The sequence below is a fragment of the Labeo rohita genome, chromosome 3, assembly GCF_022985175.1.
Source record: "Labeo rohita strain BAU-BD-2019 chromosome 3, IGBB_LRoh.1.0, whole genome shotgun sequence".
NCBI classification, from domain to species: Eukaryota; Metazoa; Chordata; class Actinopteri; order Cypriniformes; family Cyprinidae; genus Labeo; species Labeo rohita.
Window position 1 is genome coordinate 43,891,905 of NC_066871.1, and position 72,089 is coordinate 43,963,993.

The window sequence follows — 72,089 nt, forward strand, 5'->3', positions numbered from 1 at the left end:
ATCAGTCCCATATAGGCTACCTATTCTGGCCCAAGATGGTACCCACAAAGGCTACCTCTATATGGGTTCTGAATGGGGAAACACATAAGGGGCCCTCTTGGTCAAACCATATGGGCAGAACATGGGTAAACACAATCAATCCCATATGGGCTGCCTACATGGGCCCAAGGTAGTACCCACATAAGCTACCGCTATATGGGTTCTAAGTGGGGAAACACATATGGGGCCCTCTTGGTCAAACCATATGGGTAAAACATGGGCAAACACAATCAGTCTCATATAGGCTGCCTACATGGGCCCAAGGTATTACCCACATAAGCTACCTCTATATGGGTTCTAAATGGGGAAACACATATGAGGCCCTCTTGAACAATCCATATAGGTAAAAAATGGACAGACACAATCAGTCCCATATAGGCTACCTATGCTGGCACAAGATGGTACCCACAAAGGCTACCTCTATATGGGTTCTGAATGGGGAAACACATATGGGGCCCTCTTGGTCAAACTATATGGGTAAAACAAGGGCAAACACAATCAGTCCCATATAGGCTACCTATTCTGGCCCAAGGTAGTACCCACAAAGGCTACCTCTATATGGGTTCTGAATGGGGAAACACATATGGGGCCGTCTTGGTCAAACCATATGGGTAAAAAAATAGGCAGACACAATCAGTCCCATATAGGGTGCCTGCATGGGCCCAGGGTAGTACCCACAAAGGCTACCTCTATATGGGTTCTGAATAGGGAAACACATATGGGGCCCTCTTGGTCAAACCATATGGGTAGAACATGGGTAAACACAATCAATCCCATATGGGCTGCCTACATGGGCCCAAGGTAGTACCCACATAAGTAATCTTTGTATGGGTTCTGAACAGGGAAAGACATGTAGGGCCCTCTTGCCAAACTATATGGGTCAGACATAGGCATACACAATCAGTCCTTTATAGGTTGAGCTACATGGGCTCAAGGTAGTACCCACATGGGTAATCACTGTATAGGTTGTAAAAGGGGAAATACACATGGGGTAGTGATGGGTCATTTGTGAGTGATCTGTTTATTGCATCTGTTATGTGACAAATGAATTAAAGACTCTGAAGGTAAAGCAATTATTTATGTTCCCTACAAATTATGTCTGGGTGCATTATAATGATTTCCTAATTTAGAATATGATCAAGATTGCATAGGTAGGTGTTTTCAGAGAATTTGTTTGGTAAAAGTATAATTTTCAACGCCACTTAAATGACTGAAATGACTTCAATGAAGATACATTCATTTTAATGAATGACATAGATTTTCTATGGGGTTAAGGTCAGGCGAGAGTGCTGGCCAATTAACCCTCTGGTTGTGTTCGGGTCAAATTGACCCAGAAAAGATATTCTTTTTCCTGGAAATAATAGTTAACGTTATCGCATTGGACTCAAACTTACTGACTTTGTTCACACAGGGTATAAGTAAATTTTTCAGATTTTCGTAACTTTTTCTGGCTTTTATTTCACTTAGTCACACTTGTGGTGTTCCCAGTCAAAAATGACCGGACTCCAAACAACTGCTCATAAATCTGTCATTATGCTATATTATCACTAAATATTAGATTCATTCTTTTTGTCGTCTTGTTTTCTTTCATTTAAAACAATGAAAAGTACAAAATTGCACAGTCACACTCATCAGAAATGGCCAGTAATTGAAAGTGAATGGGGAAGAGCACAAAAAGCAGGATCTTTATTTTGAAATTATTTTATGTTCTGAAAAGGGGCACAAAGTAACACTTATGCTGTTTCTGTTAAATCTGACAATCATGACAAACAAAAAAAGAACACATTAAGATTATTTGCATTATAACATTTCATGGAACAACAAACCAAAACTGTTATTTTAGTTCTATATATCCTGCACACTGACACTGTCAAACAGAGACAATGTTATGAAACAACAAGCTGAATCTCTCTCTGTGCTAAAGCATTTATTTGTAAACTTTCATCTACTCTGTGAGAACATGAAAGCCAGAGGTGGGTAGAGTACCCAAAATCTGTACTCAAGTAAAAGTAAAAGTACTTATGGAAATATTTACTCAAGTAAGGATAAAAGTAACAATCCCAATAGTTACGTGAGTAAGAGTAAAAAAGTATCCGATGGAAAAACTACTCAAGTTATGGGCACATTAGTGTACAAATAATGTCACAGTATGCACTTCAATTTATTTTGATTTTTGGAAAATGGATATGAAAACATGCAGACGTTTAGAATGAACGTTTTTTTTTTACAAACGTGTGTTGTTTGTAAGGTTCACAAGATATTTGTCATTGCTTGCACGAGCGCGCATATGAGGAAAAACATTCGGACAGTGTGTGAAATATGGTACTATAAGGTCAAAGTGCCCATAGTTACCAAACTACCATTAATAGGGTTCAAATAGGCATCATCATATTAGCCGCTTTTCCACTATCGTGATAGAATGTGTGTGCTGAGCGAAAGCGCGCTGTATGATCAAACAGCTGTTACGCTGCGTTCATAGCTCATGCATTAATACTTTGAATAAATGTGTTAGTTTTTAGAAAGGTTTTACCTTCTGTGTCCATCTCCTTTGGAATGCTTATGCCCTCAGCTTTTGTTGGTAACGTTATACCTGTCGTCGCCTTCTGTTTATTTTATTTTTTGCATTGTTGTGTCCTTTTTCTGTTATTTAACAAAGTCCCAAAAACAGAAATATCTGATCATATCTCTGTTTATATTACAATTGCGTTACCAAGGCAACGACTAACACATTTGTATTTACATTCCAAAGAGTTCCGTTACCGGCACCACAGTGGAAAATGAAACCGTATCCGTGCTGACTGGCCGAGATCGGCACAGAACGGTTAAGTGAAGAGAACGGTTCGGGTCGATAGTGGAAAAGCGCCTATTGACACTTACCGCTACATGTTTTTTCATGTTGGAGCTGGAATTTTTGTTCACGGGTGATCTGCCCTCTATAGCTTGAACTTAAGCGGGAGATGCGTAGCAGACTCTCGCGAAGCAGCCTCTCCAACGTCTCGCGAGACTTCAGATCAAGTCACGTAAACGAATTATTATTTTATATATCTAATATTTATTACAATTTTGTCAGTAACGGAGGAACGTCATCAGATGTAGCGAAGTAAAAGTAAAGTTTTTTCACTAAAAATGTACTTGAGTAAAAGTAAAAGTACCTATAAATATACTTTTAAATATAAGTACCTTTAAATATACTCTAAAAGTACTAGTTACCCCAAAAATTTACTCAAGTAAATGTAACGAAGTAAATGTAATTTGTTACTACCCACCTCTGATGAAAGCCTTAAAACCTAAGTTAAAGACAAGGCAGTTTGAGCGTGTGAGTGTATGAGAGGTTTATCACAGAGAGAGTTATCATAAAAGCATATTGCATGCAGTCCAAGGTAGGATGAAATAAATATAATACTCACAATAGTTTGTGTGAGATAGCGTTAGTATACATGAATCTATACATGCACAGGTCCAAGGCCTTTATGTTTTCAAGCACAAAATGCTCCTGAACACTAGTTGTTTCTTTTACTTTCATTCTTCTCCATTCACTTTCAATGGCCAGCCATTTTGTAACTTTGTGCAGTTTTGTACATTTTTAAGATGCTATATTATCACCAAAGATTGAATCCAATATTTGGTGATAATATAGCACAATGACAGATTTATAAGCAATTGTTTGGAGTCCAGTCATTTTTGACCGGGAACACCACAAGTGTGACAGGAATCCGAACACAACCAGAGGGTTAAGAACAGGGATACCATGGTCCTTAAACCAGATACTGGTAGCTTTGGCACTGTGTGCAGGTGCCAAGTCCTGTTGGAAAATGAAATCTGCATCTCCATAAAGTTTGGTCAGCAGCAGGAAGCATGAAGTGCTCTAAAACGTCCTGGTATACAGCTGCGTTGACCTTGGACCTCAGAAAACACAGTGGACCAACACCAGCAGATGACATGGCACCCCAAACCATCACTGACTGTGGAAACTTTACACTGGACCTCAAGCAACATGGATTCTGTGCCTCTCCTCTATTCCTCCAGACTCTGGAACCCTGATTTCCAAAGGAAATGCAAAATTTACTTTCATCAGAGAACATAACTTTGGACCACTCAGCAGCAGTCCAGTCCTTTTTGTCTTTAGCCCAGGCGAGACGCTTATGACGCTGTCTGTTGTTCAAGAGTGGCTTGACACAAGGAATGCGACAGCTGAAACCCATGTTTTGCATACGTCTGTGTGTAGTGGTTCTTGAAGCACTGACTCCAGCTGCAGTCCACTCTTTGTGAATCTCCCCCACATTTTTGAATGGGTTTTGTTGCAGTTCTCTCCAGGGTGCAGTTATCCCTATTGCTTGTACATTTTTTCTACCATATCTTTTCCTTCCCTTTGCCTCTCTGTTAATGTGCTTGGACACAGAGCACTGTGAACAGCCAGCCTCTTTTGCAATGACCTTTTGTGTCTTGCCCTCCTTGTGCAAAGTGTCAATGGCCGTCTTTTGGAAACTGTCAAATCAGCAGTCTTCCCCATGATTGTGTAGCCTACAAAACTAGACTGAGAGACATCTAAAGGGCTTTGCAGGTGTTTTGAGTTAATTAGCTGATTAGAGTGTGGTACCAGATCTCTTCAATACTGAACCTTTTCACAATATTCAAATTTTCTGAGATACTGAATTTGGGGTTTTCATTAGTTGTTAGTTATAATCATCAAAATTAAAAGAAATAAACACTTGACATATATCAGTCTGTGTGGAATGAATGTATACATTATACAAGTTTCACTTCTTGAATGGAATTAGTGAAATAAATCAACTTTTTGAAGATATTCTAATTATATGACCAGCACCTGTATATGCTATATAATGCATTGTGACAAATTGCCATTCATTTTCTGTACAAATCTTCACTAAACGCTAACGTTTTGTAAATACTTTTTCCCTGTTTTCGGGCACATTTAATTTTTAACCACTGAAATATAGCTTTTTGGGTGCTTCGTGTCTCTGTACCATAATTCCACTAATAGACGTGATGGCAAATCCAGATGGCGGCTGGCGTTCGCAGATGGCAGCTCACTTGACCGCGGTGATTGACCCCGGGTAGAACAGACACAAATGTGTCCTTAATTATTAAACCGCTTTCTATCAGAGTATCCACCATCTGAATTTCACTGAGAAATAGCACTATAGCCTTATTCATTCGTGAGGCAGACCTAATGTTAGCACCACCGATCAAAGAACTCACAGCTAATAAACATTCCTCCACCGAGACTGAGGCATCTGGCATGCACTTGCAACCGTGCCGTACAGTCATCCCTAGATAGTCACCTGCGTTTGTCTCCATTACTCGGAGCACGCTGACTAAAAGTCAGCTAGCGCTGTACAAACTTTACTCAAAAACAAATTTCTAACCAAATCTACAATAGCAAGAAAATAGAAATAAGAGAAAAGAAACTCACTCAAGAACGCTCTCACTCATGCCAACACCAAACACCTCCACAACTCTTGCACACACGCACGAGAGAGAGAGAGAGAGAGAGAGAGAGAGAGAATTTGAATTTTAATAATTCAAAACCTTTATTACAAAAAATTCTCCTATTCACAATACATTCCTACAGTACAACATAGTAAAAGAGACTCACAAAGTAAATGTGAACATCAATTCACCCTCAAAAACTAAGCACAAAGCCTAATTACAACACCAAATACATTCAAATGTGACAAAATCATCAACAGACTTATAATAAAGAAAATCAACAAGTTAGAAAACACAGCTACTATATTCTGATTTATTTTTTGTTCTATTTTCTTTTTCCTACTTAAATAAATGGCCAGTTTTGCTTGGCCTAGAACAAAATTCAGAAGTTGACAAACAATTTTTTTTCTCACATATTTGAACCCCAAAATAAAAATCTCCAGAGAAAAAGTCTCATTACAACTCTTAAAAACATTGCTTAAAACTAAAAACAAAGGTTGCAACCTACACTGTAAAAAAAAAAAAAAAAAAAAATCCTGTAAAAAAAATGGTAAAAAGACTGGCAGCAGGGATTCCAGAGATATCCCGTTAAATTACAGACTCAAAATTACAAGCAAAAACTGTAAAAATACAGAATAAACTTTATGGTCAAAACTCATTAAATTACAGTAAATTATCATTGATAATATACAAAAAGTATGTTAAATTACATAGAAAAACAATCAACTTAATTGCCATAAATTTAAGGTTTTATTTAGTTATTTTATAGAACTCATCTGTCCATCTACAGTAATTTACTTTTACACTACAGTTTTTCCATGTACAATAACTAAGAAATAATTTATAAAAACGAAGTAAACACATATTTTTTAAAGGATTAATCCTTCTTTTTACTGAAAATTTAAAAAGGTATTTAGAAGTTATTTTATGTCTACCTGGAATCATTTTGTTAAAATACAGATATTATTAATTAAAATAATCAAAAAAAATGTTGCATAAAAATGTTGTAAATTCGTAATACAAAGACAATGTCTGTAGATATACATTTTAATCATTCATTTTCCAGAAATATTACAGTTTAAAATGTTTGGACAGTAGAGAAAATAGCACAGTACTCAGAAATACATAAAAACAACAGCAGAATTTTCAGCCAATTTCTGTAAAATTAACATATTTATTAACAACATTAACAACATATTCTACAGTCACAGTATTAGTCATTGTACAAAAGCATTGTATGTCAAGTTAAATGAATAAAAAAATTATAGGAAACATGTTTAGTACATAATTTAGAACATGCAAAAATACCTACATCCAAGAGACAACTGCAGTATATCTGTATACATTTACAATGACATTTTATCCAAAGAAACATATAATATCCCAGTTAATCTAACACAGTAGACATAGCAGATTTTTAATAAACAGAAAGTGTTAGTATTAAAGGGATAGTTTCTGTGTATATGACTTTCTTCTTGCAGACAAAGACAATCAGAGTTATATCAATAAACACCCTGGCTCTTCCAGGCTTTATAATGACAGTAAATGACTGCCATGAGTTTGAAGCTCAAAAGTGCATCCATCCTTCATAAACATACACTACATAGTTCCAGGGGGGTTAATAAAGCCCTTCTGAAGCAAACCATATTTTACACTTTTAAAGTAAAAAAAAAAAAAAAACTTGCTTCCAGCAAAATGCAAGTTATGTTTAAATTGACTCTGTATGGCTGTTTTTATGGTAATAAAAACACTTTGAGTAAATGATATGTGGTTCAATTTTTTCTTATTTTTATGGAAATAATCTGTAATTATTACATGACATTTTATGTTAAATTACACATTACTCTGTAAAAAAACAGAAAATGTATGTAATATCAAAATACAAACAATTATCTGTAAATTTAATGGTGGAAATTTAAAATACAGAAAATATCTGTAAAACAACAGGGTTTTCAACGTATAATGAAAAAAAGGTAAAATACTGTAAAAAAAAAATACAGAAATTTACATGTAAAATTATGTTTTTTTTAACAGTGTATGACAGCTGGTAAAAGTATGAAAAATTGTTTCCCTATTACAACAAAAAGGACATACAGAAGCAACCTCAGGGTTTAAAACTGAGATAAAAGCATTAACTGTGATAGCACCATGAAGAATTCTCCACTGCAGATCACCTATTCTCTTGGTCAGTGGTGGTTTATATAAGGATCTCCACTCAGGTTTTGTACTTTCATCTAGTTTTAAAAAAATCATGCCAGAGAGTATCAACTTTTCCATTTAAAACCTTTTTACTAAAAACCAAAACACAAAACCTGTACAAAGATTTACCAGTACTAGAGAAAAAAAAAATCTTTACACAGAGAAGCAGCACCATCAATGAAAGGAGAAATAATTCCTTCAGTATTTATAGACAAAAACAAGCAAGGACTTGTTTTTTGTATTAGAAATACAGGAACCTTCATAGTACTCTGTTAACAAGTCCATTTCAGTTGGTTTAAGAGCAGTTTGCCATTTCATCAGTAACTTGGTAGCCAACGAATAGACCTGATTCCCAAGTGTTGAGCTAATGCTGCTTCATTCTTAAAATCTGGCCCTACAATATTCAGCAGCTGTCTCAGAGTAATAGTATTATGATTAATTAGCAACTTACTAAGTACAGGAAAAAAGGAGCTGTCTGTTAAGTCCAACCGAGAACCATAGATCAAGGGCTCCTCTAGCAACCAGTGAGGAGAATGTGAGTCTTCTGGTCATTGAATAACAAAGAGGCTCCAGACCTTAAAAATGTTCTTATAAAAAATTGGCAATGTAGAGGTATCCAGTTTTAGGGGATCCAGCCCCTACCATGCAAAACTCCATAAAACCAGGGTTGAAACAGCACGTCTGCTAAAATTTGAAGGTCCATCCAACAGTCTTTGAACAAACTGCAAACGAAAGGTTGCAATCCTGCTTTGGAGATGAACAAGTCCTTGACCACCTTCCTCCTTAGGCAAAAACAATATATTTTGTGAGACACAATGGAATTTACTCCAAAAAAAGTCCACCAGGACCGCCTGAATTTTTGAAAGCAACTGTAAAGGAGGATCTACACAAGCAAACTTATGCCATAAGGAAGATGCCACCAATTATTAACAATTAAAATGCGCCCTCTGTATGACAATTTTGGGGACAAAAACTTCCATTTTTCTAGATGACCTTTGACATTTTCAAATAGACCTTCCCAGTTTTTCTGTACTATTGTCTCAACATCTAAAAAAAACCCAGATATTTAAAACCTTCTTTCCCCCAATGTAAACCAGCAGGAAGTCTTGGTTTTCCACTTTTCCAGCTTCCTAACAACAGTGCTTTACTTTTATTCCAATTTACATTAGCAGAAGATAAAACCTTGAATTTACCAAGCAATTCAGATAAAACCTGTACATTGCTTACTAATCATAACTACTATATCATCAGCATATGCTGACAATAAGAGATTACCATCACAATTTGGCAAAGATATACCATGAAGTTTCATTCTTATTTGCTGTAATAACGGCTCTATGGCCAAAGAGTAGAGCATACCAGAGAATGAACACCCCTGTCTAATGCCTCTACAAGCTCTAAAAGGAGCACATAAACCACCGTTCACCTTGAGAATACTCTGAATGTCACTATAGAGAACTTTCACCTGATCTATGAAATTTCTACAAAAACCAAAGGATTCTAAAACTCTCCATAAATAAACATGCTCCACACGATCAAAGGCTTTCTCTTGATCCAATGATATTAAACCACAGTCTAAATTTAACATCTTAGAGACATCAAGAAGATCTCTAATCAGGGAAACATTATCAAAAATTGACCTACCAGGGACACAGTATGTCTGGTCAGGATGTATAACTTGGTCCATGACCCCTGCCAGCCGATTAGCTAAAACTTTAGAGAGCAGCTTGTAGTCACTACAGAGGAGGGAGACTGGCAGCACTTGATATCCGTCAGGTCACCCTTTTTGGGTAGGAGAGTCAAGACTGCCCTGCGGCAACTCAACGGCAGCAGCCCTCTGGCTAAACTGTCATTCAGTACCTCTAGCAAGTCTTCTCCAAGCTCTGACCAAAAAGACTTATAAACGTCAACAGGCAGACTATCGATCTCTGGTGCTTTTCCCAGCTCCATACCTTGGAGGGCTTTACACAGTTCCTCCATAGTCAAAGCACCTGAAATTTTTGTATTAACTTCCTCCGACACTTGAGGAAGATTATCGAAAAAGTCATCCCTATAATCCTTACCCAGTTAATTTTTGAATAAAGGCTCATAAAAAGTGACTGCTCTCTTACGAATGTCTTTGAGGTCAGTTAATAACACTCCAGATTCTGAACGTAAGGCATGAATGACCCTGTACTGTCCATTCTTCCTTTCCAAACTGAAAAAAAAAAAACCTTTACGGTATATCTATCTCATTTACACTTAAAAACCGAGACCTGACCAGAGCACCCTGTGCTTTAGCCCCTAATAGGTCAGATAACTGAGTCTTCTTATTTTTTATAAGAGACTCCACATCACTCTGGTTTCCAGGCAAGTGAACCAATTCTTGCAACTTTAAAAGGTCAGTCTCTAAGGTGTTTAAAATCAGGGTTACCTCACTAGTGACTTTCTGAGAGTATTGTTGACAAAACTGTTTTATCTGGACTTTCCCAAAATCCCACCATTGCTGCAGTGTTCTAAAAGATTTGTTATAAAAGTTAATTTAAATGCCAGTAAGCACTTCTTGGCTTAATAGAGTTTAAAAAGATACAGCACTGCACCATACTATGATCTGAAAGACATGATGGGGTAATAAAACAACTCTTAACTATACTACCATGATGTTTGAAGACATAAAACCTATCTAGTCTTGCCAAAGAAACCATGTTATTACGAACATGAGTCCAAGTGTATTGTTTTTGCCTGCTCTGAGAGAGAGAGAACAGCAGTATTTAGTAGCAGATTTCACAAATCTGGTTCAAGAATCTATTGAGAAATGTCATGTAGCTTTCCACTCCGCGTGTGTGGTGTGCGCTACTGCGTACAGAGCAAAATCTACAGTGTTGAAATCCTAGTGTTAATGACTTTTAGAATGAAGTGTGAAAGTTAAAGTTGTGTTGTTGAATTTTAGAGGATTAACACTAGCTTGTGTGAATAAAGTTTTTAATCTTACTCACAAAATGTTTTTGTGTAATGTCATATCATTTTTTTATAACAATATTTATATGTTGTGTGGGCCTAAATGTTTGTTAAAGATATTTTCTTCTACTCGCAATGCAAAACACACAAGGTTGTTTTTTATAGGGGAAACAACCAAATATAAGTGTTTAATCTCATTTATAACATATATCATAACATTAAATTGATTTATAGTGATATTTGTGTGCATTCATATTTTCTGTGCAGACTGTAGTCCTAAACATTTTAAAAAGGAAAGCACTGACAGAGAGTGTTTTACCTTATTTACGATATGCATTTCATAAAATAAAAAAATAATATGATTTAATAATGATATTTATATGCTGTGCATGCCTAAATGATCTGAAACGTTTCTCACAGATGAAATTTGAATTGATGTCAAATCAAACCACCATAAACTGCCCAAATCAAAAATGGAAATATCAGTAATTGGTTCTTGAGTGTCTCATGACCACATTTTGTATCACATTGTATTACATGAACTACAGATCAGATATGAGTTTTTGGTATGCTTGCTGTAACCCAGGTTACTAACAGTTAGTGAAAAAAAAAAACCTCCTTTAAATCAAATGGAAGATTGAAAGCATGAAAGAGGCTGAAAAATATATATAATGGTGTAATTGATTTTATTAATTATATAAAATTATATATTTATAAGATACTGAAGACATATACATATATCCAATAACATTGGCTTAACTAGTGAAGCATCCAATGAGATCGCGATTTGATTTCACGTCACTAAATCTCCGCCATTGCGGCTTGATCTAATCTTGCACGTTAGAGTTTTTTCTGTTTCTCCGTAACCTCCGATGCAAGCGGATGTTTCTCCAATCCCGGGAGATTCAGTGCACCGAAATCGAAGAGAAGTAATGGTTCAAAGAGAAGCAGATCGTGTCGGAGAGTGACTAATCGGAACGCGATTGTTCTGGAATTTTCCTGTTCAGTCGATGTACATGTGAATGGGTTCCTTGGCCAGGTTTTTTCCTTCCTGTGATCTCTGTTTGAGTATGTGGAGTTCAGCTGTGAATGTCGCCTGATCTGGATGTGGATTGATCACAGTGTGAATCGTTCTGCTTTGTGAATCGTCTCAACTCCTTCCTGCATTTTCTGTATTGCACCTCGGTGGGGTTGGACTGGCGGGCCACCTGTTGAGTGAATCCTTAGAACTTCCTGTTGAAAAATACTAGAACTGGACCTGCTTGTCGTCGAACGGTAGGACTAGAATTGCACAACCAATTTTTTTTTTTTTTTCTTTTTTTTTTTTTCTTTGTCCTAATCCTGGATCAAATGCAAAGACTGTGAATTACATCACCTTCAAGGATTTTCTTTTCTGAAGCTGGATTTGTGGACTGATTATCGGTTTAATTTGTCAATCTTTTGACTTTGGTGAATTCCATTTTGTAATGGATGAACTTTGGGGTTACTGATTATTCAAACTGGGCATTTTGGTTGAAAATTGTGAACCCAGTGAGAATTAGTGTTGATGTGATAAGTGTAAATGTTTCAAGAGTTATAACTGCATAGGGTTTAATTCAAAACGAATCCTTCAGACGCAGAAAAGACAGCAGAAGTTTTATTTTAAATTGCCTGTCAATACACAAACAAATTATATTTGCGTTAATTGAATTCTCAACTGGGAATTCACTTTCTTTTGCCCAAAGTGAAAGAACCCTCAAATTCTTGCGAAGTAAGAAAAAAGTTAGTAACTCATGGTGTGAACAATTCCGTGTTACTGCATTTATATGAAAGCAGTTATTTTCTTTTATGTTCAATACAGTTAAACCTTGCTCTTACCTTAACATTTGACTGTCTGCATTTGTTTACTCTTGTTGCACCATCTCTCTCTCTCTCTCTCTGGACAAATCTAGACTTTTGAGTTCACTGGTCCAGTTGTATTGCTAACCCGAAAATCATACCACAAGTGTGGGTTACACTTGCACTATCATTTATTTATGTGCTGTCCTATTTACAGGTGCATTCATTTTGATAGGCAGAGCCCTGCCTCAGCAGTGAGAATTGGAGCATGAAATTCAGGAATTGCAACTTTGTTAAAAGACCCATTTTCCTGTAAGACTGACAATCTTTTTACAAAATATATATATACATTTACAGTGAGTTAAATGTTTTTCCTTAACATGATAGTTCACCCAATAATGAAAATGGATAGAAACCCCCAAAAAGTATGTGTACTTTCTTCATGGAGCTGAATCATCTTCACTGACTCCAGACCAGAGCTATGGTTTTTATAACAAGTAAAATGACAGCTGAAAGATGAATGTGATAACTTCCTGTTGCAACGAGCACAGCAGATGTATTTACCTCAGAGAAAAAAAGCACATGGATTGTATTTTATGTTGTTTTTATTAATCTTAATTGTGCACAACTCGTGTGGTTTTCCTGGTTGAAAGTGAGCTGCTGTGCTAATAGAGTCTCGTGAATGCGCTTGCATGCACAGAGACCAACAGTCGGGTCAGGATATTCTGTACATAATATGTTCAGTTTGTTTCTTACCAGATCCTATACCCACAACACTTTGAAAATTATGACACGTGTGACATGGGACCACTCTGTGATACTTTTGCGTCTTTTTTTAAGAGCCTGATGTTAAGAGCCTGCCATTTTATATATATATATATTACAAATAATTAAAAAAATAATAATAATAAAAAAAATAATAATTAATTGATTCTTGTCTTTGTTCAGTGAGCATTAACAGACAGACTTTGTTCAGTGAGCATTAACATAGATTCAGTGTTGATGGTAATGAATGAGATGCTGTTGTTTTAGCAGATAAACGTAAGCAATTTAAACCCACTGACATTCAGAATATTTGTGCCTTTGCACTAGTTTGCTTTGATATTATGTTTTAATTGTTGTAAAAACATGTTGGTTATATGTATTGAAAACATTGAATATGAAGAAATTTTGGTGCAGGGAAAAAGTATTACAATTTTCCAAGCAAAATAAATAAATGTAAACATGCATTGTTTTGTGCATTTTTGGTGGATATATAGGTTGCACTAGACTTTCCATCATTTTGATGGACAGGGTAATAAAAAATCAATCTATTCATGTTAATTTTCATATTTTAATTATAATAACACTTTTATTAGGGCCCGAGCCCTGACTCTACAGCCCTGACTCTACAGCGCCCCCTGGAATTTGGAGGGTCATATAGCACACATACTTGCATGTACACATATGAAACTTGGTACACATATAGAACTCATCAAGTTGAACAACTTTCACACTCTATGTCATTAGCTAATCCCAACAGGAAGTTGGTTATTCTGGGTTTTGTCCAAAACACATGCTCTGGAATTTGATATACTAGTCCTAGGTTTTTTACCCATTCTAATTTAAACCCATTAGCTGCGACCAACAGGAAGTCTGCTATTTTGATTTGAATGTGGATTTTTGGAAAAATCAGGCTATAAACAAATTCATACTCCTCCAAGCAGGAATACATAGTTCACACCAAACTTTGTCAACATGATGCCAACATATTGAAGATGTTAAATTGCGAACAGATTTGGGATATCCGGAACGGTTGATTTATGGTGATTTTTTTTAAAGTAGCAGTAAAAAACATGACCGTAATTTTAAAATGCAGCATCCAAACACTTCAAAACTTTGTACATACATAGAACTAGTCATTCTGAGAAATAAATGCTTACTTCCATCGATATAAAATAGTCTACAAAAAATAGAAAATTAATAAACTATTCAACATCTGATCTCACTCTAACTTTGTGTCGGGGGATGGGCTTAAGTCTGTGTATGTGTGTGTGTAAGTGTGACTGAGGTAGTTGAGTGGCTGTGTGTGTGTGTGTGAGACAGAGAGAGACAGAGTGCATTTAAAATGCTTTATCCTAACTCTTCACAACTTTTTACACATGAAAAACAAGTAATTCTTAGGAAATATGTTTATCATGTTTTCAGAGACCGCAGAAACATTTAAAATATCACACTTGTAAACTAGCAGATGAAGACTGTAATACCAAGAATGAACACTAGATGACCTCATAGGATAAGGAATCTTTTTCAGCTCATTCTCAGTGTACCAGAATGACTTACAAGCACTTTGCTTTTAACCCTTTCATTCATGTGACCCTTCAATCCAAACTGGTACAGGGTTACTGTCAATGCATGTGCCCGCTGGGCACCGTTTTTCTGATTGCACCAGGGTTGCGGATGCGCTGATCTCAAGACATTGGGGATGAAAAATTGTGAGGGGATTTTTGATATCTCGAACGGTTTGGCCGTGGCGACGCGTTGAAATTATGGCGAGAAATGAGAAACAGGGAGTGGCTAATAACTACTGCACACATTGTCTGATTCGGATGAAACTTCAGTGGTTTGTTCGTTGTATGATGCCGATCACATAGATATGACTATTAGGAGTTAAAGTTATAGCGCCACCAACTGGCACCAGGAAGTGTGTCTCTTTTAAAAGTGCTTTGATATCACATGGTTATTTTTACCCGATTTGCTTCAAACTTCATCAGAATAATGTCAAAACACGGCCGATGAGAATCTGTAAAGGGGTTGTTGATACATTAAATGCTGTTGCCATGGCAACATGTGAAAATGTAACATTTGTTTCCTGTGCTTTTGGGGCACTTAATAAGCTTAGATTTTCATGAAACTCAACACACACATCAGTATTAATGATAGTTAGACACTGGCAAAGGCTCATAAATGGGCGTGGAGGAGGCGCTCTATAGCGCCACCTTTTGTCAAAAGTTGGGGGGGCTAGTTTTAGCTACAGACACCAAACTTGGTGTGTATATTGGTCTCATCAAGCCGGACAACTTTCTAATTTACACCCATTAGCTGCGACCAACAGGAAGTCTGCTATTTTAATTTGAATGTGGATTTTTGGAAAAATCTATAAATCTATAAATAAATTCATACTCCTCCAAGCAGGAATAAGTAGTTCACACCAAACTTCGTCAACATCATGCCAACATACTGAAGATGTTAAATTGCAAGCGGTTTTGGGATATCTTGAACGGTTGATTTATGGTGATTTATTACATTAGCAGTAAAAGTAAAAAAACGTAATTTTAAAATGCAAATTTAAAATTTTCATTTTTTACATACATAGAACTAGTCATTCTGAGAAATAAATGCTTAGTTCCATCAATATAAAATAGTCTACCAAAAACAGAAAAATAAAAAACTATTAAACATCTGATCTCACTCTAACACTCTCACTCTAGCTCTGTGTGTGTGTGTGTGTTAAGTGTGTGTGTAAGTGTAAGTATGAATGTTGAGAGTGGGGGAGGGTGGCTTTGAGAGAGGGCGAGAGAGAGACCGAGTGCATTTAAAGTGCATTATCTTAACTCTTCACAACATTTTACATGTGAAAAACAAGTCATTCTTAGGAAATATGTTTATCATGCTTTCAGAGACCGCAAAAACATTTAAAATATCACACATGTAAACTATCAGATGAACACAGTAATACCAAGGATGAACACTACGCTCATTCTCAGTCTATCAGAATGATTTAAAAGCATTTTGCTTTTAACCCTTTCATTGCTGTGACCCTTCATTCTAAACTGCCACAGGGTTACGGTCAATGAATGTGCCCGCTGGGCATCATTTTTCTGATGGCACCAGGGTTGCGGATGCGCTGGCGGCGAGGGCCCGTCATCGCTGCTCGCAGCTATATTTTATTTATTTTTTGCGCTTTTTTTTTTTTTCTTTTTTTTTTTTTTTTTTTTGCTGTACTGCGTGTGCATCTGTGAGAGAGAGCGAGAGAAAGAAAGCGTGAATTCCGTATATATAAAAAAGATGGAAAACATGAGAATAGTTGACATTTTTACCCCATTGTTTGTTATGTTTATTTGTTTAGATTTTTGTTTGCACAAGGAGTCTGACAACAGCGAGTGCTCTGCACAGAGATCTGATCTCATCATCATCCAGTCTGTCTGGAATGACATGAAGAAACAGAACAAACTCAGACAGACTAAATCCAGAAGAACTGTGACAAAGTCTCCAGGATGCTTCAAGAAACCTACCTGCAAAGCTGCAGCACTGTTAAAAGTTTTAGGCACTTGTGTAAAAATGCTGTAAAATGAGGATGCTGTCATAAATAGATTTTCTTTATCCATTACCTTCTATTAACTACATGAAATCAACATTTGGTGCGACTATTCTTTGCGTTTACAGCAGCTTTTGCCCTAGGTGCACTTGCCCAAAATTTTTCAGGTAGCTTTGTAGGTAGGTCTCTTGAAGCATCTAGGAGACGATGCGTTCTTCTGGATTTACTCTGTTTCAGTTTGTTCTGTGTCTTCATGTCATTTCAGGAAGACTGGATGATGATGAGATTAGAGGCACTTAAAACGCTACTAAATTCATGCAAGTAAATTTTCTTATCAAAACATACCTTGGACATTTTGTGACTTTTTGTTTTATTGGAGGTTCATCAGATAAATGTCAAAGTTAAAAAAAAAAAAAAAAAAAAAAAAAAACAGATATATAAACAATAAAAACACAATCTCATTTTGCAACGCAAAGCCACTTAATGGACAAGTTTACCCAAAACTGAAAACATCATTATTTTTAGGGCTTTTTCATTGAAGAAAGCAATATTATGGATTATTGACTTTTAAATGCACATAAACACATAACTTTTGTCTTATCAAGATGTTAATTGATGGACTGGAGTGGTGTGGATTACTTGTGGATTATTGTGATGTTTTTATTAGCTGTTTAGACTCTCATTCTGATGGCACTCATTCACAAAACTAAACTTACCCAAAAAAAGTGTAATTTATGCTTGGCTATTGAACATGACAGTTTCACATAAGTCTACACCATTTCTTTTTTAAATCTTCAATATCCTTTTTAAGATTTTTCACTTCTTCACTTTTCTTATCTTTAAAGTGTTGATAGAGTTTTTCCAGAAATTCCTGTTGTTTCTTATGTTCTTCCAGCATATGTTGGAGATCTTGAACGTGCTGCTCTTTTCTCTCTCTGAATTCATTAAATTCCTCCGCTTTTTTTCTGGCTTCATCTTCATGTTTCTTCTTTATGAATTTTATTTCTTCTTCATATTTCTGTTTCATTTCATCTCTCTGTTTCTCATCTCTTTCTTTTCTTTCTCTTTCTCTTTTCTTAATCTCTTTTTCTTGCTGTTGTTTCAGATCTTCAATCATTTTCTTCCATCTCTTTCTCTCTTCTTCTCGTCTCTCATCATCATCTTGTTTTCTTTTCTCCCACTCCTCTTTTCTCTTTTGCTCCAGCTGATCATAATATCTTTTTGTTTCCAGTTTCTTTTCTTCATATTCCCTCTCTTTTTCTTCTTTCTCTCTTCTCTGTTTCTGTCTCTCCTCCTCAATCTTCTGTCTTTCTTCTTCTTTCTCTCTTTCAAATATCCTTCTCATTTTCTCCAGTTCTTCTTGTTTTTCTCTCAGTTGTTCCTCATGTTTCTCTTTTCTCTTTCTTTCTTCTTCTTCTCGTTCTCTCATCTGTTGTTTCTTTTCATCCTCCCATTTTTTCTGCTGTTGTTTAATTTCCTCTTTTCTGTCATTTTCAGCCTCTTTTATTTTTCTCACCCATTCTTGTCTTTCTTTCTCTTCTTCTTCATTCCTAATTTTCTTCTCTAAATCTCTCTTTTTTATTTCTTCTTCTTGTTTCATTTTTAACTCTGTTATAATACGGTCTTGTTCATTTTTCATCTTTTCTTGATCTTGTCTGTATTTCTCCTCTCTCTTTCTATCTTCATCCTGTCTTTCTTTTTGCTGTTTTTCATACTGTGATCTCTGATTTTCAATCTCTCTCTTCATTTCTTCTATTTTTTGATTATATTCAGCTTTTTGCTGTCGTTCCTCTTCTGACCGTTTCTGGTTTTCAAGCTCTCTTTTCTTCTGTTCTGTTTTCTCTTTTTCTTCAGACTCCTTTCTGAGTTTTTCCTCTTTTTCTCTGAATTGATTCTGCATTTTCATTTTCTCTTCATCTGCTCTTTGTTTCTCTTCCTTGAGTTTCTCCTTTAGGTTTTTCATTCGTAGCTCATATTTCGCTTTTAATGCCTCATTTTGAGCCTCAATTTCTCTTTTTCTCTCTTTCAGTATTTCCTCCATTCTCTTTTTAATGGACATCTCTGCCTCCTCAAACATGCTGTTAGTGAAGTATCGACCAGCATTAGTGTTTTTCAACTCTTCTATCATCTCTAACAGTTGAATCACTTGAGTTTTGTCTTGTTTTTCTCTGTTATTGAAAACCAGGAATCTGTTTCCACAATCTCTGATCAGTTTCTTGGCCTCAGCATTCTTTCCTCTCTCCACATATTTATCTATAGATTCACCCTCAAGATCGTCTCCTCTAGTGAACAGAACAATGCTGAACTGAGCAGCTTTTGGACCAAAAATCTTCTTTATCAGATCTACAGTGTCTGTTTCCACCTGAATGAATCTCCCCACACTCAACACAATGACAAACACATGAGGTCCAGGTGATGACAGTGAAACACATTTCACTATTTCTTCCACTGCTTGTTCATTTGTCAGTGTCGTGTCAAAGAGACCTGGAGTATCAACAACTGCTACTGATTGACCAGCAACTTCACCAACTCCCTTCTGACAAACAGTTGTCACTGAATCCATGCTTGCTTGACTCACAAATTCATTTCTTCCCAGAATAGTGTTTCCTGTTGAACTCTTTCCATTTCCTGTCCTTCCAATCAGCACAATCCTCAAACTCTCCAGATCATCTGAACATTCAGAACCTGAAACTATTGCATTATAGGCACAAGTTTCACATGCAAGCATTAAACTTGGAGCTTAAAGGGACAGTCACTCAAAAATTAAAATTTGCTCTTAATTTACTCACCCTTAGGCCATCCAAAATCTAGTTTTTTTTTTTTTTTGGGTATTGTTCTGTTTTAGTACAGCAGTAAAGGCTTTTAGGTGAAACCATTGTCCTTGGTGATTCATAAACTGCACACTGTGTGTTTTATCATTAATCAAAGTGGTACTTACCTTTACTTATCCTGGATGCTGAAACAAGTTTTCAAAAGATTATGTTTGGATGCACATTTCCATTCTGAAAGACTGACTTTTCTCAGATTTCCACACTCTAAAAAGTGCTGGGTTATTTCTGTAAACACATTGCTGGGTTAATTGTGCTGGGTCAAAATTGTGGGTTGTTTGAGGTACTGTAAACACACAGTTGGGTTGATCATGCTGGGTCAAATGGACTCTAGGGGTTCTTTCACCACTGAACACGCGGGTTGGGTTATTTTAACCCAACCAGTTCGTTCATTTTTCCACTTCTGGATTCTTTACTCGTCTCCTCGTCAGGTGGTCACGCAATTCGCAACAAGCAGGATTATACGGTAAATTATTATGATTATATGATTATTTACCTTTATTTTTTAATAAGTTGTGGTTTAAAGCACAGTAATTTCACTGTTTAATGCAATATTTGATATGTCGCTGTGCGGGGTTAGCGTTTTATTCTGTGAATGATTAACGAACGTTAAGGCAGCCTATATTGTTTTCATGATTGTTCTACTTCCTTTTTTGTGATTATTGTTGTTTTTATGATTATTCTACTTCATTTTATGTAAGCATTTTGTTACGTCCCTTATGTTTTATTTGTCTTTGTTCTGTTTTTGGGAAGTGTTGTATGTGTGTTTCTGTAACTTTAACTACTGCCTGTTTGACTCTGATTTTGGATTACCCCTGTTCGGACTTGGTTGCTGATTGTAAATTTTGTATATAGTATTCTTAGGGAGGTATGGAGACCGACGCCATTTTTGTTTAAAATTTTTGTTGATTGTTTTTGTATAGAGAGTTAGGGAAGTTTTATTGTATTTTGTTATCTTTTCTTTTGTAAATAGGGAATTTAGAGGGTTTAAATATTAGTTGCTTTCTGTTTGTTAGTTTGGCCTGGTCGGCTCCTGAAGTCAATTTCCCCACTTATATTTGTAAAAATCATTGTTTTTTCATTAAACTATTGTTTATTTGTTTTCGAACTCCTCTGCGTTCTCGCACTCTTTCATGTTGCGCCTTCACCCTAGATGGGGCGTAACAACTTTGAATTACCTTTGTGTATGAAATGTGATGTATAAATAAACTTGCCTTGCCTTGCCTATAGTGAGGTACTTTTTTGCCTCAACAATCGCTTATTCGTTAAATAAAAGTTGTGTATGCACGTGCAAAAAAAAAAAAATGTATATGTAGTACATGTGTCCCTTTTTAATGCTTCATGAAAACCGGCATGGGTTAGAAATACAGGGTAAGTTTAGTTACTGTCTGCATACTGTATGACTTTGTAATGTTTTGTCAGAATTATGTCATTTCGTACTAAAATGTATCTTTTAAGGACATATTTTTTCAATCCAACGATAGATCCGTCAATTTTATGTTGTGCATTTTCATGTTGTGCATTTTCGCGCTCTTTTTTTCCTCAGTTAGCTGCATTATGCACCTTTAACTCTCGTGGTGTATAAGCAGTGGTGTAGTGCAGGGTATACGCAGGTATACGGCTTATGTCCACTTCTTTATCAGTTTGCTTTGCATGTGCCCACTTCTAAATCCCCTCTGTTGCACATCTAGTAATGTCCTGCATTATCCAAAATCGTGACTGTTCACCACATGAATAGCTAATTTAATCGCATGCGAGTAAATGCAAATATTCCCTAAAAACACGCGGTAACAACAGTGATGCCGTCAGAACCGTGTCATAATTTATAGAATCGTGTCATAATTAAGACATCAAAGCAGTGGTCCATTTTAAAACCATAGCATGCAAGAACACCGTGCTTGACAAACGCTCCAGTGCATACAGTATTTGTGTTCTAACTCTGAAGATCGCCAAAGTTTTACAATTCAGTCGAACTGGTTTAATTTGGCACTACTGCGTAAAACGTTTTTTTTTTTTTTTTAATGTTTAGGAGATCTCGCGATATTAAAATGCTTGAAGCTTTCTTGCGATATCAGCATAATGTGTTTAAAGTGAAATTCATTCATTTGGTGTACTTTAAGAACTCAAAAGTAAGAGCTCTAACCCATGTTCATTGTACAAATTTAACAAACAAAAAAGTTGATGACAGTCTGAAAAATCGGTTCTAGAACATACTGTGAGAATATACTGTGTTCTTCCTTGACCCATGCTACACCCTTCCACTGAGTTTTCTGAGCCCCCATTCTGGGCCCCTTTCAGCCTCTGAGCTTTATCCTCCTTTTCAAAATACAAATATCAAGAAAGGAATTTTATGCAGGAAAAAAAAAAAAAAAAAAAAAAAAAAAAAAATATATATATATATATATATATATATATATTCCATTACTCCTTTAATAGATTTAATACATGTATACATAATATAACAGTTCGATATGTCCCACAATTCTGCCGCAATACCATAGTGCAGTCAGTGTTACAGTAAAAATATTCCATAAATGATTCTGACTATCATTGCGCACAGTGTTTCTGCTGTTTGTCAGCGCTGTTTCATCTGTTTAAATCGCCATGTCATTGTGTTCTTCACCAAATTCAAGCTTCACTCTGGATCTCACAGCGCTGTTTAGTGATCGCGAGTAAACGCTTCTGCTCTAGTAAACTTGCGCTCCGCTGCTGTGTGAACTGTAATCCGAGCGGATAAATGATGTGTGTGGCGCTTCAAACGACTGGCACATTTAATCCATAACGCTATTTTTGTCTTTCCGTCCCCAAATTTAAGACCTCTTGAAATTATAATTAAGACTTTTCTTATACTTATTAAGGTATTTAATACTTTTTATGGCTTTAAAAGTGCGTTGTTATTTAAAAGAACACTTGTTTATTAAAAAAAAAAAAACTTACATAAATTCCGGACCTTTGACTGGATGGGGTGGGTCGTTCGAACAACCACATCTGTGTGTTTTTTTCTTTTTTTTTTTTTCAAATTTTATCAGATTTCACAAGACTTCAGGAAGCTACATCCAGAGGCAGACTTTTTGTAGACTGGGCTACATGTGCAGACCAAATTGTTGCCTGTGCCCAGCAAGATGGAAAGGTGCATTAAGAGCTGGGTGACATGACTTCAGGCAGCTATTTCTTATAATATGTCAGTCTATAGAAACAAAATTCAACTGTATTTGACACATCAACGGGTAAATACAATGGTACAGTAACACTTAACTAATTGCTTATTAGTTTGTGTATTGGCTTTCAAATAGTACTTCTAAAGCACATACTGATGCCTTATTCTGCATGAGCATATTCTGCATCCCTGAATACCAGGGTTGTATGTGATATGAATATCAATTTTTAACAAAAGACATGGCTTTTTCAACAAATAGTTGTGTGAGTGGTAAAATATAATTGTGTACTAGAAAATTAAGCATCGGGGCGTTATATTGATGAAAATATATAAAATATATACTATATGAATGTGATAAGATGTACCCACAATTATAGAATGATCCATCTGTGTCTGCACTATGTTTGTACTTTCTGTACTGGAAGCTGGAATTCCTTGTGTGTGTGAACAAACTTGGCAATAAAGCTCTTCCTGATGCATGAAACATTACAATACACTGGAGTTTCCCAAACTGGACTTAATGTTAAGGGGTCATTGGATGTAAAAATTTACTTTTACATGTTGTTTGAACTGAAATGTGTCTTCGCAGTGTGTGCACACAACCACCCTATAATGATAAAAACCCACCCAGTGTTTTTTTTTTTTTTTTAAAGTCTGAATAGTGCATTTTTATGTCTGTGTTCAAAAATGGGAGTGACAGATAAAGGGTTAACTCATAACAATATGTCAATATGACCATTAAGCAACATCAAACTCTAAACAACATACAAATATGTTCTTAAATTACTGAAATATTAACTTGTTATTAATATGTTTAGTAACTTGCATAATTATGTTTTATACATGGTCTAATTGCTTGAAAGGTCCCTTTTTTACCCAAATTCAGAAGCATGGTTTGCAAATTTATTTACATGACATTTACATGGCCATTCTATATTGTGAACACAGTCAAAGCTAAATGGGTGCAGACACAGTCTGAGTTTTAGAAAGGAAAATTTAAAGAGAAAAAATAAAAAATAGAAAATAGAAAATCAATATTATTATGTTGGCTTGAAAGAGAGCCAACATATTGTTATTCTATTTAATTCTATTTATTATTATTATTATTATGTTGGCTTGGAGAGCCAACATAATGTTCCACTGACCAAACGAGGACAAAGGGGATCCCAATTATTATTATTATTATCAATTATTACTTATTGTTAAGGTAACAGGTAAGTATAGTAGCCGTTATGAGAACACTAGAGTCCTTTAATTTATAAGCTTGGACCATTATTGGTCGTGATTATTGAGATCAGGTGGTGACGACAGGTGTGTCTGATTAGTACTCAGGTGACAAACTTGAAGTAGTGAGGGTGGAGCCTGGTGTGGATTTAAAGTTGGCTTGGAGATACATATTGTTATTCTATTTAAACTTATTATTATTATTATTATTATTATTATTATTAATATATTATTATGTTGGCTTGGAGAGCCAACATATTGACTTCATCTCTAACTAGTCCCAGGGCTTTAATGCCACAAACACCAAACTTGGCAGAAACCTGGGATCTAATTTTAGCTTTGTTGCTGTATCTTTTTTAGACTGATCAGACATACAGTTTTCCCATAAATAATTTGTAAAAAAAAATTAAATATTTCCCATAGACTTACATTGACTGAGAAAAAATGCCCCCTCTAGAGGAGCAATACCAGAGGCGGAGTCGGCTATCTCCTCATACTTTCACTTTAAACTCGGTTAAAAATACAAATAAATACATGAATTTAATTCATACTGACAAGCTAAACCAACATATCTGATTATTATCAGGTCCATGGCTCATGAATGATGACTGTCTGGCCAGAGAAGAGTGTAAAACATCATAGATTTGTGACCGCTTCGATCAGCCAGTGCTATCCGCACGCGCTCACAAAAAATATATGATTTGTACGCCTTTTAAAGCGTTTTCAAAAAAAAAAATATATACCAGCGATTTAACTTAATCCACCCACAAGAACACATCAAGACATACATTCAGGCGTTTGTGAGCTGTTTTATATAAAACTGAACCCGTCAATTCGGGTTACGGAGCTTGCGAGCTCTCTGCAGCGTCCTCATTAAACGCCTTTCTTTTTTGCACGTCTTAAAGTCTTATAAATAAAACTACTCCAGCGATACAACACAATAATAGTAGAAGAACATATTAAAGAGGTAAAATGAATGCTTTTGACGTGTTCTGTGTGTAAATGCACAGCAACGCGCCGCAGCTTGATCGCTGCCCTGCTTCCGTGCTCAGAAAAATAAATAAGTTGAAGCTTTTAAAGGCTTTTAAATAAAAACACTCCAGCGATACAACACAATAATAATAGAAGAACATATTAAAAAGGTTAAAATGAGCACTTATAAATGCCTGTGATATTTTTCGTTGAACTTGCAGAGCAACGCGCTGCAGCTCGCTGTTCTCAGTCCTCGCTGACTAATCTACATCATTTACAGCTGTTTTAAAGGCTTTTAAATGAAAACACTCCAGCGATAGAACACAATAATAATAGAAGAACATATTAAAAAAGTTAAAATGAGCACTTATAAATGCCTGTGATATTTTTCGTTGAACTTGCAGAGCAACGCGCTGCAGCTCGCTGTTCTCAGTCCGTGCTCACTAATCTACATCATCTACATCATTTGCTTTTAAAAGGCTTTTAAATAAAAACACTCCAGCGATACAACACAATAATAGTAGAAGAACATATTCAAAAGGGGAAAATTGCTGTTTTTTTAGATTTTCTATATTTAAATGCACATCAACGCGTTGCGCCTCGGACGATCGCGCCCCGGAACGCATTCATCCTCTTCTCTCAATAAGAAAGACTTCTCTCGGACAAACACAGACAAGATCATTTCAAAATACATCATAGCTTAACGAATATAATCGAAAACAGTCGTTTATGTCTCAAGTGAACCTATGATTCAAAGATGAAGGCAGTAGTGGTAATGTTGTCCACCAGAGGGGGCCACAGGATAACTTATCCTTCAAGATCTCAATTCAAACACTATTTTTACAGTGTTTCATTTAGATGACAGAACTTTGAAATAGCAAACAGGGAAAACAATTACAAGCATATAAAATACAATACAAATAATACAATACAAATAATTCTTCAGCTCACAAACACCTGAATTTATGTCTTGATGTTTTCTAATGGGTGGATTGCATACAATCGCTGGAATATTTTTTTTTTTTTTAAACGCTTTAAAAGACATATTTATTTGTATACGGTTTCACATTCAGCTAGCCAACTCTGTTGAACCTGTTGTCATAGCCTAGTCTGCTTTTTTATTAGAAAATGAAATGGCAAGGCCGCATTTTCGCAGCGGGGCAGCTCAAGAACGCCGGACACACAAGTGCTCTGGCTCTTTTGCCCCGAGGCTGCCCGGGTTGGCTCTCCAAGCCAACATTTAAAGTTTGTTTTCAAACTTTAGCTTCTAGTTATTATTATTATTCTTTAAAATTTACTTAAACTGTTATTATTAAGTTGGCTTGAGAAAGCCAACTTACTGATATGCTATTTAAACTTCTATTATTAAGTTGGCTTGAGAAAGCCAACTACTGATCTGCTATTTAAACTTATTATTCCAAACTCAGCCCAGATCTTCAAACTGATCTGACTGCTACTCCTCCTAGAGCTTTAACTCTACAAATCCATTTTTCTTAACTGATCTGACTTACGGTTTTCTAAAAAATTTTCCTAAAAATGACGTTTAAAACTGGGAAAAATCCCATAGACTTACATTGACGGAATGTTCAAATGAGCCAACACTTTTCAAATTTCAACTGTCAAAACTCCCAGAATCCTTTGAGACTCAATCAAACTTCCCTTCTATGTACTGTATTTCTAATCCATTCAAACTCATTCAAACTCATTCAAACTCATCTATCTATCTATCTATCTATCTATCTATCTATCTATCTATCTATCTATCTATCTATCTATCTATCTATCTATCTATCTATCTATCTATCTATCTATCTATCTATCTATCTATCTATCTATCTATCATCTAATCTTATCTATCTATCTATCTATCTATCTATCTATCTATCTATCTATCTATCTAGCAATCTATCTAATCATATCTATCATATCTATCTATCTATCTATCTATCTATCTATCTATAATCTATCTATCTATCTATCTATCTATCTATCTATCTATCTATCTATCTATCTAATCATGCTAGAACATGCTAGCAACATGCTAATCATGCTAGAAACATGCTAGCAACATGCTAATCATGCTAGAAACATGCTAGAAACAACATCATGCTAATCATGCTAGAAACATGCTAAAAATTTAACATGCTACATGCTAGAAACATGCTAGAAACATGCTAATCAACTTGCTAATGCTAAAAACATGCTAATCATGCTAGAAACATGCTAGCTAACTCATGCTAGCTAATCACTAGAAACATGCTAGTGACATGCTAATCATGTTAGAAACATGCTAGCAACATGCTAATCATGCTAGAAACATGCTAGCTAGAAATCATGCTAATCAGAACATAGAAACATGCTAATCATGCTAGAAACATGCTAGTACATGCATCATGCTAGAAACATGCTAGCAACATGCTAATCATCAACATGCTAAACATGCTAATCATGCTAGAAACATGCTAGCAACTTTGCTAATCATGCTAGAAACATGCTAGCTAAACATGCTAATCATGCTAGAAACAGACTACTAAACATAGAACATGCTAGAAAATGCTTGGTAATAATGTTAGAATCATCTATCTATCTTTCTGTTGATTGATAATCTGACCAATACTATCTATCTATCTATCTATCTATCTATCTATCTGAGAGACTACATTCAAACTTTAAAACTTTAAAAATATTTCAGACTGAAAACCATAAAACTTAAAAACTTAAAACTTCTTAAACTATTTAAACTTTTGAAACTTTTCAAACTTTTCAAACTTTTCAAACTTTTTTCAAACTTTTTAAACTTTTCAAACTTTTTAAAACTTTCTGGTCCGGCTTTCTCAAGCCAACTTAAAGTTTGTCTTGACGAACTTTTTTATCTATATTATTATTATTCTTCTTCTGAGACTAAAATTATCAACTCTAACTCGTCCTAGGGCTTTAACTCTACAAACTCCAAACTCAGCCCAGATCTTCAGACTGATCTGAAGTTAGTTGCTATATCTTTTCTAACTGATCGGACTTACGATTTTCCTAAAAATGGCGATTAAATTTGGGAAAAATCCCATAGACTTACATTGACGGAATGTTCAAATGAGCCAGCACTTTTCAAATCCCAACTGTCAAAATCCCCAGAATCCTTTGAGCCTCAATCAAACTTCCCTTCTATGTACTGTATTTCTAATCCATTCAAACTCATTCAAACTCATCTATCTATCTATCTATCTATCTATCTATCTATCTATCTATCTAATCTATCTATCTATCTATCTATCTATCATCTAACTCTATCTATCATCTAACTCTATCTATCTATCTATGTCATCTATCTATCTATCTATCTATCTATCTATCATCTAGAAACATATCTAACATCATGCTAATCATGCTATCTAACATCTATCTATCAACATCTATCTATGCTAATCATGCTAGAAACATGCTAACATCTAATCATGTTAGAAACATGCTAGCGACATGCTAATCATGCTAGAAACATGCTAGCTAACATGCTAATCATGCTAGAAAACTAAACATGCTAATCATGTTAGAAACATCTATCGACATCTAATCTATTAGAAACATGCTAGCAACTTTGCTAATCATGTTAGAAACATGCTAGCAACATGCTAATCATGTTAGAAACATGTTAGAAACATGCTAATCATGCTAGAAAAACATGCTAGCGACATCATCATGTTAGAAACATGCTAACAACATGCTAGTCATGTTAGAAACATCTAGCAACATGCTAATCATGCTAGAAACATGCTAGCGACATGTTAATCATGCTAGAAACATGCTAGCAACTTTGCTAATCATGCTGGAAACATGCTAGCGACATGCTAATCATGCTAAAAACATGCTAGCAACATGCTAATCATGTTAGAAACATGCTAGCAACACATGCTAATCATGCTAGAAACAGATCTAGCTAACATCTTAGTATCATAATCTTAATGTTAGAAACATCTAATCTAATCATGCTAGAATCATATAAAATCATATCTATCTATGTATCTATCTATCATCTAACCAATCTATCTAATACTATCTATCTATCTATCTATCTATCATCTAACCTTATTCAAACTTTTAAAACTTCTAAAAATATTTCAAACTGAAAACCAACAAACTTTTAAAACTTTCTTAAACTTTTTAAACTTTTTAAACTTTTTAAACTTTTCAAACTTTTTAAACTTTTCAAACTTTTTACTGTAATCTAAACTTTCTCACTCAAAATATTGTATGCTAAAGAACATTATTATTATTTACTGCAAATAATCAGTAGTAATTTAGCAAACGAATGTTATAAAACATTGTTTTAAAATACTAGGGAGCTAAGGTTATTTTAAGATAAAACAACAACACATGGTCATAATGTAATACTTTAAATTAAACTAAAACAATGTTATGTTATTGCAAACAGAATACAATGAGGTAGTTATTTTGCAGGTGGAGACAGTTCTGTTCATAGCAGTAGATGGCTGATGGGAAAAGAAAATTAAACACAAAGAGAGATGCAGAAAGAAATCATGAACAATGAAGAGACTGAAAAGGAAAATGGAAGTGAATGTGCAGTTCAAGATAGAACCTTTAAGTATGTTGCATGGCCCCAGCCTAAGGTTTTAATATTTTTTTTTTTTAATGTGATGGCCATTCAAAAAATAGGGATGTCTATGGTTTCATGGATTGTGGGTGTATGGGATGGCTTGGAGATTTCCTGGCCTGAAATTTTGTCCCAGTCCGGCCCTGTTCTACATGGTGGTTGTTCAGCCTGGATACATTCATTAGCTAACGACATTTTAAATGTAAGTTATTTTGTATTTATGTGACAGTATGAGATGAGATCAAGTTACTAGCATGCAGGGCCAGAGCGGGACTCATTTTCAGTGCTAGAGTTTCATGCCTTGGATGTGCCCACTTTAATTCTCCACTGACTATATTAAGAAGTCTGCAATAATGTTCAGTTCTCTACAGCCTTGTAATTCATTATATTTTTCTTTCTTTTTCTTTCTTTTCTTTTTTTTTATTCTTGACTTTTCAGCACTGTCTTTGTGCTTTCTATGGTCCATTTGTATTTCTTATTTTTGCTTGCACATCAACAACTAACACTTAGGTTTTTGTCTGTTTGTTTGTTTTAAAGCAAGGTGCTGCTTTCGGAAGTCAAAAGATAATTACGTCATCATTAAATTGCAAGCTGAGTTGGGCTGCAAGAAAATAATAAATAAAAACTAAAAGCCAAGAAGTTGCGTATCATATGCACGCAAAAAGTGCGTATTATATGCATACCAAACACACCGTATCATATGCACGCAATTTCCGCACATGAATAGCATGCCAAATAGAAGCAGAAATCGTGCTACTGATACTCATTTTCATTAGACCAACACCAGCCAGAAAAACAGACCAGCCCACCGGGAATTCTCCCGGTGCTCCCGATAAGCCAAACCGGGCCTGCCAGTGAAACACTTAAAACAGGTAGTAGTAATGGGTACTTTTTACTTAAGTACATGTCAGAGCCCATACTTTACTACAACTAAGTGAAAAAGCTGTAGTCAGTATTTCTACTTTTACCAGAGTATTTTTTTAAACATGAGTATCTCCTTGAATATTCTCCTTGAATAAAGGATGTGTGTACTTTTGCCATCTCTGCTTCTGGATAGGTTTAGGCTGGTATTTAGTGCATTTGAAGTGAACGTACTTGAAGAATATATATAATGTGTTGAGAGCATTCACTCAGTATCTCATTTTTGACCAAGATGGATTTTAGAGGCTTTTGCACTGGAACTCTACATTTTTTTTCTTGTCCTGAAAATATATGACAAACAAGAGCTTTGACAAGAGGTGATTGTGCAGTGAATTTTAGAGTTACTGATTTTGGTCGTTTAGCTTTTTCAGTAAGAGCTTTTAATAACTGGAATAATGTACCAATTAATATAAGACAGTGCCCTAGCACAGTTGAAGATACATTTGAAAATATGGTTAAAGATGAATCACGTGTGTGACCATTGAGGATTTTTGTATCTTGAAATGGTTGTAATTTTTTTTATATATATAATTTTTTGAAGGGTGATGTTTTATAGTATTTATAGGGGATAATTTGTAGAAATTTGGATTGTAGTTTCTATGTGAGAGATTGTACTCCTTATCTTTTAAACTCTGTATTGTACATGGTATTATATTGATGTTTTTGTTACATAATCTGTTTTGGTATTCTTCTACCAACTGACAGCAGATGAAATTTAGCTCTGTAGCTAAATCTGGGGCAGATTTCTGACTGTCTATTGTCCCTCTCAAATAACTAATTAAATAAAAATCAAATTAAAAACAAAACAGTACCTGTAATTTCATTATAGCCATTATACAATGGTACTTGCTTTTTGGAATTTAGCTACTGTGAGATTGTAAAAATCTTGACCTCCTGTGCCCCTCTCATACTAACCTGAAAAGCAGACATGACCCAAGTCTAGTCTAGAGAATCATAAGACATGGTGTACTGTTGTGCTTCCTTTAAGGATGTAATGTTTGATCTTTCACTTCTCCATATTTACCATATAAATGTTGGAGTCTTCTCTTAATAAATGCCTTTGAGTGAATTGCACTTTTGTGTGTGTTCATTTCATTGGTCCGGGATCCCGGGTTCTCCATCGCTCAACCAAACTCAATCTGGGCAGTAGATTAGATATTAAATTCTAACAGCTACACAATCCAAATTACATGTAATCTTTTACTACCCAGCGCTGCACATACATCATTACGTCAGTGCTTGAAGTGGTAAAAAAAGAAGCACCTGTATCCCTTTTTTCTGCATTATTAGCGCTGTTTTTAACTTACTGTTTTAACGCTTTCACTTACTGGATCCTTGGACTTTCCAAGAGTTTACCGGTTTAAAATTATGTGATCTCAAAAACGTGCTTCTTTTCATTTTTAAGGTATTGTTTTGGTTATAATGTACTGATCTGAGAGCCCAGCCTCATGAAAATGTGTATCAACACATCAACACATCTTTCTATTTGGCGTGCTATTTATACACTGAAACTGACTTAGGCGTGCATATGATATGTATGTGTTTGACATGCATATATTACGCAGTTTTCGCATGCATATTATACGCATCTACCCCACAACCTTATTCCTAACATGGACCAATTCCACTTGCATTCATTCACGTGATTTGACAGATGACCCCTCCTGGTAGTGTGATTTATATAGTGTCATTTCTAATGACACTTTGACTCAGAGTACCGGCAACATGTCAGAAGTGCCGGTACACTGTAAGAAAAACAAAAAACACAATTTTGTTGAGTCAACTTAAAATAATTTGTTACGTGGCTGCCTTAAAATTTTAAGTTCAGTCAATTCAATTAAGTTTAGTCAACTTGAAATGTTAAGTTGTACTAAGTGACAACTAAGATATTTGAGTTGACCAAACAAAAATTTGGTTTGTTAAACTTAAAAGCTGGGCTTGTTACCTAGCTGCCTTAAAAAGTTAAGTATTCAAATCAAATATCTAAGTTGTCACTTAGTCAAACTTAAAATATCAAGCTGACTTTTTTTTGAGTTGACTGAACTTAATTTTAAAGCAACCGAGTAACAAATTATTTAAAATTGAATCAACAAATTATTTTTTACAGTGTAAGCGTGAAAAAGTGCCAGCCAGTATGCAAGAGGCTAAAATACAGAAGTACTGGCCCACTTCAAGTACTGTGTGATGGCCCGCGATGTACTGTAGAGGTAACACACTCTTGTCTCTTGTTCACACATACACACGCACAAACACACACACATGCATACATATACGCACACGTATACATCCAAATTTAATTTCTATGCCTTTGTTGATATTTTCTGGTAGCTTATAGTAACACCAGCAACTTCAGCATTCTGGGACTTTCGGACACGGGCACTACAGTATAGACTGGGTAACAGTGGAGGTAGATGTTAAAATTTGTATTGTACATTTTAAAATACATTAGAATGGAGAACGCCTGCTGTGATATGAACTGCCATATCTGCTGTCATGACCGGAGTGGAAAATGGTTCTAAAATTAAGCACAATTTTATGCTTTTCAGCTTGAAACAACACAATGGCAAAAGAAGCTCAATGAAAATAAACAACTTGACCAAAATCTGGTTTTGTCGTTTGTATTTATTTATTACAGATTCATAATTTCCAATCTACTTAAGTTTAAGTGCTCACGCTATTTAATTTGTGATATGACTGTGTAATTTGTGATATATTTGTTCAATTTAAGTCCAGTAGGGCTGGGCGATATGGGCAAAAAAAATAAAAATTTCATATCAGTCGATATCGATAATTATCACGTTATCATTTTTAAAGTCAGATTTTTGTTCCAAAGTAAATGTTGTAGAAACCAGATCATTAATTTTCTTTAACAAAATAAATATCTAAATAGAAGAATTAATTTCATTGTTCTAATGAGTTATATTGTTTCAAATCAAGAAACAGGGTTTGGGTTGTCTGATAATAATAATAATAATAATAATAATAATAATAACAACAACATCACTTATTTGTCTCTTAGAAATGCACATTTGATAGTAGCTTGAGGATGCAGAGGTAATTTTTTTTGTTTATTATCAATCAGTAACATCTGTAAAAATTGTACCAACCTCAGTTTTATATGGTTAAATTTATTGTGACCCATTTTTTTAAGCATTGGTCTACCATAGTAGCAAGCATACATTTTAAATCATGATAAACACAGTTAAAACCACACATAATGGTACCTCAATACCATGGTAAAAATATAACTACATGGTTTTATAGGTAGCCTATTTGTATAAAAAATGGTAGTCTAAAAACATTCAGTATAAATGCACACGTTATAGCTTAATCACAAATACACACTTACTATAATTATATACCATTACTCCTGTAATAAAATTCAATGTGAATATCCCACATTGCTGCCACAATACCATGGTGCAGTGAGTGTTACTACAGTAAATCCATGGTAAATGATGGCGATGTGTAGATTGAAAAGCCTTCTGATTGTCTCGTTGCACACAGCTTTAAACTAGTTTGAATCACAGAGTCATTTGTGTTCATCGCTGAATTCAAGTGTTTCACACTGGATCTCACAGCGCTGTTTAGTGCTCGCGTGACAGAGCCATTCACATATTGCATCTTTTGAGCATTCAAGTTTGTTATTTCAAATGTAGGCGCGGCAGCTACGCTCAATATGGAAGCGACGCAGTCGCATGGATAGATAATAAATGCATCTTGTTTAGTGAGCTCGCGCAGCACGTTAGTTTAAACTTTGGTCCGAGCGGATAAATGGTCCATGTGGCGCAATTCAAATGAGTCTAGCTATTTCGTTCCGCTTTTGGTACATAAAAATTATATCGAACATTTATCGAACTCTTCATATTGTTTTATCGAGGAAAAATCGTGAAAATTATCGTTTTATTGCAACAAGTTTGAGTTGCAAGTATTTTTTTGGGTTTAAATAAAGACCCGTATTTTTGCTAAAAATTGATGTTCCTTTTTTTGACTTCACAGTCCCTCACACACTGCATTGCACAACAGAAAGTTCATGCACTGACCAATCATTTCACTTCATCAATGATCTCAATGTATCATCAGGAGCCACAGGTATTCATTTGGTCTTGTCTGTTTTGTTTGTTTGTTTGTTTGTTTGTTTGTTTGTTTTTTTGTTTGTAATGTTTTTGACGCTCAAAAACAGCAGCCAGACATACAGTGAATGAAACATGATGGACAATGGTGTCACCTAAAAACGTTAGGTTACTTGCGTAACCCAGGTTCTCTGAGAACAGAGCGAGGTATCTCACTATGGGAAATGCCCCTAGGCGTGATAGACTATGGAAGCACCAATTACACCATGTCTGTCTGAAGGACGGACCAATCACAGCTCGTACAAGGAGCCCACACCCCTCTCCCTATATATACAGCTGTGATCCCCAAAAACGGCATTCTAAGCACGCTCTTCACCCGTGTTATGCGAGAAGGGAAGCCTGGTGAGATACCTCGCTCTGTTCTCAGAGAACCGGGGTTACACAAGCAACCTAACATTCTCTTTCAAACAATCGCTCGGTATCTCACTTTGGGAATGATATAGCCAACTCCCGTAATGCATTCTTTCTGAAGCCGCCTTAACAGACAGAAAAGGAAGACAAGACTTTGGTTCTCCAAAGAGCCAACTCTAAGAACTGCATGAGCCAATGAAGGCGCAGTGACATCAAGACGGTAAAATCTGATAAATGTGTGTGTGTGTGTGGGGGGGGTTGAAGTCCAATTTGCCGCTGCACAAATATCTCCCACCGAAAACCCCTTGAACAGGGCCCATGAGGTAGAAATACCTTGTGTGGAATGGGCCCTAAGGCCCTCCAGGGACTGAAGAAACATAGATGTATAGGCTAGTTCGATCGCCTCCACCATCCAATGGGAGAGGCGCTGAGAGATGATCGGCTTACCCTTACAATGAGTGGCCCATGAAACAAATAATTGATTGTTTTTCCTAAACGATCGTGTCCTGTTTACATAAAAGCATAACGCTCGTACAGGACACGGAGTGTGCAATTTCCTCTCCTCTGAAGACAAAAAAATGGAGGAGGGTAGAAAGCACGTAACTCCAAAGCAGAGCAGTTATAAGCTGAATCACTGACTTTGGGAACGAAAGCTGGGTTTGGCAGCAGCATAACTTGCTGTCATCTGGACTAAAATTTAGACATGCTTGATGAATCGACAAGGCATGTAACTCCCCCACTCGCTTAGCTGAGGCTAAAGCAAGTAGTAAGACCGTTTTCAGCGATAGGAGCTTAATATGAACACTCTCCAGAGGTTCAAACGGGGCCTGAGTTAACCTTCTGGGGTCGGCGCGGTTTGTGGCAATTTTTCTGATAACGTCAAAAAGAACTTCAATTATTCCGTCATTTTTGATCGTACAGATAAGAGCAATACATCAATGAAATCTGTAAGGAATTCACTTTTATTTGTGTACACTCATAATAACAACAGCACTCTGTGGTTTTGTAAAATAAAGCAAACAAACAGGGTATGCAGTCTGCTGCGTTGTTGTCTGTGATCGTCATAATCAGCCACGTAGAGGCGCAAGTCTTTCTTTTATTAGCCTTCTTACGTTAGTTGTTGTGTTACTGTGATATAACTTGCAGACATTATAGTAGTTAATTTATTTCAAACTATAATTCCTGACTACATGTGCAATCAGGTGAAACGTTATGAAGTATGTTTCATTTCATTGCATCAAAATGTTTCACGACACCAGGATGTTTTTAATGTTCTATAAAATAAAAATGACGCGATATAAAAGTAATAGTGTTTACACTGTAACACTGAATGACAGAGTCTAAGATTGTTTAGACAAAACTACTGTCATATACTCTGTTCACGAATAGATGTTTATGACGTGCTTAACAATAATACATTAGTTTCCCAGACATAAAATGGTTTTGTATTGTATAATACATACAAATCATGCTTGTGTTTATGACTATAAAATCCTATTTATTTATTTATCGTATAACAATAGGATAATATTAGTTTATTATTAATAATAAACTATATGAATAGATGATGCTAAACAATAATAATTAGTTTCTCAGATATAAAATGCCTTTTTTTAAAGATAGTATAAAGCATGTGTGAGTCTATGACTACAAAATCATACTATATGTATATATTACAGATGCTTCTGATATTAACATGCTTACGGATTTTTTACAGTTTTATATATATATATATATATATATATATATATATATATATATATATATATATATATAGTGATCTGATTCCTGCACCACAGATGAATGCTACCTGAAGAGTGCTGTACCAACATCAGATGTTCAACTACACTGATTTTTTTTTTTATTGTAAAACAATTTCATGGACTACTGATGATGAGTTTTGTTTCTTAAATCCATGGAAAGAAGCAATCACTTAAATATCAGGTATAATTTACTTGTTTCACTTGTTGAACAGAATTCAGAAAACAGTTTTCAGGAATGACACAAAGTCTGCTCACATCTCTATGGTTAGATCAGTATAGTCAATAATGTGCTTTTGACCTTCATTATGTATGTTTTGATGATACAGTGTTGTAAATAAAATACAAATAGTCTAAAACTCCATTCTCTGAATCTCTCATTGTTTCTACCTTGACAGTCACAGTCTCATTGATGGGCCATTAGAGGAGGGCCTTTTGTCTCTCAGGTGTAAATCACTAAATATTCATGGTCGTTGTCACTCCCTCGCATATTCCCTTTCAGTCACAAAACATGTCTTAGAAAATTTAAATCAATATATTGTTTTCTGTAAACGCGTGAATGAGATGATTTTCACATGTTTTTGTAGAAAAAACTCTAGACTACCACATCCAGTTCTCAAAAGTCTTGTGAACTAATGTTCTGAATGTGTTTCATGGTCTTATTTCAGTGACTTAAAGATTTTAGTTTTTCACTAACCACGCATAAATGTTGTTTTCTCAAAAACACAAACATGTACATTAATGTTGCTTGCATATTACTGTAGCCCAGTTTGTGCTGATTACAATGTAATCAGACTTTAGCCATTAATATGTTTTTTACATACTGAAAAAAGCACAAATGTGAGGGCATGTCAAAACTTCTCCAGGGCCCCAAAACACCCTCAGACCCCAGAGGGTTAAAGCAAGACCATAGACAAATCCCATGACGGGACCAGTTTGAGACACTGGTCTCAAATGCCTCACCCCTTTCATAAAATGGCCTATAAGAGTGTGCCGGCCCACTGAAACTCCTTCAAAGCTCACATGACAGGCCGAAATTGCAGCCAAGTAAACTTTAATGGTAGAGAACACTCTCCCATTGTTTAGTAAGCTTTGCAAAAAACAGAGAACCTCACTCAACGCACACTGAAAAGGAATAACTCCTTTACAAGTGCACCAGTCCTCAAAGACCTGCCATTTCAGATCATACAGTGAGCACTTTGATGGAGCTCTAGCACTCTGTATAGTATTTATGACCTCTTGGGGAAGCCCAAGGGCATTTAGATTCAACCCTTCACGGGCCAGACCCAAAGATTGATTCGTTCCGGGTGGGGGTGAGAAATTTGCCCCCCTGCTTGGGACAGCAGGACCTGATACAATGGGAGTTGCCAGGGCTCTCCCCAAAGGAGCTGGACAATCTCTGCCAGCCACAGCCTCCCTGGCCAATGAGGGGCTATCAGAAGGAGAGATAATCCGTTTTCTCTTACTCTGTCTAGGGTGGGAGAAATTAGACTCAGCGGTGGGAATGCGTATAGCACGTTCGGCCACGGGTGTGCCAGTGCATCCACACCCAAGGGTGCATTTTCGTCTCTGAGAGAGAAATATTGCGGACATTTTGCGTTTGCTCGTGAGGTGAATAGATCTACAGCAGCTCTGCCGTAAATTTCCTAGATTTGATTCACCACCTGCGAGTGGAGTACCTATTCTCCGTATAATGGGTTGCCCCTTGACAAGAGATCTGCTCCAACATTCAGGACTCCCGGGACATGCGTTGCACGCAGCGAACTGAAATGCACGGCTCTCCAGACAATCAGCTTGCACGCTAGATTGTGCAGTTGCAACGAACGCATTCCCCCTTGGCAATTGATATATGCCACCACCGTCTTGTTGTCTGTCCTGACTAGAACATGAAAACCTTCCAAGAATGGGCGAAAATGCTTCAGAGCTAGAAAGACTGCCATTAACTCCAGCATGTTTATGTGAAGTCTGCAAAACTGAGACGTCCAACGACCGTTTACCGATCTGCCCTGAAAAACAGCTCCCCATCCCGTCAGGGATGCCTCCATGGTCACTACTTTTCTTAGAGACACGCTCCCCAACAAGACTCCTGTCCAGAATACACAGGGGTTTCTCCACTGATGAATAGCCATCACGCACGCCGTGGTAATTCTCACTCTGCGTGCGAGGTGCCGACGTGGGCACAGATGCCTCGCCGCAACCCAATGCTGGAAGCTCCTCATTTTTTCATTTTCAGCAAGCCCAGCGGGACCACAGACAGTGACGAAGCTATCATGCCCAGAAAGCAAAGACAGGTCCTGAACGAGACCAGGTTTCCAACGCAAAACCGGGCTAGGCACTGATAAAACGCCATTATCCTCCTTTCCGAGAGCATAGCGCGATATTCCACCGAGTCTATTCGAAGAGCCTAGATACTCAATCTCCTGGGACGGGATCAGCTGGCTTTTGGCATAGTTGATCCTGAACCCCAGATTCATGAGATGAGACGTGAGCACCTCTATGCCTCGTTCCGCGCACTCCCGCGAATGAGCGCAAATCAGATAATCGTCCATATAAGCAGATATTCTGAGACCCTTGTGTCTCAGGGGAGATAATGCTGCTTCTATGCATCTGCTGAACACACATGGAGCAAGGCTGAGCCCGAACGGAAGGGTAACAAATTCGTACACTTTGTTCTGAAAGGAAAACCTGAGATATTTCCTGTGCGCCGGATAGATGCTTATATGAAAGTAAGCATCCTTGAGATCGACCGTGGCAAACTAATCTCCCTGGCGGACTGAACGAGTGAGAGCTCCGACTGTGAGCATCTTGAATTTGTACTTCCTTAAGTGCTTGTTTGGAGCACGCAGGTCCAGTATCGGGCGCAAACCCCCATCTTTCTTTGGAATTAGAAAATAACGCGAGTAATAGCCCCTCTGAGTTTCCCCCACTGGAACTCGTCTTATAGCTCTTTTCTCTAGGAGGGAGGATATTTCCTAACACCCGAGCTGAATCCCCGTTTGCTACAGATGCTATAACCCCTTTGAAAGGAGGGGGTTTTACAGCGAACTGGGGGGGGTCGACTGCTCTGTGCTCTGGGTTTTCGCAGTTCTGGACGCATTCAAAAACCTCCTGTTCTGCATCGGAGGGAACAGGAGGGCAGGATGCTCTTTTATGCGGCAGACAGATGTCAAATGCTTCTCCTTCCTTCTTCTGAAGGTCGCACCTCTGTCTCATCGCCGCGACAGCCGGGCCGAACAGCCCACTCGAGTCTACAGGAGCTTCGAAAAAAAACAATTTCTCCATGCCCCCGATACTCGTTAGATTTAACCACAGCGATCTCTCGCCCGTGATGGAGAGAGCCATGGTACAGCCGCAGCTTTGCACCACGCCACGTGAGGTGTGGAGATTGAGATCTGTTATGTTGCAGATCTCCTCCCAAACCATCGGGTTTAGGTTACCAGCGTCGAGCTGCGTGCCCAGCTCCTCCAGTAACTCGGCTTGGTAGGCTGTCAACAATGAAGTGACGTTGAGCGCCCTCACTGCTAGCGCCAAAGATTTCTACATTTTTTGGTACATGGAAGCGGTGAAGCGTTCCATTTTCCCAGGGAGGGAGGGGCTGGCCGATGAGAGAGTAGTCCGCCTGTTCAGATGCAGGTGGTGGGCCACTGACTGCTCAACCGTGGGTGGGTTAGAAAGCCAGAGCCCCTCCATCTCACTCACATCAAGAGATGAGTAGCCCTTGATGGGCATGTGATGGGTAAAAGGTTTATCCCATGAACGCTTCATCTCTGCTATGCACGCCGGCAAAGCAGGGAGCAGTTGTTTCGCCGGGGGAAGGCGGGAAGGGAGCCTCTTACCGTCAAAGATATCCCGTTTAACTCCCGGATCCCCTGGAGTTACATACCAAGGGATGTCAAGCTTAGCTGCTGCACGCTTACAGACCTCAACTAAGTCACAATCCCCCACCGTCAATGCCATATCGCCACTTAGCACGCTCACTGGCCTGGATGCTTGGGCTGTAGACAGGATAGCATCTTAATTCTCATCATCCGGCTAGTCTTGAAGAAGGCGAGCTAACATCTCCTCGTCTTCCTCTTCATCTCCTTCGACCTCGTTGCCCTCTGCCAGCAGCTGCTGGTCGAAAAGCAGTGTAAACTCAGGGGACTCCGAATCCATAATATCCCCCCAGGAAGGAGTATGCCGCAGGGGAGAGGGATGAGCCCCTTTCGCTGAAGAAGGAACAGCGGAGAGTACCAGATCATCTTCGGAAGATGCAGCCACCCGAATCCACCGTTCTAGAACCCTGGCCGCCATTACACGAAAGTGCGAGCAGCTTTCTGTATCCGCCAACGCAGCCAGGGCATGCTTGACACCCATGCATGCGATACACATCGGGTGCAAATCCCTTAACGGGGAAGAGAACAAGAATGCCATTTTTGGGGTTCACAGCTGTATATATATGGAGAGGGGTGGGCTCCTTGTGATTGGTCCGTCCTTCGGACAGATGTGGTGTAATTGGTGCTTCCATAGTCTATCATGCCTGGGGGCGTTTCCTATAGTGAGATACCGAGCAATTGTTTGAAAGAGAACCTTCTTTACTGTTCTACTGAAGAAAAATGTCACACATGCATCTTGGATGGCTTGAGGCTGAGTAAATTAACACCATATTTCATTTGTGGGTGAACTGTCCCTTTTAACTAAAAAACATGTACTTATAGACTTTCTTCATTTAAAAACATCATGTTACTGTTTTGCTAACCAATTTGACCAGTTAATGGAAAAGAGCTTACTCAAAAGATTGATTTGATTATAAATTTGATACATTTTGTTCTACATTAATAACAGATTGGAGAACACATGTAAAAAATACACTCACCACCTGACTGAATCTTCTGCTTTAAATCTTTGATTTTATCCTCCATTTTCTTCAGTTTCTCTTCATATTTCTCTTCTGTTTGATGTCTGACTCTGTTCTTTTGAGCTTTCACATATGTCTGTTGTGAATATGGTTCAGTCTTCATGTTCTCTATATAATCCAGTAGTTCTGGGATCTGTTGTGAGTCGTCATGCTCTTTTAAAGCCATCACACAGTATCGACCTCCACAACGACTAATTAACCTCTGACATTCTGTGCTGGATTTTATAAAGTTTGTCACTGGTCGTTTAACAGTGACATCCTTGATAAACATTACTATAAAATGCTCTCTGGAATAAAAAATCTTCTGGATCTTCTCTATTTCTGCTTTGTCTCCATCAGTAAGTGGACCAGCAGGAATAATAATGAGGAAAACATGAACTCCAGGATCACAGAGAGACACACAGTGGAGAGTCTGACGCATCACTTCCTCTTCTGAGAGTAGATTGAGAACTGGAAGCTCCACCAGATGGATCAGACGACCATGAATCTTATGCTTTTTCTTTACACACTCTTCAGTGCTCTCTCTGTGATGTGAGTGTTTTGTATATTTTCCTCGTAAAAGTTTGGACACTGAGACGTTAATTGTTGAATCACTTCCACACAACACCAGGTTCAGCTTCTTTTTTCCAGAGAAATTTGATGACACTACAAAAAACATCAAAGACATTAGACTTCCTTAAACAACAACCACATTTTAGAAAATGAAAATGTTAACTTCCAATAATTTCATCAACTTACAGTTGGAGCGAATCCACTCTCTTACATCAACTATAAACAAAAAAAAATAAATAAAAAAATATATATGAATGTTTGACAATGTACATCTGCAAGCATCTTTCATATATATATATATATATATATGAAATTACTGAATTCATTCTTCTTTCCTTTTTTCTTTTTTTTTTTCCATATAACATTATCCACATGTACACTTTATTCAATGAGAATCCCAGTGCAGTGCAGGTTTTGAGGAACATTTAAAAATGTTTTTTAAAAACACTTAAAAACAGTTATTCCATTTCATTACCATAATAAGAAGAGAAATTCTGAAAACATACTTGGACTTTCTTCATTTCTCTCGCTCTGTTCAGGTTTTCCATCATCTTTGTAATAAGAACACTCTTTGTTTTTTTCCTCTGATCTGACTGAACCATGAGATTGACTTTGCTCTTCATACACTGATGTTCCTTTAACATCTTCATATATATCACATGTAAGATATTTTTCCTGGCAATCCTGAATTATCTTATCAACCGTCTTGAATATGTCAGATTGCCATTCTGGGTTTTCTTTTTCAAACTCCATATGTCCTCCTCCACACTCCTTTATAAACTGATAAGTAACTGTATGCGTTTGCGACATTGTCCCTTTATCAGTCATGAGAACAATGGTACGTTTAATCGCTTCTTCACTGAATTTTTTCAGCACAAAATTCACTCTTCTCATGTCCTCCTGAGTTAAGTTTTTATACTGCTGTATGATTATGAATGCATGCGGTCCTGGAGCAGACACATACACACATTCTCTCACTGTCTGTTCGATCTGATGATTTGAGATGTTTTGATCCAGCAGATGAAGAGTGTTAATGACCGTGATGTGTCTGTCCTTCATTTTTCCACCAATCATCGTCATATTGTGCTGCTTTGTAGGTACATCACTCTCACACATATCTATTCCCAGGATGGAGTTTCTGACTCTGCTGTTTTCTGAAACATCCTTCCCCAAAAGAATAATCCTCAGATCACTCACTGGAACACACATAAAGACATCATGCAATAAATAGAATAACTGAAAATATTTAATATGATGGTTTTAATAGCTGTTTAAATTAAGGAATGTGAACTGTTAAAAAGCTTGGCTTTGATTCATATAGATAAATTAATTCACAACATGATTTCATATTAATTACATTATTATGAATTTACAAAACAACAACAAACATCTTTTTCACCAGAAAGAACGTCTCGGTTACATCTGTAACCCTCGTTCCCTGAAGGACGTTACTTCATAACTGACGTATTTGGGGTCTCACTTGGGGGCCCAATCACCTCTGAGCTATTTGGAAAAAGCCAATGAAAATCAGGGAAAAAGGGTTACAGATGTAACCGAGACGTTCCCCTTCAGTCATACTCTACGACGTTACGTCATAACTGACGTATTTGGGGTCTCCTCTGGAAAACGCCACAATCCTGAACTGTTACGTAGTTGAGGAACAGACGCTGACGCCTGGGTCACCCGGCCCGCCCGGCCCACAGCTGCTACATATGTCTGCTAGAGAGGCGCTGTGCACCACGCCTAGGAGGAGTAACTCTTGGAGAGTGGACTCGACTCCTAGAGAACACACCTCACCTAGGCACAGAAGCCGAGGTGAGGCATTACCACCCAATGGGCCAATCTCTGGTTGAGGACAGCATTCCCCATCTGCTGACCATAAGCAAACAAAAGCTGCACAGAGCGACTGAGTTGCATGGCACGAACGGGACACAGCAAAACGAAGACCGGGTCTGCCTGCTCCAGCGGCAGCGCTTGCAGGTTCACCACCTGATCCCTGAAGGGAGTGGTGGGAACCCCGGGCACATAATCAAACCCCGGTCGTTCTCCAGGTCACGTGAGAATAGCCGGAGGAAATTCAAGGCACGTTCCATTGACTAAAGATGGGTGCAGGTTCCCCACCCTCTTAACGGACGTGAGCGTGATCAGGAGCAAGATCTACAACTGATTCAGCGGCTCAGGGAAGCACTTCGCAGACCTAGAGAGGGCCACGGGGGGATCCCAAGAGGGGAAAAGGTGCGGCCCAGGGGAACTTGTCCCCCTGCAGCGCTCCGGAACCTGACAGCCAGGTGATGCTTCCCAGGGGCAGCCATACCCAGCATCTAGGCATGCCGTGATTGCCTCATCACCGCCTGGAAAAGGCCAGTGAGGTCTACCGCATCCCAACCAGAAGCCAGACGTACAGGTCCACGGATCGGGATGCGGGTGCCAACTGTGCCCATTCCTGAGAAGAAAGTTCTTAGGGGAATCTTAGTGTCAGCAACCCAGGTTCGGGTGGGCCGGAAGACGTACCAGCGGAACCTGCTCCTTTTCTGTGCAGGAAGGTGTATAATAGACCCCATATCCAGTTGTGTGCCAGCTCAGGGAACTCAGGACTCAGGGAAGCAAACAGACAAGCTGGACACTGGGGTTGGAGTCGCCATTCTCTGAGAGAGTGCCTTTTTTTTTCTTCTTCTTTTTTTCGCAACTTAACTCTCCGAAGTGAATGGCCTGCAGCAATTTGAGCCGCTAGACTCCAGAGGAGGAGATGGCAGGTGAGTTGCAATATGCAACGGGACCACAGACCACCTCATGGGTAGGTGTATGCTACAGCGGCTATGGTGTCATATGGACTAGCGTGTACCTGCCCCACAGCATTGGTAGGAACCGGCTGAGGTAAAAGCACTGCTTGCAACTCGAGCGACTAATGTCACTGCAGTCGAGGCCCTCTCCAGGAACCCGAGACTGCCTGCCCATTGCTAACAGCACCCCAGCCTGTGTCGGAGACTTCCGAGATAGCTGCTTGACACCTAGCCTAAGAGCATGGCTGCCAGTAGGAACACGGGGTCTGTCGAGTAGCTGGGAAGGTGGCAACACTGAGGGGGACGCCAACCCGAAGTGTGCCACGGTGCCATGCCCATCTCAGGATCTGGTCGTATCGTCAGTGCTGAAGCGATCTCATATGGAACAGCAGAGCGGCAAAAACGTGGACCGCTGTCAGCACCAACCATTTAGCTGACATAATCGTCTGGATCCAACCCCATACTGAGAAAAGAGGGAGCTCCGTTCTCCTTTAAGACTCGCCCTTCTCCCAGTTGACCCGAAGTCCCGATGGCTAAAGTGCGAAGATACTAAGTTCCTGTATTCGTCCAACAAATCTCACAAGTGGAGTATTCATACCTCAGTCGCCGAGATAGTGGAGGAGCCAGGTGCCCTACTCCCAAATGGGGCTGGGCACCCCCTGCGAGTTTGTAAAATGCGGGGAAACAGATCACTCTGAAAGCAGGAAGCCAAGAGGAGAACTGTACCGATACATCTGACCCCTGAAGCAGACCGAAAAAATATCTGCGTCAGGCCAGAATAACAGCACACGTCCTTCGGGTCGAAGCTGTCACCCATCTCTGGTGCTGAAAAATAGAAATGTGTTTCCGTTTCAGCCACCCAAATGGTAGCCCGAAAGGGGGACCGATTCAGAACTTAAAAACCAGGAATAGGTGAAGCCCACCACTCTTTTAGGATGTATAGACCAACCAACTTGACCAGCAGACAGGCTTGGTAGTTTGTTTTAGTAACCGGGCTGCTGCCTGCATAAATAGAGATGGCATAAACACCCCTGCAGCAGGACATAACAGCTTCTGCTTTTTTTTTTTTAAGGATGGCTCAGTCCAGAAAGCAAGCGTCCCGAAGTAGGGCCAGGCTGCTATAGCTGCGCTTTCCTGATCCATGATCCCGCTTTGTCACAGCTAGAGTGTGAGGAAGCAATGCATTCTGCATCCCTGGCTTAGACGGTGAGACCATGTGCTGGGCTTAGGTGTGAGGAAGACATGCGTCGCTCACAACAAACCCAACATGTTATAAACAGAGAAAATTAAATTGCTCTTTTATTGAAGGGGTGGGTACCTACTGACCCGTAGGTCAGAGGCAGCAGTGGTGGAGAATCCCCTGTCTTTCGCAAGGGTATTCCGAGATTAAACCTCCAATCCCCGGGTGCTTAGCCTGCTTCCTGCTTCCCTGAGCACTAAACAAGACACAGGGCTCGCGATAGGATGAAGCATGCGTCAACATTCAGAAACTCGACAGTAATACGGTGAGAGGAGCCAGACCTCCGCGGGGGTTTACCCGCCGGAGCAATCCAGACTACATTTCCCAGGTCTCCCATGCTTCCAGCCAACGCAGCCTAAGGATTGTACCAACCCGCGAAACCGGAAAGGGTAGAGCACAAAGGCAGCCCACATATTAAATGTAAGCCATGACCAAGCGTAATAATGAGCATGCCCACGCAGCGTGGGAAAAACCCATTCACAAAAACTGTCTCAACGTTATTGTTTACATCCCAGACCTGTGAGACAGCGATTGTGACTGAGATGAGGAATAAGGAAACTATCTCTCCCTAAAAGCACATGATCAGAGATGAGTCTTGAAAAAGACACTCTCAACGACTGTGTGTGCTGTAGGAAATTGCTCTTTTAGGCTGGATTGCCCAGGGGAGGACTGTGCAGCAGGGCGACCTCTCCGCTGGAATGGAAAGAAAGGATGTTCCACACAGCCTGAGAAACTCCCGCAGTAATGAAGATATCTTCCTTCTTGTAGAAGCAGCTCACGAAGCGGTCAGCTCTAAAGCAAAAATCTGAATGAGTGGATGCATGCCGCCATCTTATATACCCATATGTATGGGGGAGTGGCTTGGCATGCAAATTCCACTAGCCAATTTTCATTGCCTTTTTCCAAATAGCTCAGAGGTGATTAGGCCCCCAAGTGAGACCCCAAATATGTTAGTTATGACGTAACGTTGTAGAGTACGACTGAAGGGGAACTACAATTTCAAAATATCTTGGAAAACTAAAAAAAATAAAACAAACAAACAAAAGTCTGGAATTATAATATTACTATAATTTAATTGACTTACTGTTAGGATGTTCTTCACTTTGACTTAGTCGTCTTTGGCTCTCTGAAACAACATCACCCATATAGTATCAGATGTGACGAATATGACATGATTGAACCTTCACAATGATCATAACTGAATGAATTTAATGAATGTGTGCAGAACATATGGAGGTTTTATGCGATGAGAAACATGAAAAACAGAATACTGGGTTACACTTTAGAAAGTCATATTTGGTAGCTATGTAGGTAATAAGACAAATGAATAGCACTATATCAGCACTTCACTAACTACTATTAACTAATACGGAAATAAGACTAAACTAATCTGTAATTAATAGCAAATTTAGAACTGATAGTTCATTATTTCTAAATCAGATTAGTTATATTAAGAACAATGACCAAGTAATGACCAAATAATTACTAATGACTTACTAATCACAACAGTAATGTGTCTGAAATATGAGCAATTGTCATTCTATAAACAAATGCATCTTAAGAGAAACATCAATTTATGGATAATACCATAACAATTAAATACCTTCTGCTTATCTGTAGTATTACAGTGATGTTCCCTTGTCACAAAACTATGCATCCTTGATGAAGTTATACAGCATCAATACTGTGTGCATTATGCACAAAAACACATCCTCCATAAATCAAACACTGCATTAAAATATTGTAAGCTATCTCACAGTAATGGTTGTACTGAATGATTTAGGCCGGAAACATTAAAACCCCATGTGAAGCTCTCAATAATTAAAGTGAAAAATGTTTTAGCAAGTTTTAAAATGGTGGTAAATAATACACAGTATATATATATATATATATATATATATATATATATATATATATATATATATATATATATATATATCTTCATAGCAGTTGTTAGCAATTGTAAAAGACTTACTGCTGTATTCTTCATGCAGTGATGTGACCTGTTGTGTCTCTTTAACTACACCATGACTGATTATTTTATCCATTTTTCGAAGTATTTGAGACTGCCGCGTAGTTTGTGTAAGTTGAAAGCATCCTCCTCCACATTCTGTAGATATTTCTTGAATATAATCACTTTCAGACCTATGTTTAGTGTAGCGTTTCTTGTCATCAGTAGTCAGAATCATTGTGCGCTTCATCGCATGCTCAGCAAAGCAGTTCAACAATGAAGGTAATCTGTCTCTATTCTTCTTAGTAAAATCATTGTGCTGCAGCACCAGTATGATCACATAAGGCTCTAAAGGAGAAATCTTGGACACGTTATGTGCCATTTGTTGTAATGTGAGGTCTGGATCGAGCAGGTGAGTTGTATTAATGACTGTGATGTTCCTTCCCTCCACTGATTCACTCATTGTCTCTACATCAAGTTGTGTTGTCTTTCCAAACACATCTTTATCAAAGATTAAGTTTCCCACTCTGTTGTTTTCTGACATGTTCTTCCCCACCAGGACAATTCCCAGACCACTCACTGAAACACACAATACATACATACATGTAGCATCTGGACCAATCAGACATACAGTTATTTGTTACATTTAACAAATAATCTTAAAACCCAGCTATACGCTGGAGTTTTGAAGACAATCCCCCAAAGCAACTAACCCCCAAAAGGGCTTAGTTGCCAGGGTGACCATCTGATATCACAGGTTTTATTGCTTCAAGGAATGCAAACGGAGCACACTACATTTCTCTATAGGAAAGACACAATGCCTATAGAGATGGACTCTTTCCTATTCATTCACAGACAAACCTTTCTTTGACCTTCCTATTACACATAGCCCAGGTCATTTTGTACAGTATTACTGCATTGTATTTTAATTTTGTCTGTTGTATTTGTATTTGTCTTTCTACTGTTTTATGCATGCATTATGATAGATGACTAGTTGTATAAACCATCCATGTCATGTTTGGTTTCTTTGAATTCGTATTTTGATGATCTAAAAGATGGTGTAAATTAGATGTTGATACCTATGCAACATATTAGTGTTTTAAGAAACCTTAGTAGTTTTTACATCAGCACCCAATCGAATTACATATGCAAAATACCATGCTCCCGGACAAAGAGTCGTAAACTTTCCCTCCAAAAGCGAAAGTTACCATTGGTTCATGGACCTCCTGAAGGCACAGCCTCTAGAGAGTTTAAAGGCATCAACCGATCTCTTCCTCTTTATTCCTTCTTCTCTTTACTCTCTTCACTCGTCTGCAACATCTTCCGATTGCTGCCTGTGTGGAGGAATCCACGGGGAGCCTGAGCAGGCACAGGACATGCCCGGCGGGCAAGGCTGTGGCTCTCGACTACAAAGAGCCAGACAGTTCCACTTAACCCTGGAATTCATCTTCATGACTCACCTCAGTCAGTCAGTGGTTCTTGGAGAACCTAAGAAGATGAGCTGGAACTCTTCAGGACTTCCCTAAGCGTGCGCCAGGCCTTGCGGCCTTGTCTTTCCATTCCACAAAGATCACAGGACTTCAGCTGGGTCCCTCTCAGCTCTTGGTTCTTCTTCACTTTTCACATGGGAAGAAACTCCCAGTCACCAACGAGTCAGGACATCTTTGGAATTCATCACTCTTCAGACCCGGAAGAACATGATTGCAATTCCAAAACCGCCACTGCTCCAAACCATCACGACTTTCACCAGAGACTGCATTTGGACACTTGTTCAATGACCAAGGCAATGCAAGTATCGTACAGTTAACTAAACAAACAGAGGTTTAGTATAAGCTGTAGACAGCACTGATGGTTTCACTCAGATGGCTAACTGACTCTTTTCATAGCTTCATTTCCTTGTCTCTCTAACTGCTTCTCACTGACCATTCCCCAATGTATGAGTGATTTCATGTTTGTTTGTTTGTTTAGATTAGTTATGTGTTAGTCCTTCGTTAATAAACTATTGTGCACAAATTACATGAGTTCTGATTCTGCCTTGCAAATTAATGTCCCTTTACGATTTGAGCTACATGCTCTAATGCAATGGTTCTTTAAGAAAGTTATTTTCTGTGGCCAGGAAAATATCATTTCTTAGAGTTGATATAAAAATTATGCTGAATGTTCGCTAGGCGAACAGATTAGTTGATGGAAAATTGATTCTGCTACAGTTACTACTGGCAGCTGATATAAATAATTGTAATTAATCAATTAATTGTAATTATTTATATACATTTCCCTTTGAGCTAAATCGTGACATACACCATGTCAAATACCGTTTCACAATTTTCATTACATAATATTAAATCAAACTATCAATCAACAGTTTCTGAGAGGAATATTATAGAATTAACATGAAATCTGTTAAGTCTGGTTTAATTATATATGGTTTCACATAAAATGCAAGTTATCAATTAATATTAATACTTTGTTTTGTCAAACATAGTTTGTTTTATTTTACTTACTGTTGGGACGATTACCAGGTGGACTTTGGTCTCTCTTGCTTTCTATTAAAAAAAAATAATAAATAAATAAAATAAAAACATGAATAAATAAACCAATCAACTGTTATTAATATATGCATTATTATCCATAATGACTAGAGCAAGTTATTACTTGCATTTGAACTCAAATAAAGCTGCAATATTAAATAAATACATAGTTTTGAGACAGCAATGCAAACATTACACATTTTATAAAAATACTCATAAGTCCAAGGCACTAAGCCCACAAGTATTGTGAAAAAGTAAAAAAAAAAATAATAATAATAATAAATAAAAGCCTTTATTGGCATTTATTTAACATTAACAACAGCACATATGTATTGTTTTTAATGTTGAAGCCTTGTGAATAAAGGCTTTTTACTTTTTCGCAGTACTTGAATGCCTTGGACTTATTTTTGATGATATAAAATAATTCTGCATCCAAAGATCACAGATTCATGGATTTCACACCTCGGCAGCCTTTTTTTTTTTTTTTTTTTTTTGTGCATATTTTACAGTTTGCCATTTGTGAATAATTTCAGCTGTAATACTTTAAGACCTTTGTATTAAAATGTTAATGAAGATCAGATTCCCTCTGTATTTCTAGACTGTAACTGAAACACTACTAGGTCAAGTACTATTATAGATAGAAACCATCTAAAACAGTCTGGACAATGAAATTTTCTGTGGTCAAAGTGATCGCTGATCTCAGTCCACACCTCAAACACACACACACACACACACACACACACACACACACAATAAATAAATAAACAAATATAGCATGATCTACATTGTATTGTCAGTTGTTATTATTTTGGAATAAACGTAAATATTCTTATAAACACAAAAATAAATATTAACTAACTAATCTAAAAGACCCAGTTCCACTGTTTAACGTGTTTTTTTTTTTTTTTTTTTCCAGGTTTATAAAATTAGAGCAACATGGTTCTTTCTTTCTTTCTTTTTTCAGTGCAAACAAGAACGCAGAAATTATATCACAACACTTAGGCCTACATCACTTACTTCCGCATAAACAAACACAAAAACATCGGTAAACAGTGGCAGATCTTCCGTACACTCTTAGGAACACTGTAGTTTATAAAGTTCATCATGCCTTGTTTGAGGTTTCAGTATTTGTGCTTTTGGTTGATGACTTTGCGCACGGTTCTTTTGTAGGCCATAAAGCATGGATTTCAAGCTTTATGAAGTGCAACGTTAAAATGGAACTAATGGAAACGAGCGTTTATACTAGCTACAGTTTAATAAGACAGAGCCTTTAAATAAAACATGTTTATTTGTTGTAATTTGATACTCAGGCAGATTTTGTGCCATTTCTGCAATCAAGTTTCAAAACCAAAAGGACAAATCTGACAGAGGGGAGAGAAAAATGTCGAGAAGAGAAATGCATGCCCTTATCAGCAGAGGCTACAACATTAAGATTACGTATATTCAAAGCTAAATAGTCGCGTGTGAACAATTCCGCTTATGTCATTAAATCTCAATCCAGTCAGGTAATACTTAGCAACTCAAAATAATAAGATATTGTAAAGCAATAAAATAGCAGCACAAAACGTTGCACATGACAGCACACACCAGCAGAAAGTCAGTTTTAAGACATGAGTTATATATATTGTAAGGACCGTTGAAAAGACGTCCCTCCGACACGTCCCGTCATGGTTGAAAAATAGTTCCAAAATGAAAGTTGAACCGACGTCTTTGACGTTATCTGGACGTGAACTGCACGTCTTTTCTGGACGTCCCTGGACGTCTAAATGTGTCATCTTCTGCATGTCTATACTGTGTATTAATTTAATTTAATGTGTTAATATAATTTTAGTATATATGCCTACATATAAAATAGTCACACACCCATTCTGAGAGGTTTAGACAACTTAACTTACTACAAGTTCTAAAATGGTCCAAAAACGGTCCAGTCAGACCTGAACGTCTACAAAACGTTTTAACCACGTGTAAATTACAAACAATAACACATTGTTTGTGGACTTAAGCAAGAAGTAGACCGTTCTAATTTACTACAACATACTTTGTGCATATAACATTTTTTAAATGTCTTCCATTTGTTAAACGGCTACTATACAAACATTAAAATAGAAATAGTATAATGTGGGTAATTCTGAGTGTGTAGCAAATTTCTCAAAGCTTTACATTAATTTTAAGTAGACATTATTCAAACAAGAACATAACCAAAGTAAAGAATAAAAGTGAACACATATGTATATTTATAATCTTTATTTATTTACTATTATTTCAAAATGTTTACTATAGCACATTTCTGTAGCACAGCTCATTTCTTATAGCCACCACCCCCAGCTTATCCTGGAGCATGTTTTAGGTGTTCCGCCATTGCTGTGTCAATTTCGGAATCTGTGGCAGTTGGACTCCACCTCTTTAGAGCATCTGAGGGAAGAGAGTATGAATATTTTAAATAAATTGGCAACATTTGAGTTAAATAACATGCACTTATTTTGAAAATGCCTTTATGGTTATACAACTACATTTAAAATACAATGGGAACAAGACTTTTCAGTTTCATGAAAGAAGCATTAGTAACAAGTAAGCAATAAGTATTATATGTTATTTTAGTCTAGAATAATCTTATGAACAGGACATTTCTATTAAAGACAGGTGGTCTTTTAAATAAATAATAGACAAGGAACATGAGATTTTTTTTTTAAATGTCATAAGGCCAACATTACCTTGAATTACATAGTACAAAGCTGTAGCTTTGAAAGGCTTTTTGTCATGTTGGCCACCACCCCTCATATTGAATTTGGCCATTAAGGCATTTGACATGACTCTGTGAAAGAAATGATTCAGTATTACTTCACTTCAGAAACATTTTAACATGCGGTCAATATTACAAATTAACAGTAGTGTGCATCATGGCAATGTTCAAATACTCTCACAACCATATCAATCCATCTATCATGTAACAAGTACTCTGAACTATGTCCTTTTCCATATCCAGAATTTTTGTGACAAGTAATGACTCATTCATTGCTTACACTGCTATTATACGGTGATGCCTTGTTTTCAGTCTGCCTAACTGAGTCAGTACTGACATCTTAAAACTTCAACACAAAAACAGGCATGTTTATAAGGAGATATAATAGTGTGTGACAATAAATCATGAACTTAAGTAAAATCAAAGGCTGAGTTTATTATTGTGGCAATCATATACATTGTTCCTGAAATATTATGCAGCAATACACACAAACTATCAAGGTAAATACATACCTGTTCATGATTTGGTTAACGCAGTCCCTGACAGAAGATCCACCAACTCTGGACAGTTGCTGAACCTAAAAGTGACACCACAATCAAAATAATGTGATATGATATTATAAAAAGTACACAGTTCTCTGTGTGTCTGCTCGTATGTATGTATATACACAAATATAATACACCTATGCTTTGTTAAATTTGGAACTTACACAGATCCACTTCTTTTCATCATCTTTGATGTATTCTTCAAAGGATTTTAGGTCACTCTCTTAATCCAGTCTTTTAAAAGATGATGTAGACTTGCCAGGGTCCAGAATGGCAGATATTCGCTCAAGTTCATCTTTTAAACCAAACAGCATGAAAAAAGACCTTCCTTTGGAATCCTGAAAGAAAAATCAGCACATTAATATATACACACACCCTTCAAACAAGACTACTTAAACTCCAAAAGTGAACATGACACTTGCTGTCACATTTTGTGTTTACGCAGGGCATTAGGCTTGACTGTTTTTTTAGAACCTAAACCAGTCTTCATTGCCTGCTGATTTCGGTGAATATAGGGCTGCAAAAACTGAAGAGCAAGACTGAATTGACAGAGCAAAAACACTGGTATCAATATTGCCATTCGATTTTTAGTTAACAACTATTGAACCTCTAACAAAGGATGATAACAAACTCAGAACATTTACAGACTTTGCTTTACTGTTTTTTTTTTTTTTTTTACTTTATGGCCAGTGTTGTAAATGTCACATATTCACATCACATTCCTTACTTGCAGTTGACATAGGGTAAGCGCTCCGTGAGGGTCTGGTGCCACCTATTTAAAAATGTAAATAAAAAAATTAATAAAATATATAAGTGTAAAATGTACATTAAATTTTGAATATGACAACCCCATGGCTGGAAAAGACTATTAACATACATACCCTCACTTCTGTGCTCTCTCCGCAATGCAGCTGTCAAGTAGCAACACAACATTAGGAAATGCTGTTATTAGAGTTTCAGGACCATTGTGTACATTATTGAAGGCAGTTTTAACAAGAATGTCTGCCAATGTCTGTCTGTCCAATTCTACATCATCAATTACTGTAGCCATATAATCATTAACGTTGAGTAAATCCAAGGCAGCCAACCCTGATCTTCGAAAGCCACTGCCCTGCTTGTTTTCTAACTATCCATGCCTTACATACTGCTGATTAGTAATGGATCAGTTGTCAATCAGAAGCTGGAAGGGCAGGGACAGCTGGAAAACAAGCAGGGCAGTGGTTCTCGAGGACCAGGGTTGGCTATACCTGTTCTATTCTATATTCAATTGTGAGTAATAAGGCTGCTGTGCATTGACAGACATTGTAGCCTCTATATTTTTAACTGTATGAATTCTGATTCTGAGAAATGTATGTATTTATACATTAGGCTGTGTTGTCATTAAGGTGTAATGTGTATAAAATAAGATGCAACAGCAAAGTTCTCACATACACTGGGGGTCGTCTGGGACTGGGGATGGCAATGATGAATTTGGGACTGGAGACAATACTATGTAGACATTAAAATGAAAAGTGTAAAAAAAAAAAAAAAAATAAGAATTTGAATTTAGTTTATGAATCCTCTTTATGTGAATGACATGACACAAATTACAATACCTCATTCGGTTCTGGCACATGGCCTGGAAGAGGGTTCCTGAATTTTTCTGTCTGACAGATGGCTGTTCGTTATGTGACCCTACAAGACAAATCGCACCCTAATGTAAATTAATGAATCACAAAAGACATAAATACATGTTTTAAAAATTTCACAGAAGTTAATCTTTTGAAACATCTTCTAATGTTAATCTTACATTGTGGTTAGAGATTTTAACAGAGCAAACAGACCAAAACTGGCGAATGATCATCTGAAAGTTTACTTAAGGTCTGATGTACTACTTACAATGACAATGGGGTCGTGACCTGAATTGCACCCTTGGAGTGTCAATAAAGTGTCATTAACCATGTAATCTTTTGATTAGTACTACAACATCTTAAAAGTGTTACTTGGACATTCAAAATCATAACATATTCTTCAAATTTTTATAGATGCTGTAGCTGGTATTACAGGGCAACATGGAGTAAACATTTATTCTGTAATTGACAGGACTGTGTTTGTCTCGCCCTGTAACAGGGAAAAAAAAAGCTACTTTGTGGTCGTACACATTTAGATTGATAATTTTTTAAACATTAGCACTTACGCCTCAACATGTGTCCACGGGTCCACGAGTGTTGTTGATGTTAACCTCGACCTCCACTGGTGTCATGTTGTGCATCCACTGTTGGAAAAAATAAAAGTAATAGAAATAAAGGACCATTTTATCTATGGAATTTTGAAGATGTTTATAAAGAGCTTTGCAATCACTTTAAGTTATATACACATTACCACACTGTGAAAATTAAAAAAAAATTTTTTAAAAAAGACATACTTCTGGGGGTAGCCGTTTCATGAGATGTGGGCCTTTGCCTCGGTCTTACTTGAAGATCCAGTAGGGTTTGAGTAAATTGTCCTTCATGGTAATATTAAAAAGAACATGTTAGTTTTGGAGAATTTCACTGTCAAATTGTACTATGAATATATACAGGGACATACATCTGGGGGTAGCCATTTCATGAGATGTGGTCCTTTGCCTCTGTCTTTGAAGATCCAGTGAGGTTGGATTAAATTGTCCTTTGTGGTAATATTACATATGATGTGTTAGTTTTGGAGCATTTCACTGTCCAATTTTACTATTAAACGTTCTAACAATAACATCAGGGGTTGGGCACGTTGCATCTAAATGTGTTGGGCACACAATTTTACCTTTATCACATACAAGGACATATGACAAATTAGAATATTAACAAATTTATATAAATGTTTAACCCATATCTAAACTGTTTACTGTAAAAATTAAGCAATCGGAAACCTATTTTTTTTTCTGTGGTACTTAAGGAATTAGATTTTTATATAAGCACCATAAAGGAGATTACACAGGTAAAAACTATACAATCTGTGTATTTCTTCGCTACTTTTAAGTTATTGTGAATTAGGAAGTCCTTTCATTTCATTGTGTTATTTTATACAAATATTTTGTGTATACCCTTGACACTTTAGTTATGTATTTGTTCAAGCATTAATTAAAAAAAAAACTTTTAGCATACTAGCTAATTTTAGCCAAACTCAAACTACGTTTCAGTTGACAATGTGCGCATTATTTCTTCCTTTTCCTTCGTCTCAAACAAGTACAATTCGACCACATTAATAAAATACTACAAAATGTACTTACCCACCAGTAGATTTTAGTAGAATAATTCGTAAAGCCTTACAACACACCGATGCGCTTTCCTTGTGTTTATGGAAAGAAAAACGTTAAGGCTTTTCGCGAGCGAGAGATAATGTATTGTATTGCGAGATAATCTATCCCTATCGCGAGATAAATCCTCGAGATAATCTATCCCACCGCGAGATTTGTTGCAACATCTTGGCAGCACAGTTTTGGTAATCTTCACCCAACTCAGACTTCAAATGTTGACCAGAGATATCTGTTTTATATGTATATGCATAAACTTAAAATAATAAAATCGTATTGAAATTTATGGAAAACGGGTAGAATTATAACTAAAATTCAGTGGCTTTGCAATCACTTAACCATATGGCACTTTGTGAATATTAATTAAACAAGATAGAAATACAAATTACGTTTATTTCATTACGATTTCCTGTTTTTATTTATTTATTTACTTATTTCTTTATTTATTTTGAATGGGTAATGCTTGACTAGACGTGGTCGTCTTAAAACTACTTGGGGCACTTAAATAAAGTATTACTGTAATAATCAAGGTGTAAGCACAATTGCTTTTGCATATTTCGTACTGATTTCATACAGGGTCATGATGGACTATAAATGCACGTGTAAAGGACGTCACCTTGTGGACGTCCTCTCACAACTGGTTCACAACAGTGTATGTATTGAACTACACGGAGCTAAAACTTAAAGTAATAATTATATATGCAACCCCAGAGAACTGTATGCATGTACAAACGTATCTGAACGCATTTTTAGGCAGAGTTCTGTGTTACATATTTTTACGGATTTATGCCGTCCTACCGCGACTATTTTTGGCCAGGGACACGACGTTGCCGTCGGACCAATGTTAGCTGGTAATTTACTCACTCCCGTGTTATCCAAGATGTTCATGCCTTTCTTTCTTTAGTTGCAAAAAAAAAAAAAAAAAAAAAAAAAAAAAAGGTATTTGAGGAAAACATCCAGTATTTTTCTCCATTTAGTGGGATTCTATGCTGGCCAGCGGGCTGAAGGTCCAAATTGCAGTTTTAATGCAGCTTCAAAGGGCTCTTCACAATCCCAGCCGAGGGATAAGAGCTTTGTCTAGCCAAACGATCGGTCATTTTCTTAAATCAATAAAAATGCATATACTTTTTAACTACAAATGCTCATCTTGCACCAGCATGACAATTGCCCATTTGTCATATAAGCGTTCAGTAGGGTGTTCGTGAGCGTCCCCTTTGCAGCCGTTATGCACCCTTGATCTGCGCTTCTTTTTTAACATTTGTTTTTATTAGTATTAGTGCACAACATGCAACATACGGTAAACAAAACACAAAAACATCAATAGAACTGCAATGACCATAATCAGAAATGACAACCTGAATAATGTTAGTAGTATGTGAGTAGCAGAAGTAGCAAATATAATAATAAATACAGCAATGGAACAGCAATAGTGATGGAACAGCAATGATAATAGCAGTAATGAAAATAATCAGAAATGTCAATCTGAATAATATTAGTAGTATTGGAGTAGTAGTAGCAAATATAATAATAAATACAGCAATGGAACAACGATGATAATAACAGTAATGAAAAAATCAAAAATGACAATCTGAATATTAGTAATAGTATTTGTACTAGCACGTATAAGAAGGAGAAGAAGAAGAAGAAGAAGAAGAAGAAGAGGAACAATAATAATAATAACAACAATATCAATAATACTACTACTAAATAATACTACAGATGGTGATGATAACAATAATATTCCATGATGACGGCAACAGTAATATCATTAATAATATCAGTAATAATAGTGATAGTAATAATAATTCCAATAACATTAATTAAAATAACACATACCCATAACCCAACACATACCACATCTATCCTAACCTCTGTTTCAGTGTTTAAGATGTGTATTTTATTTATTTATTTTTCTTGATCTGCGCTTCTGCCGAGCACTGGAGCAAGCTTCGCAGCAGACTTGTACCCAACAGTCAAAGCAGCATTACGTCATGAAAGTGCGGACTCAGAAAAAGACCATGAGGGTTTAGGGTGTGATTTGGGACAGGGCCTATCACATCAATACTACCTTTTACCATTAGCTGATGGATTGTTCAAGTTGTGATAAATCTGGTGAGCTCATCTGGTGGTGGACTGGTGTAACTGCATACTGTATGTGACAGGATAATTTATTAAAAAATTGAATTTAGTCTGTTTGCCTTTTATGCTAAAAGAAAATGTTATAACAATGCTAATGTAACATACATATAATTATTAATCTAATCAGCTACTATTTCCAGAGACTTAATGTACCACAGAACGAACATGCACAACAGTATAGTCATAGTGAATCATCAGAATATCTAAAATAATGCATTAGACAAGAGGATCAGGACTGACTTACAAAATGGATATCATAGCGCTGACCCACAAAATGTCGAGAAGCACTGCCGTGCCTGCTTATTATATGTATAAAATGAATAGATTGCCCTGCACAAAATATTGATTTGAGTCTAAATTACCAAATTACCACAATGACATTTTTCGGCAATACAAAACAATTAGGCAAGCAAAAGAGCATCTTCAAACATGATTACTGTAATGTCCTCCATTCTGCTCTATCATTGTGTCAATCTTTTGCAGTAGATCGTTCACCTGTTTTCTTTTTCTCTTGTTTTTATTGTCGAAGACATGAAATCTCCCTCCACACTGCTGTACCATACTGCTTAAAGCACTGTTTTGCTTAATGAATTTCTCTATGGGTTCTTTATCTAACCAATCTCCATAAGAGAAGAGAATGATGGAGTATTTTAAAACTTCTTCACCAAACAACATCTCAATCATCTGAAGAATCTGCTGGTCCTCTTCAGTGATCTTCATATGCAGAGGAAAAACAATGAGAAAAGCATGTGGTCCAGGACTGGATAAATGAACACTTCTTGCTATCTCTTTCATTACCTCTTCAGGATTCATCACTGTGTCAAATAATCCAGGAGTATCAACTACAGACACAGATCTGTCTGAAACAGTGGCGTGAGCAACGGAACATTTATTAGTTACTGAATGTAGGCTACAGATAGATTCAAACTCTATTTGTCTCAGTATTGTGTTTCCAGTTGCACTTTTCCCAACACCACTTCTACCCAGAAGAACAATCCTTCTAGATGAGAGACTGACAGCAGAAACTCTTTGCAGTCTTTTTGGCACTGTATGAAAAAAGAAAACAGATCACACAATCACTTATTTTACCTTGACATGCACTTTATATACTGCATTAACTTACTATTTTAATATACTGTAGTTAACGAACACACACACACACACGTTGTGTTTACATGTTTTATGGGGACATTCCATAGGCGTAATGGTTTTTATACTGTACAAACCGTATTTTCTATCGCCCTACACCTACCCTATACCTAAACCTAGCCCTCACAGGAGACTGTGCACACGTTTACTTTCTCAAAAAAACTCATTCTGCATGATTTATAAGCCTGTTTCCTCATGGGGATCTCACAAATGTCCCCACAAGGTCAAAATTTACTGGTATTACTATCCTTGTGGGGACATTTGGTCCCCATAACGTGATAAATACCAGGTGCACACACACATACAAACACACACACACACACAAAGTGTACACACACCATTTACATCCCTAGTACTAAATCCGATACAGGTCAGATGTTTTGCAATGTGATTGCAGTGTGAACAGTCAGTCGGATTTCATGTGACTATGACGGCACTCTAGATAAACATTCGTCATAATTCTGTGCTGACGGGACACACTTAAAAGATTTTACATACTATCCAAAGTTATCAAGACAGTTGTGAAAAGTAATCAGTGGAAGTAAAGCTAAACATGAGGCTCATATCATAACAATTTCAAAACTCTACTGTCTTTTGTCACATCCTTGTCTTTAATTTTCATATTGCCTGTGAATAATTTGGCTGGCTTCTGCAGCTGATCACACTATAAATTAACGCATAATCGCTTCCTTTATGTCCTCCATTTTTACTTCTGCATGACAGTGCACTGCGAAAGTGTTGCCAAATCCACTGTTTCCTCGCAGAATTGGGCTACTTTTTCCACTATGCCATGGGTTGTTTTCCAACTACATAGGTTTTCGCGACCCCACTAACATATTTACCTTCCTGAACATGGTTGGGCTAGTTTTGGAGTAGTTTTGAGAAGCAGATGGGCAGATTTTGTTGTTCTTTTGTGCATGAGGGCCAAATCAGAACCATGATCTGTTCACACTTCAGAACTGGAAATTTGCCACATTTAAAGCAACAGCTATAGCTATATGAGCAGCTATACAAAAAAATCTGACAAAAAATAGAACTGAGCACTAAGGCTTGCAGTGTGAACGTAGCCTAATTTGTACTCATGGTTTGTTGGACTTTGCTGTTTCTGTTTCTCCAATTCCTCTTGTTCTATCTTCATTACCCCACACATCTCTCTCTCTTCTTCTCTTCTCTTTCTGTCATGATTCTGTCTTTCTTCCTCCATTATCATCTTCAAACTCATTCTCTCTTTCTCTTCTTCTTGTTTGATCATCAGTTCTTCTCGTTCTCTGTCCAGTTGTGCCACTTTCTCCATCATCGTTGCCATTATTTTCTTTTTTTCTTCTTCATGTTTTTTTATCAGCTCTTCTTTGTCATTCATTACTGTTTTATATAGTTCTTCTTGCTCTTTGAACCCTTCTTCTCTTCTCTTTCTCTCCTTCTCATGATTCTGTCTTTCTTCCTCAATTATCATCTTCGATTTCTTTTTCTCTTCTTCTAGTTTCTTCGTCAGTTCTTCTCTTTCTCTATTCAGGTGCCCCACTTTCTCCAGCATCGTCGCCATTATTCTCTTTTTTTCTTCTTCATGTGTTTTTAACAGCTCTTCTTTCTCATTCATTACTGTTTTATACTGTTCTTCTCGCTCTTTGAACCCTTCTTCTCGTTTCTTTCTCTCCTTGTCATGATTCTGTCTTTCTTCCTCGATTATCATCATCATTTTCTTTTTCTCTTCTTCTAGTTTCTTCGTCAGTTCTTCTCTTTCTCTATCCAGTTGCCCCACTTTCTCCATCATCGTCGCCATTATTCTCTTTTTTTCTTCTTCATGTTTTTTTGTCAGCTCTTCTTTTTCTCTGTTCATTTTCTCCACTCTCTCCTCCATTAGGATCTTGATCTTGTTTTCTTTTGCTTCATGTTTAGATTGAAGATCTTTTTTTCTCTCTTTCCATTTTCTCTCTTTCTTGTTTCAGTCTCTCCATCATAATCTTCCTCTTATTTTCTTCTGCTTTATGTTTAGATTGAAGATCCTCTATCTCTCTTTCCATTCTCTTTCTCTCTTTTTTCAGTCTCTGATCAAATTCATCCCAATCTCTCTGTTCTTTCTCTCTTCTTTTCTTATCCTCTTCTTCTCTTCTTAACTTTTCCTGTAGATTCTGTTTCTCCCATTCCTCTCGTTCTCTCTTCATTTCTCTTTTACATCGTTCTTCTCTCTCATTAAAATGTTTTTCTCTTTTCTTTCTGTCCATTTCATGAATCTGTCTTTCATTCTCTATTCTGTTCATCAGTCTGTCTATTTCTATGTTGTAATTGGTCTTAAGTTTTTCTTTTTCTGTATTTATCTTATCCTTTTCTTGCCTAATTTCCTCTATTTTTTGTCTAAATATCTCTCGTTCTTGTCTCATCTTGTCTTGTATCTCTCTTTCTTTCTCTTGTATTTGTGTTTTATATTGTTCTTCTCTTTCTACATATTCTTCTCTTTTCTTCCTATCATTCTCTATTCTGTTCATCAGTCTGTCTGTTTCTGTGTTGTATTTGATCCGCAGTTTTCCTATTTCTATGTTTATTTTGTCTTTTTCTTGCCTAATTTGATCAATTTCATTTGTAAGTAGCTCTCGTTCTCGTATCATCTCTTCTTCTAGTTTCCTCATCTCTTCTTCTCTTTCTTTCACTCTCTCCATCAGGATCCTTATCTGTTGTTCTTGTTTTTCTCTTTCCATCTGTCTGAACATCTTACATGAGTAGAAACTCCCTCCGTTTGCTTTCACCATGTTGTCTATCTTCTCCAGTAGATCAGACACCTGTGTTCGGTCTTCAGTCTGATTATTATTGAACACATGGTATCTGTTTCCACATACTTCAATCAGCTTCATCAAAGGAGATCCAGGTTTTCCCAAACACTGATCAATAGTTTTGTTCTTTAGATAATCTCCTCTGGTAAAGAGCACCATGGTGAACATTAAAGATTTCTCACCAAACGTCTCTTGGATGATCTTTACTGATGTTTCCTCATCTTTAGTGAATCGTTGTCCTAAATTAAGCACAATGATGAACACATGTGGTCCAGGCAGGATCATGGAGATGCAGTTGCTGATTTCTCTCTGGATCTCCTCATTAGTAAGTTCAGTATCAAACAGTCCTGGAGTGTCAATCACAGTAACGTGTCGACCATTGATTTCAGACGTTTCTCCCTGACTCTCTTTAGTCACTGATTCTTGAGATGTTTCTGCTGTAAACACGTTTCTTCCTAAGATTGTGTTTCCAGTTGCACTTTTCCCAACTCCAGTTTTTCCCAGCAGCACAATCCTCAGCTCCTCTGTGTTTTCTCTTGAACCTGAAAATTTATAAGCATTTAAAATAAAACAAATCAGACTATGTGCCCTAGAGAGTGCTATGGGAAATGCCGCCGACATGACCAGTGTCTGAAGCATGACCCTAAACATGACAATGAACTCCATGACAATGGACATTGGCAGGCGGCAGCCTATGACATCACAACTGGTGCAGCCAAGAGTATAAAAGGGCACCTGTAAAATACGTCATCTTGTCTTCAGGAGACTGTTTGTTTGTACACGAGTTAGGAGTATGCGCGTTTAGCTCCCGAGGGGTTTAGAATGCGTGCAATGAAAGGATTTCTCAGTAAAAGCTACTTTTGCATTGTCCCTAATCTTGATGCTTTCTGAGCCTCTTTGGCCACTGTTTTTAGGATGGGTTACCTATGAGCACATCTATAGCAAGTCTGAAAAGGAACCTTTTCCTTTCTGCTCTCTCCTGAGGGATTGTAGTTAGCTTTTTCATGAGTGTGTTTGGCTCTTGCAGGTACTTCTAGCCTCATTTGCTTTTTAAGCCTCAGCTGTTCGTATAGAACATACTCTCACTTTAGAGAACTGTCATACTGAGGCCTTTGTCTCAGAGCTATAACATGCAGTGGTGCAGAGTTACTTTCTGAGCCTCTCTGGCCACTGTTTTTAGGAAGGGTTACCTATAAGCACATCTATAGAAAGTCTGAGATATAGGCTTACTTTGAGCCTCTTTGCATGATGTCCTGACCTCCGCTAGGACAGTGTTTGTAAGTTGTAGGCTCTCTGTGAGCCTTCTTGAACTGTCTCCCGTAGTTAGGCCTCCTCTCATTTTAGAGAGTCATCATGCTGAGGCCTCCACTTCTAGAGCTCTGCCATCTACTGTGAGTGTTGTCAGGCCTCCTCTCACTACAGAGAGAAATATTCATTGAGGCCTCCACTCACCAAAGCTCTGCTCTGCTAGGACATAATTTTGCAGGCTGTTGGCTCTCTGAGGCTCCTTGCAAGGTATCCTATGCATGGGCTGTAGTTAGACCGCCTCTCATTTTAGAGAGTCTTAATGCTGAGGCCTCTGTTCCTAGTGTTGGCCATTTGCTGCAAGTGTCTTCAGGCCTCCTCTCACTATAGTGAGTTATTTCATAGAAGCCTCCACTCAGCAGAGCTCTGCTAGGACAGAGTCTGTGAGTTGTAGACTCTCTGTGAGCCTCTTTACAAAAGGTCTTGAGCTTAGGGTGTAGTTAGGCCTCCTCTCGTTTTAGAGAGTCAGCATTCTGAGGCCTCCACTCCTAATGCTCAGCCATCTACTGCTAGTGTCGCCAGGCCTCCTCTCACTACAGGGAGTTATTTCATTGGGGCCTCCACTCAGCAGAGCTCTGTGAGCCTCCTTACAAGATGTCCTAAGTGTGGGGTGTGGTTAGGCCTCTTATAATTTTAGAGAGTTATCATGCCAAGGCCTCTGCTCCAAGAGCTCAGGTAGGCATTGACTAGGTAGTATGGAGTGTTGCTAGGCCACCTCTCATTTGAGAGTTGTCGTATTCAAGCCTCCACTCTGCAGAGCTTCATGGGCAAGTTGTCCCTGAGTGTTAGGCTATCTGTGAGCCTTCTTGGATTCTACCATCAATAAGAATGTAGTTAGGCTTCCTGTCTACTGTTGAGGTCTCCGCTCTTGAAAAGCTCCATATGCCCCATCTAGATCATAATCTCCGATCTAGTAGGTGAATGAAAGACATATAATTTCCACAAACTCATTGTTTATGAAAAAAAGTGAGGAATGTCTCAAATTCACTTTATAGGCCATGTTATGTCATTTTCAGGTTATGTAGCCATTGTTTCCTGAAAAGAGGAAAGACAATGTCTCTTTGCCATGCTTCAGAAATTACTGCACATCTCTTTCAGACAAGAAGTTGATGACGTATTTCACAGGTATCCTTTTATACTACTGTCCACACTATTTGTGGCATCATAGGCTGCTGCCTGCCACTGTCAAGTTGTCATATTTAGACTCATGATTCAGACACTGGTTATGCCGGAGACATTCTGTTCTAGATATTCCGTAGAGTTCTCTAACGGATCTATCTCAGGGAACCATGGTTACATATGTAACCCAAGACAATTGCAACAAAAAAAAGAAAAAAAAAAATAATAATAAATAAAAAAAAAAAAAATGCAGTCACTTGAAGTGGAAAGAAACATGCTGTACTTTGACTCTGAGTACTGGCTTTGACTCATGCAACATGTCAAGTGTAACGCGCAAATAAAAAAGTGCCAGTATGCAAACCGCTAAAATACAGAAGGGCCAGTACTGTGCCTATTTCTGCTCACTGCTCCAGAAAACAACCTATAATTCAACATTTTTATTCATGATTATAAAGACTCTGAAATTGTGAGTACTAAAAGGTTAAAATTGATTAATTTAAGAAAAACAATGGTTATCACTGGAAACGATCAAATATCAAAAATCACACTCACGTTTTCCTGTGGCCTGTTGCTCCTTTGTGAAATACAGAGAAGCTTCAGTACAAACCAGGTGGCATCCATCATTCATTTGCACAATATCCTCAAATGCCTGCAGAAGATCATCAGGAGAGCTGCTTCTCTGAAGACTGAAGTGTCTGTTTGCACATTTCTGAATGATTTTCTGTATGATGTCATTGGTTTCAGTGGGCTCTTGTGTGCTGATCACCATGGTGTGTTGAAAAACCCGCTCAGAGAAAGAGAGCAGCACCTTCTCCACATGCTTTTGATCTTCTGTTGAACACTGATCATGTTTGAGGAGCAGAACGATCACATGAGGTCCTGGATCAGACAGATTCACACACTCTCTCACTGTCTGTGTGATCTGATGATCTGAGATGTTTGTCTGGAGCAACTGAGGACTGTTGATGACCATCACATGTCTGTTCTTCAATCTTCCTCCAACTCTCTCTGCAACATCTGGAGGAGCTTCACTGTCAAATGCTGCTCGTCCTAATATGAAGTTTCCCACTCCACTGTTTTCTGAAACACTCTTCCCCAGCAGGACAATCCTCACTGCAAAGAGTTAAATCACACTTTCAGTATTCACATCACACAATAGCAAACACATTTAATATGTAATGTGCTAAGATGCCAAGATCTAGATCATAATCTCACATTACCGATCATAATAAATAAATGTCAGCAGTAGGTGTATTTGAGTCTGAATTGATTTCTTCTGCTTTTTGCTTCTGCAAGTTGCCTATAATTTCCACAAAAAGGTGAGCTGACGTGTCTTCAAATTCACTTTATAGGCTTTAGACATGTCAAAACATCCTCATTTTACATCTTTATTGGGTGTTTTACAATATAATTGTGCATACGGTATGTCATTGTGTGATTACGTAAACTAATTTAGTGAACTGAACCAGTTAACCAGTTTGTGGAAAATTTCCCTGTTGCCTAAAGCTCTGGATTACAGGTAATAATGTTGTAAATAATGTTCAGTTTCTTTCACAGACTGATCGAAAGTCATCTTCGATGGTCTAAGAGTGAGTAAATTAGCAGCCAATTTTCATTGTTGGGTGAACTGTCCCTTTAATGGATTTGTTCATTTGTATAGATAAAGACTTACTCATAGGGGTTTTGCTATTGCTCCATCTTCTTCTAGGAATGGGACTGTGGGCAACGGTCACTGTATGAAGCAAAAATCTTATATTATTTGCTGCTTTAATCATAGTCAAATGGTTTCAAATAGGGTAGTCCAGGAAGGAGAGGAAACGGTCAGAAGAAGCAGTGAACTGTAGCAAAATTACTGACTTGTTTATGGCTTCAAGCACAGGTCAGTTTTATCTGTAAATAGGCTATTATAGTGTTGTCTTTGTTAACTTAGTTGAGTATTAAACTGCTAGCAACTGTTACCTCAGTATCATAAGTTAGAATACTGTATGCTAAATGCCATCATTATAATATATTGTAAAGTTACATTAATTTATTTAGTGGACATTCACATGCATTTGTTGTTTACGTAGAGAGGATAGCCTAATAATGCAATAGTGTGTTCAGTATTAGGATTTTTAAAATGGATATTGTACTAATTTAGCCATTTAGGCACTTTAGAAGAATTGCTTTTAATATATTTGTAAATATAGGTTTATAAAATATTGAGCAATTAAGTCATTTTAAGATAAATAACAACATTCTGTGCATATAATTTACACACACACACACACAGACACACAAGGGAGAGAAAGGGAAAGTAAAGGGAAGCAAAGGTGCTGTTCAGCAGAGAAAGTGTTATTTTGCATGGCCTAAGCCTAATTTTAAAATAATGATTAGCTGCTGCATATAAATAAAATACTTATAGGTGTATGATTTATATTGACATAAGTATGAAATGTGTTTGTCACCTGTGTAGTCAGTGTTAGACATGTTGTCAATCTGTTTTGTCCTTTCTTTAGGCTTTAATTGATCATCTTCTGACTCCAGATGTCTGTGCATCATTCTGCAAGAGTTTCAGAGATTTCAGCAGTGTGTGCACTCTCTTCTTGAAGTCACTCGGATAGAGTGACTCTCCTTAATAGTGTGAAATATGTTTGTCATAAATACAGTTTGACATTAGTTCTGTTGTGATATAAAATAGTTTGTATCAAACTTATGAGTCAAATTATTTGTTTCCCTTTACATCCATTTACATAGGAGATAAATAAAGCCCTCTAATGAACTACATAATTTGCTTTTAATGATTATTCAGTTTAATAATTTAGTTTGTGTAGAACTCTTATCTTTTCATGCAGAACTTCTGCTGCAAGTCTGCATGTTTATTCTACAACATCTCTTGGTATAACTAAATATTAAATGTTAACTAAATATTAAATGAATGCTTGAAATCTGCAAATGCAATTGCAATAGACACAGAGCGCATTTAGGCCTTCCGACTTATAAGAAAAAACAAAACAATGTCCAGGATTGATTCTGGGAACAATCCCAGGTTGGGGACTTCAACAATTCAACACTCTCCATTGACTTTGTATTGCAGGAATCGGCCTCCTTGTCATTTCTGACATCTGACAAAAAACACAACGTCTAAAAGCTGCAATGTGACAAAGTGTACAGTAAACAAGCTAAAAAACCCAGAACTATGTTTTTATAAGCCCAAAAAACGAGCATGTAAGGACACAAATAGTTGTGAATGTAAGGGTATTTCACGCTGAGCCATTCAGTTGGATCATTTCTCCAGCAAAAGGAAAGTAAAGGAAAAGGAGCATTGACATAGACCAATAAAATTGAGTTTTTTAGTATTATCTCCTCCTCTTAACTTTACATCAGGTGGTGAAATAATCCTTTGACATGGTTAAAAATAATGATTATTTTTCTGTTGCAATTAAGTTTCCCTCCAGTGGGCGTACTCAGAGTGATATGACACATTGCACTCTTGTGTCCTTAAACACTATTTTTTTACTCTACACTAGTGTTTCTCAACGGGGGCGGTACCGCCCCCCAGTGGGCGTTCGGACAGCATCGGGGGGCGCTGGAAGCAATATTTTTGAAAGGGGGGGCGTTGAGCTGTTCCTGGGGGGCGTTTGGTCAAGACGAGTTTACACCAAAGCTGTATGAGCTGAAACTTGCAAAAGAAAATGGTCTGCCACATCCTAACGCTGTCTCTACACATCAAAACGCACTTTCTATATCTATTTCTCAACTTGTCGGTAGCGCAGGCGCGTGGAATCCCGCAGGCAGAAACAGAACGCGGCATCCGTTTATTGTAGCCCTCGCGCTCAGTTGTTACTGAACGACTGATTATAACGGGATCGATGTGGTTTAACACACGTGTCGTGCTGTTCGCGGTCAGTGTAGTAGTGCTGTTCGCTGCTAGTTTACACCAAATCTCCCGCTCCTATTGACGGTGTATCATTTCCTTAGCAACGACTTAAGTACTTCAGTGTTTGCTTGACCTTCTGTAGCGCAGCTGCTGCGTCAAAACAATAGCAAGCATTTAGACACGATAAAGCAAGAGATGTTTTTTCTTGTTTAGAAAAATTAATATTAATACTTTTTTTTTTTTTTGCTGATTGGCTGCGGTTGGTTTGAATACCAAATTTATAAAGAGTTTATTCAAAGCTCACAATTATTTTTTTGCTCCTTTTTTTTTTTTTTTTTTGCTTCTAATGATGATGATACTTCAAATGAAAAATCAAAACTGTGATGAATGTCATGTGCCATTTAATGACATTAAACAAAATAATAATAAAATTATGTATGAGCTGTTTTGGGGGTTAAGATACATGCTTTCAAAACGGACCTATATATTATAAATAAAATATAGCCTATAATGTACACTACCATTAAAAAAAGGTCAGTATGATTTGTTAATGGGTTCATAAAAAAACTTTCTTATATTATATTTTAATATATCTTTAATATATATATATAAACATGATTCCCTCACCTATTACCAATTCACCTGCTTGCTGTGTTTCAAAGCAGTTTATTTTCACTTTCAACCTTTTCACTTTTATTTTGCCTCTGTCCCAACTTTTTTGGAGTGGGATGCATACTTCAAATAAATAAATAAATAAATATTTTATAAATAAATATGCTTATATTTACAAAATACATTTAAGTTGGTCAGTGAAAACTTTGGAAATCTTTTCTTTGTACTTTTGTCAATTAAATAAAAGTTAAATAGAATGAACAAATCACAGATTTTATCATTTTACAAGATGTCCCAACTTTTCTAGAATTAGAGTTGTACTTAGTTTTTTTTAAGTAAACTTTGAAATAGTCTCACAAAATCTATGAAATATAGTAAAGTAGGGTTTACATTTCTTCCATTTGCATGAGTAAATGTGGTATTTACTCACCAAAATAACAATGTCCACCATCATTTTTATTTAGTCTTTTTAAATTTCGGGCAACAAGATATATCCGCATCTCAACAACACTGAAGCTATAGCAATGAAAACCACCACATGCTTAAAAACTCTGTTTAACTATTAATGTTATTGCACTTATTTTAAAATAATTTACCGTAAAAAAAGTACTTCGCTGTCTTTTTTAATCAATTCAATGCATCCTTGAAATTAATTTCCTAAAAATCATAATGACCCCAAACATTTGAATTACTGTAAATATAATACCAGTCCTCGTTATAAACACAAAATAAAAATAATCAACTTTAATATTCAGTGAGGACAATTTGACTACGATTTATTTGATGGGGGCGGTGAGGGACCTGGATAATGGGTAGGGGGGCGCTGGCCCAAAAAAGGTTGAGAACCACTGCTCTACACCTTGTCACATAGCAGCTTTTAGACATTGTGTTTTTTGCAGCCTGGTCTCATTGTTTATACGTAGGTATTTATACGTAACGTTTGGTGGGACAAAACGTACATTTTTGAACGTTTTTATTGATGCTAAAACGTACAATTTAGACGTATTTCAACGTTTAAAACGTACAAATCGTTACGTAATTTTCGTTAAAAACGTAAAATATTTACGTATCTTTTATTTCATTCGTATCAATGCCGTTTTGTCATTTTATTAAGCGAATTAGATTTTTAGCCCTCTTAACCTACCCCCATACCTAAACCTACCCATTTTATAGCAAATATGCATTTTTATCATTTTATTAATGAGCGATTTAGATTTTTAGCCCCCTTTAACCTACCCCCAAACCTAAACCTACCCATTTATAGCGAATATAAAAAGATATAAAACGTAACTGACCAAAATATGCAGGGAAATTACTATTGTAGCAAGAATACATTAAGCATTAAAATACCTAAACCTAACGTTAACCATAACTTTCTCTGTACAAAAACATGGCAGACAGAAAAACGCAATCACATTAATTTATTTATCGCAAAAACGTACAGCAGTACCAAAAGTAATCCAAATGACGATGCGTTGCAGCTGCAGTCCTCTCTGGCGGAATACAGTAGGTTTATTTGAGGTGCAGAGCAAAATTTAAATAGTTAATCGGTGAAAATATCATCCAAATGATTACCCTGATCCACTCCGTAAAGAAGGCGCCCTCGCATCTTTTAAACACTTCCCACCAGAAATGTGGAACGAACGCAGGCGAGAGCCAATGAGCGTTCGATTTCCCTGCAGTAAAACCTGTAGTTTCTTGATGCGGCAGTGTTTGAATTTGTAAAATGCACTTCAGCGCGGGTTTATTTGCTGTTGCTACTGGACTCACTGCTCGGATGGAGATGAAGATCGCCGGATAAAGTCTTGATTTTGGGTCTATTCCTCGCAATCGTATGGATTCTGAAGATCTGGATTATAGCGCACAAATAAAATTGTTTCATTTTGTAATTATGATGCGTGTTCGGTGTATTTTATGGTTCTATTTTTAGTCAGAGCATGTCGGAGAAAA

At 37.2% G+C, this 72,089-nt stretch overlaps 2 protein-coding genes and 1 long non-coding RNA gene across 4 annotated transcripts; all 3 read right to left on the minus strand.

Annotated features, from left to right (window-relative positions):
- Positions 1-17,244: 17,244 nt before the first annotated feature.
- On the minus strand, positions 17,245-50,649 carry LOC127162758 (uncharacterized). The gene is made up of 8 exons (XM_051105610.1): positions 50,612-50,649; positions 48,135-48,689; positions 47,244-47,285; positions 42,646-43,335; positions 42,326-42,355; positions 41,546-42,232; positions 18,349-19,432; positions 17,245-18,225 (listed from the first exon to the last, which is right to left on the minus strand). Coding segments are annotated over exons 1-8 (3,813 nt in total). The 5' UTR covers positions 50,613-50,649; the 3' UTR covers positions 17,245-17,501.
- Positions 50,650-52,867: 2,218 nt separating this feature from the next.
- On the minus strand, positions 52,868-56,647 carry LOC127162902 (uncharacterized). Of its 2 annotated transcripts, none has more exons than XR_007827430.1 (10): positions 56,492-56,647; positions 56,328-56,408; positions 56,100-56,177; positions 55,519-55,597; positions 54,805-54,834; positions 54,651-54,695; positions 54,088-54,261; positions 53,891-53,955; positions 53,350-53,450; positions 52,868-53,050 (listed from the first exon to the last, which is right to left on the minus strand). It is a non-coding gene; the product is annotated as an uncharacterized LOC127162902 (long non-coding RNA). The 2 variants fall into 2 exon arrangements; XR_007827431.1 differs by having other exon boundaries at positions 54,088-54,462.
- Positions 56,648-62,129: 5,482 nt separating this feature from the next.
- On the minus strand, positions 62,130-68,259 carry LOC127162862 (GTPase IMAP family member 8-like). Its single transcript, XM_051105756.1, has 4 exons — positions 68,116-68,259; positions 67,341-67,400; positions 66,221-66,781; positions 62,130-63,786 (listed from the first exon to the last, which is right to left on the minus strand). The coding sequence occupies exons 1-4, from the start codon at positions 68,207-68,209 to the stop codon at positions 62,372-62,374; spliced, it is 2,130 nt and encodes a 709-aa protein (XP_050961713.1). The 5' UTR covers positions 68,210-68,259; the 3' UTR covers positions 62,130-62,371.
- Between the last annotated feature and the right edge of the window lie 3,830 nt (positions 68,260-72,089).

Excerpts from the sequence above, each read along its gene's own strand:
- LOC127162758 (XM_051105610.1), bottom strand. Across the intron at positions 47,286-48,134 it reads ACTGCATGAAGAATACAGCA|AGAGCCAAAGACGACTAAGT; the intron begins GTAAGTCTTTTA and ends ATGTTGTTTCAG. Across the intron at positions 43,336-47,243 it reads AAGTGAAGAACATCCTAACA|TGAGTGATCTGAGGATTATT; the intron begins GTAAGTCAATTA and ends TGTGTGTTCCAG.
- LOC127162862 (XM_051105756.1), bottom strand. The coding sequence starts at position 68,209 with ATGATGCACAGACATCTGGAGTCAGAAGATGATCAATTAAAGCCTAAA. Across the intron at positions 67,401-68,115 it reads GTCTAACACTGACTACACAG|TGACCGTTGCCCACAGTCCC; the intron begins GTGACAAACACA and ends TGCTTCATACAG. Across the intron at positions 66,782-67,340 it reads CAATAGCAAAACCCCTATGA|TGAGGATTGTCCTGCTGGGG; the intron begins GTAAGTCTTTAT and ends AACTCTTTGCAG.